Below are 69,964 nucleotides of genomic sequence, written 5' to 3' on the forward strand. Positions count from 1 at the left end.
GAGGGAAGTGTCCTCTGAAAAACTAAAGATCCTCCCTGAGAACTCCCCAGGAGGGTTGCTCCCCCAGGGTTCCCTGGGGGAATGACCTGCCCCCTGGCCGGGGTAGAATCTAGAGGCCTGAGACATGGGTCTAGGGGTGCACATCTGGGGGTCCACATGGAGATCATTCCGGCCATTCTCCTGTGTCCCTGTAGGGTACCCACTTTTTCTCTGGCCAACCCAAGGAAGAGGGAAGGGGGTCAATGATTAGAAGGAGTATCCCCTCTCTGGTTCTTCAAGGGGAGTAGTTCTAGCCCTGCCATGCTTCATTATGCTGTTGAAAAGGGAGGAAAAAGTGACTTTGAACAATAAAAAGTTCTATCTAACCATGAACCCTCCTGCCTCACTTTTCTTTGCTAGAGTCTTTTGGCCCCTGGGCTCAGTGGCAGCCTCGGGACAGTGGCCTCTGGGACCTGGCAGGTAAGGGTCTTCTTCACTTCCTGCTCTTTCCCCAGCCCTGGGTCTGTGGGTGAGAGAGGAGGCCAAGTAACTCAGGGCCCAGTCCCCTCTCCCTAGTTCTGGAGCAATGGCCTGCCCTCCTGACAAGACGCCCATGTATCTAAAAAAGTGTCTTGTATATCTCAATGATTTCTCAACAGCCCCTGATTGAAGTATGCCCAATTTAGCAGTGCCGTAAGTAACTTTTTATATTTCCTTGGGGAATCATTTCACTTACGAATCTTTTCTGAATCTGCAATCTCGATTAAAAGTTGATGTTTTTTTCTCAGTCTCTTCACCTTCTGAGCTGCCTCCCTAGCGAAAAGGGCGGTAGCACCATCAATCCTCCCTCATCAGCCTGTCTGGGGCAGGAGAATTCTTCGGGGCGGGGGGGGAGTTGCTGGGGGGAGTGGGGACAGCAATCAAGGGGAGGCATTGCCCATTTCCTGCCCATATACACTCACCTAGCTGCCCCCATATCAGAGGCCCCCCCCCCAATAGTCTTATACTGGGGAGGAGGGGTATCTAGCCCAAATACCTGTAGCTTAGGAATTTGAAGCTGCCTGTCCCTGTGTGGCAGAGTTAAGTGCTCCACTACTAGTTTGGCAATTCGAACCCACCCAGAGGTGCCTCAGAGGACAGACCTGGTGATCTGCTTCCAAAAGGTCACAGCTTGAAAACCCTGTGGAGCAGTTCTGTGCACACATGGGATCACCATGAGTCGGAACTGACTCGACTGCAACTAATAACAGGCTGAACAGAATAAGCCTCAAGGATTCATCTCGAGAGCAAAAACTGGTTCAAATCCTGACACTGTTCCTATACAGCTGCCACAGCCTGAGTAAATCACTACCCCTCTCAGAGCCTTGGTTTCCTTGTTTGCAAAATTGGAATGCAATTGCTAAACAGATTACCAAGCAGGTAAAGGGTTTACTTAGAACAATGCTTCCACAAAGGCATACTCTATTTACTCCTTGGGGGACCCCAGCACCAGGAAGCAAGGCTGAAGCCAAGCAGAGGGTCCTGTCTGAGTTCTGAACAGTATCTAGTTCTTTTCTTCACCCCACACATTATCTAGTCCTGGTGACACCCCTTAAGGTGGGTGGGCCTGGCAGAATTATCCCCATAAGATGAATAGAAAGCCCTGAGGGATCAGGACTGGCCCAGGAGGCCCACCCAGAGCTCCTGACTCTCTGAGATGAAAAGGTCAGGGCTGCAGCTGGAAGGCCGAAGGGCAGAGGTGGTGAGAAGCTCTCTGAACCTGGAGGGAAGAGCAGTCCCCAGAAACACTCCCCTTGCACCCGCCCTCCTGATAGTTGAGGGAGGGACTTGCTCAGGTGCTGGGATCTCTGGCTGTAACCTCTGACTTCTGGCCTGGGGGGTGGGCACTTTGAGGGCCAGAGTCTCGACTGGGGGTGGGGCTGAGGGGATCTGGCGGCTCCTGGAGTTAACGATTTACGAGGGCCCCCTTCCCTAGGCCTCCCTCCTCCCAGGCCCGGCGGGCAACCCGTGACTGCCCAGGCAGCGAGACACAGAACCAGTCCCGCCAGTTCAAAGAGCAGTTCTTCCAGGGCCCACCCGCAGGACTGCCAAGCACCCTCTGCAGTCTGACGGGGAAGGCAGAGTAGGGATTGGAGGGTGCGGTCTCCTCCCTAATCTGAGAAGAGAGACCTGGGCCCTGTTTCCAGAAGTCCCAGTGTGAGGGGCATTTGTGACCCTGTTCTGCCCTCTGTGCCCCACCCCTCCACCAGTAGTGGGCCTCCTCATGCCACCCCACCCTCACCTGCAGGTCTTGGGTTGGGCACCTTCAGGCCTGGCTGGCTGCTTGTTTCCCAGGACACCCCTCCCTTTGGGCATGGTCTGGAGCCTCCATGTTTGGGCTGCTGGCCTCTCCCCCAGCTACTTCCCTTCCCCTCAGCAACTGTTCCTTTCCTGTCCCCTCTTTCTGATCCTGGGGACCCTGAGCAACAGTTTTGGCCTTAGGGAGCAGTCAATCCCACCAGACTGAACAGAGGAGACAGCTGAACCACCATTGGGCCTAGAGAAGCTAAGGCTTACTCTTGGGCATGACACCCCCAAATTCTCCCCCCCCCCCCAGCCAATATGGGCTGAGTTCCCTGTGCCTGGCAGAGAATGAAGCTGTGTCCATGGTTATGTGTGGCATGTGCCTGGGCAAGGGGAAATTCAGAATGAGTGGCTTCAGGTGCGTGTGTGCGTGTGTGTTCAGAATGAGTGGCTTGAGGGTGTGCGTGCGTGTGTGTGTGTGTGTGTGTGTGTGTGTTGGCCTGGTCTCTGTTCCCTCCTGCCCTCTGACCCCAGAGTCATTTTGTTCTGGGTCTGGAGGGCTGAAGTCCCCCCTCTGTCCTCCTCCTCCTACCCCCCCCCCCCCCGCCACTGTTTACACAGCTCAGGGCCAGGCTTGGGCCACCAAACTGAATTCTCTGGAAGTGGGCGGATCTTGGCCACTTAAGAAACAGACCTGGCTTTTCTGAAATTTTTCTCTAGTTTCACAGCTCTTCCCCTTTCAAAGGTAGTTGGGGGCAGGCGGGGCGATGAGGGAAGACCTAAGGTCCAATGGTCAGTATGTGGGACTGAGACCCCAAAGGCTGGGCTCCCTGCTGGGGCACTTAACCCCCTCCCTTCCTGTCCCCACATTTGCACCTTGGCTGTCCTGGAATTTTGGCTGAGGTCACAGTCCGGCCTGACTCCAGCCTCTAGGAGAGACTGACACACTGATATGCTGACCACCGCCTGGTCACCACCTAAGGAAGTAACCCTCCCTCAGCAGGCAGGGCTCCAAACACCCTTACTCCCATCCTTTATGAGACAGGTGAATGAGTGAGGCCCAGAGAGGGGTAGACATTAGGCCAGGCCCCAGATTGGCCATCTTTACTGGAAACCTGGACTCCTACAATCGTGTCCGTGCAGACACTTGCCAGTCACTGCATGTTTAATCCATGAACAACATTAGCTGATAAATGACAGTCACGGAAAAGGCAGGTTTTTAAGTCCTGGCTTTGCTACTTTGTGACCTTGGGCAGGTGTCTGATCCTCATCTTTCTCATAAATATAGTGGAGATAATTGTTTTGAGGATTAAATGAACAAATGCAAAGAAAGCAATTCTTATGGTGCCTGACACATAGTAAATGCTCAGAAAGATGTTGGCTACAGTTATTATTGGTACCTACTTAGCGCCAAGCCTTAGGCTCAGGACTGGAAATAAAAAGTATAGGAGACTCTCTACAAGAACTTTCAAGGTGGTGGTAGTGGGAGGGCAAGGGACAGATGAACAAATAAAAGCTATTTCTATGCAATGTGGTCACTGTAGCCATAGGAGGGGACAGATAGGGCCAAAGCTGGGACACAGTACAGTTGCGCAGTGCACCTGGCAAAGGGGGCTTGAAAGGCTGAAAGGGAATCTGCCACCTGCTGTGTGAGTTATCTGGCTAAGTAAAGGGAATAACTTTTTCTACCTAGCACAAGGCTACTAGTGGCCCTGTGGGTATGGGCCACACTCAGGCTGGGAGTGGCAGTCAGAGAAGTTTCCTAGTGGAGGTGAAACAAGCTCTTGGTCTTCAATGAGGAGTTCACTAGGTGAGCTTGATTAAGGGCTTTCTGGGCAGAGGGAAGAGTACACTCCAAGGCATAAAACCCAAAGGGGAATCTTGGGGTGCCTGAGGGAACCATCAGTGTTGGGGGTGTCCTGGCCCAGGAGTTGCAGTACAGTAGAACTAATTAGGGAAGCCAGGCTGGGTAGGATAGGGGGCTTGAGCTCTGAGGAGCCACTGCAGGGTGTAAAACAGGTGACCCCCAGGTCAGATCTGTATGGAAGAGGGTTCACTAGGGTGGCAAATCTCCTTACAGGTTAGGAGAACAACTTTGGTGCCAGTCTTGCCTCAGTTTCCTTATCTGAAAAATGGGGATGATGTTACTACTGGGGCTGATAGGAGGATTAGATAAGACAATGCACCCTAACTTTAGCACAATGTCCAGTTCAGGTTAAGGGCTTCATAATGCCGGCCATGGATATTATCACCAAGATCCAGGAGAGAGACGTGAGTGTAACCCTTCCCAGAACATAGGGCCCTCTGGGAAGGTGGATGCTGGATCCCCCTTCCCCACCAAAGGTGCTGGAGACTTAAGGAACTTGCTTCCCGTCTCAGTAGCTGATTGGTTGGTTGAGAGAACTGGGCAAGAGAGTTAAATAACAACATGAGACTTAAGTATGTCTTTTTGGAGGCAGGGAGGTGGAGGGAATAGTGAACTATGGTAGCCTTCCTTCTTCCTGGGGAAGGGAGCTGGAGTGGGGATAGTCTCCCCCCAAGGGCAGGGACCCCCACCCCAGCCTTCTTGGGTATCCCCCATTTGTCTCACTTGTCATCTGTGTAGTTGGTTTGCACGTGACATGTCCTATTCATTTTCCATTTTCCACATGGACCATTAGATCGCTTCACCCTCTGGTTCCTACCTGGGTTGGATAGGTGAGGATTGGGAGTCTTCCCCCAGTTCTTAATTTCCAGAGGACAGAGAAGACTCAAGACTCCAACATCTACCCACCCCACCCTCTAAAATGGACCAGGCATATGCCAGCACCCCCGCCCCGGGGAAGCTGGTCCCCATTGGGATCACCTGGCACCTAGATTGCAGCCTGCTGGCCCTTGACCTTTACCCTCCTGAGCTGGGGAGGGGGGCCAGAGGCCACCAAAAAAAGTGGATAATTAAATAGCAATTCCCTGAGGTTGAGCTACTACCCAAAGAACCCTGGTGGCACAATGGTTAAAGTGCTCAGCTGCTAACTGAAAGGTCCGCAGTTCCAACCATGTGGCAGTCTACTTCTGCAAAGATTTATAGCCTTGGAAACCCTATGAGGCAGCTCTACTCTGTCCTGTGGGGTCGCTATGAATTGGAATTGACTCCACAGCCCTGGGATTTTTTTGAAGCTACTATCCACCTTTCCCCATGGATCCCAGCATGAAGCATTTTTCAGGTGTACCCTGGGCTTTGAGAGTCCTGCAGGGCTAAATTTTTACTTCTTGGGTGCTGACTTCCAGGGAATAGGACCCCTTCACAGTCTGTGCCTCAGCTTCCCAGCAAAGGTAGATGGAGGTGAGTTAAGTGCTTGGAGACCCTGAAGCATACAGACCCCAGACTTGGCCTCAATTTTCCTTGTGTGGGTCAGTGCCTGGCACTCAACGTGGGGCCCAGAATATCTATCTTTAAATCGTTTAAGGGTGATAATCTGGGAGGTGTTCACTTGTCTCTCCAAACTGTTTCCATAGCAAGCACACTGCTTTTATACACATAGTATGTATGTTTGGGGTGGCTTTGAGGAGGGCTGCTAAAGAGGAGGAGAGAGGCTAAACAACCCCCCTCAGGAGCCATTCCTTGGCATCTCTCAGCATTGGTAGAAGGAAGGAATTGGCTGGGAGGGGTGTCCACTATGTCTGGTGAAGAGTCACTCCCTGTGGCCTGGGCAGTCAGGAGGGAGAAAGAAACACACGAGGGGAGAGAAACTCTGCCCTGTGACACCCATCACACACACACCTCCTCGCCCTCCCACCCCCCACCAAGGCTTGTAGAATGGGCCCCAGAGGCTGGCTCCCTGGAGACCCAGCCTCCTGCCCTCCCCCAAGCCTGCCTCAGAGACAGGCCTCGAAGGGAGAGGAAGCGGTGAGGTGGGAGACGGTTTCGCTTCTCCTACTGAGGCCAAGCTTGTGGCTGGAGGCGCCCGGGTCGCCGCGGTTAACTCCCCGTTATCTGGGCCCCAATCAATCGCGGACTGTAACGTTTAACCTTAGGCGGACTTCCCCAACGGCCCTGCCCCTCCCCAGCTTGGGTCTGGGGGCTGCGTTTTTTCTGCTTTGAGGAAGAAAGTCTGCCTCACTGCATAAACCCGCCTCCATGAATTCCAGAGAACTGGAAAAAGCTTCCACTTTGGAATTATCTACAATTTGGAATTATGGAAGCCCAAAGCTCATCCTATACCCTTCCCCCGCCCCAGGTGGGTAAAAGAAAACATCCGCAGCCTTAGGATTAATCCGAGCTGGACAGATGAGAGGGCACTGAGTGAGGGTGAAGATGCGCGGGCCCAAATTTGTCCCCACTGGGTGCCTACTTGGCAGGGCTTGGGTCTCCTCTCTTTCAACCAGTTATCTATTGAGTGCTGCTCTGTGCTAGGCACTGTTTCAGGCTCAGCTCGTAGACCACGGTCTCAGGGCACCACAATCTAGTCGCAGTAGCCGTAGGACTCAAAGCTTGGGCTGACGCCTGCATAGGAGGCAAAACGTTCTTTCTCAGATCAGTTTCCCCATCTGTGAAATGGGGACAAGAATCTCCGCCCCTCTTCTCCCGGGGACCTAGCGCCCACTGAACCCAGAAAGCGCTCTGGGAAGGGCGGGGTCTTTGAATTAGCGTCTAGCTCCTCGATCTGTCGGCTGAGAGTCTCCCGCTACACGCGCACCTGGCTGAGGGGCGCGGCTAAACCTTCCCTCCGGGTCCCGGTAGTTTTGCGTCCCACCAGAACGGGGCCAGGGAGATGGCGGATTTCCCCGGAAGGTGCGTTTCCAAGCCCAGGCACCCCTCACAAAAGTCGGGAGGTCCTCATTTTTTTGTAAAGTTGCAGAAAAAGAGGTGAAGACCGGGCACGCGGGGGATCCGAGCCTGGGCCGATCTCATTAGCACGCGGGAAAATCGAGACGCCACGGCTGCGGCTCCGGTCTCAGAGCCTGCGGCGTCCAAGTGGCCAGAGCTGCGCTGGGAGAGAGGCGGAGGGAGGAGGGAGGGGAGCCAAGGTGGGAGGGGGGAAGAGGACGGAGCGGAGAGTCCGGTCCGGGTTTTGCCGGCAGCCTCCGGGCAGCGTTCAGAGCTCCTGCCCGGGCGGGCGCGCGGCGGCGGCAGAGGCGGCGGAGCCTGAGCGGGGATGTAGAGGCGGCGGCACTGGCGGCAGCATAGGCGGCTGCGAGAGCAGACACCCGAGCCGAGCCAGAAAAGCGGCCGAGCCTCGCGCCCCGACGCCGGCCCCGCGTCCCAGCCCTGCCCAGCCCGCGCCTGGCCATGCGCGCCGCCTGCTGAGTCCGGACGCCGCACGCTGAGCCCTCCGCCCGCCGCGCCGCGCTCGGCTCGGGGGTGATTAGTTGCTTTTTGTTGTTTTTTAATTTGGGCCGCGGGGAGGGGGAGGAGGGGCAGGTGCTGCAGGCTCCCCCCCCTCCCCGCCTTGGGCCGGCGGCGGCGGCGCGACTCGAGCCCCGGACCCGGGCACCGCGGGAGCGGAGCGCACGGCGGCGGCGGTGCCCGGAGCGGAGCGCAGCTCCTTGCCCCGCCCCTCCCCCTCGGCCTCGCGGCGGCGGCGGCGCTGGCGGCTTGGACGACTCCGAGAGACGGTAGGTGTCGGGCCACGGCCCTCCCCCGACCCCCCCGGAGGCTGGCCCCCTCCCCTTCCCCGCCTCCCTCCTTCTCCTCCCCCGGGGCCCGGTGCGCGGCCGGGGCCGGAGTTCGCTGCAAGTCGGCGGAAAGTTTGGCGGCGCGGGCTCCCCCGAAGTTCAGGTGCGGAGAGCCAGGGATAGGGAAGGAGGGGCCCGTGTTTGGGAGGAGTGGGGGGCTCTAGTAGCCTGATCTCCGGAGCCCCGGGACTGGAGCCCTAGCGCCGGTGATCGCTCGGCGGTCGCTGCTATCCCCAAGCCGCAGTCTGCTCGGTCGCAGATCACTGAGTTCAGACAAAAAGAGGGGTTTTAGGGTCGGGGACGGCGGGTTGGGCGCCGTGGAGTGGGGCCGTGGCTCTCCCTGCGGGTTGCCGCCCCCTCCCCAATTACCTCAGCTCGCTGGTGCTGAGGCGGCAGGAGCCCCAGGTCCTCACCTTCTTGTGTTGAGCGGGCGCTCAGCCTGCGGGGGCGACTGCTTGGATATCTCCGGCGCGCACTCTTCTCATCAGAACCCCACTCGCAGCCTTGTGTTTTGGGGGCGACAGTAACTGCTTCGAGCGCCCTCGACCACGCGTGGCTGAGCCTCTGGAGGAGGCGGCGGCCACTTCTGCATTTTTCCTCCAGCTCCTCGCCCCCGCTGCCCGCGGGGTGCCTGGCGGGCTATTCAAGTTTGACCTTTTTTTTCCCCGTTTAAGTATCACCCCACCACCACCGCGCCCCGCGGCCTCCCTTTCCCTTCCTCCGCTGCCTTGTAGAGTCTTTCGAACTGTTTCCCGAGCCCCGCATGGGCCAAGCAGTGTGCAAGGCCAGGGTGAGAGAATGGGGGTGTTCCCCTAGCTGCGGAGCTGGAAGGAGGTGGGTCCCAGACTTCTACCACGCTGCCCTGGCCCCGAATTTACCTCTGAAGTTCGGACCCCCCAGCGCCCCTCCCCTGCGCATCCCCGAAGCGAAGGGCTGAACCACCCCGAGAGGAATGTGTTAATTTTCTCACTGGGGGAAGTTGTCTTCGCCCGGAATGGGCTGCTTTCCGGCGGGGAGCGCGGGGTGCGCCTGGCTTTGTTTATTTGTAGGATCTACAGAAATTGAGTGACCCCGGTTTTTAAATGGGGGGCCACCTACGGAACCTGTCAGAAGAGCTGAAGCGCCCAATGGGGGAGCAAGATCGCTTTTTTTCCTGACGGGAATGGGAAGGGGTGCGCAGAGTTGGGCTGGTGCCCCAGGGTTGCGAAGACGCACCGACAGATTTGGGGGGTTCTGTAGTGACTCATCTGGAAAGACCCGCTCCCTCTCCACGCCCCCTGCGACGGGGGTCTAGAAGATTGGCAGCCGCGCCCTACTTTGCCCCCTGGACCCTGGGCGGTCTGAGAGCCGCATTTTCGGATTACGGGGGGAGGGGGTTGAAGGGAGGTCCAGGGTCCCAACATCTTGAACCTCCTCGCCTACCTCCCCCGCCCCCTGCCCTCCCGCCCGCCCATCCCTTCGTTTTGGGTTCTCTTTAGAGTCCTTGGTTTTGTGGTGGGCCCAGTTCGCCCCCACCCCCGCATTGGCCCAGGAAACGCTGGAGAAGGGGGCGTGTGTGATCGCTCAGCCCTCGCCCCCGCCGGAGCCGCCCCAGGGCCGCCGGCAAACAGAGTCCCTTTCAAGTTTTCCGCTGGGGCCGCCTGGCGGGGGCTGCGAGCGGACTTGTTTGGAGCGCGATTTGAACGCCCGGCGCCACCTCAGCTGCCCCGGCCCGCGGGGGCGGGGGGCGTCCGTCCTTACAATTGGGAGGATTTAGTTAGACGTTTTTAGGGGATGTATTGGCTTAAGCTTGAGCTGATCCTCCTCCCGAAAAATCCCGCTACCCTGGGTTCCAGCCGCCACTGGAAACCCCGGGAACTGGGACCCGAAGCCCCTTCCCAGATCTCTTTTTGAGAGCTGTATGGGGAGACTGAGGCTAGTGCTGCCGATAACTGCGTAGTGTTGATTTAGCAGTTTCCCTGGATGAGACTCAAGCAGGAGGTGAAGGGGGGGGGGAGTGGCCCGCTCTGCAGCTGTCACCCCCCTCCCAGAACGGAAATTGTCCTCTCTCCTTGGAAAGGAGGGGGGGGGTGTCGTGTGATTTAAGCCCTAGGAAGGGGTGGGAATAGCTGAGGGAGGTTGGCCTATGAATCTTCAATCACCAGGGGTTTGGTAGAAACGCACCCCCCACCCCTGTCCTGGCAGGAGCTGGGGCTCTCCCAGAGACGCCCCTAGTGGGGCTTGTGCCTTCCTCTCCCATGCCACCCCCTCTTCCAAGGTGGGGACCGAGGTTCCTCTGCAGAAGACAGACCCTAGGCTGGCTGGCTGTCGGCTGGGGTCTTATTTATGTGTGTATTTGGTCCAGGCTATTTTCCCGGCTCAGCAGGTGACCCAGGCCTAGGCCTCCTATCTCTCCCCCGACAGAGCCTGTTGACTTACCCGTGGGCCAGCGGCCTCGTCTTTATCATGTGAGGCCTGGAATGTCCACAGGCTGGGCTTGGCTAGGGTGGGTGTGGGTGGGGGAAGGGGAGGGGAGGATTCTGCATCCAAGGCCCAGGCCGGCACTGTTCTGTGTTTTGTGGGCTCCCACTGGGATCCCGAACTCCTTGCTGCCTCTGTAGAGCTTTTTGTCTGCCTTATACCCATTTGGCCACTGTGAAACTAATGCCCATAGGAGTGTGGAAGGGCTGCATCTGGGTAAGGAAGGAAGTCTCTGGGAACTAACTACTCCACCTTCTTAAAGACCCCACCTAGTTATTTATAGGAGGATGGACTATACCTATAAAGCTTACTGGGGTGTTCCTGGGAAGGTGGAAACGGTGTGGAATGGGCTGAGGTCAACTGGCTTTCCGGCGTGTGGGATGAGGTGAAGGGACTGAGGGAGATACAGGTGACCGGATACAGGCCTGATAAATGGGATGACAATTAAGTCAGAACTAACTCCCTAAGCATGCTGCCCCAGAGTGGCTGTCCCTTTGGCCTTTGCCCTCTAACCCCTTCTCTGGAACATGCTTTAGTTGGCCAAGGATGGGGGCGCTTATTGTTATTACTGTTATTATTGTTCACTCTTTACATGTAATTCATGCATTCATTGGCCCAATATGTACTTGTGAGAACCTACTGTGTGGTCAGTCCCTACCCTTTCTGGGGTGTAGAAACGAATCCCTTAGTTCCTGCTCTGGAGGTAGGCCCAGGGTGGAAGCTCCGCCTACTGTCCCACCCCCTTGGGCGCTGATTGGAGCTTTTTCTGGGGTTCTCCCTCTCTTATACCCACCAGCCCGTGGCATCCTAGCCGTGTGTGTGCGTGCGTGCGTGTGTGTGTGTGTGTGTGCGCGTGTGTGTGCGTGCGCGTACGTACTGCCCTTGATAAGAGTATTAATAGTTAACTCTCACTCATAGCTGGAGCTCACCAGACCACAAAAAGCCTCCCTGGTTACTCACGCGCTACTGCCCAACAAGAATATCCCACTAAAGTTTTTTTCTGCATTCTCTCTTACTTCCTCCTCAATTCTCCCTCAACTGTGAGTTCACCCTCCTAGGATGCAGGCAATAGGAAAGGACTGCCCCTACAAAGACCCAAGAATCTCCAACCGCTCCACCTGCCCTAAAGTCAAATGCAGTGTCAGCAGACAGGTGGGGCTGTGTGTGGGTACTAGTCTGTTGGTCAGGGATGTGGGAGTCTGGGTGGTGTGTGTGCTTATGACTCTGGACATGTGTATCTATAAGTTGTGCATCTGTATCTGTGGATCTCTGTGTTGTGTGTGTGTGTCTTGGAGTGTGGGAGTCAAGTATGCATTTGTGAACCAAGGCATGTGTACCCGTGTATCTAGCAGTGTGTGTATCTGTGCGTGATGTGTGCGTACATGTGTGTTTGTGAACCTGGGAGTGTATATCTGAAAGTCGGATATGTCTCTGTGAATCTGGGGGAATGCATGTATTTTGTGAGTCATACGTACTTGAGTTTTGGGGTGTGTGTGTTTTGTGTATGCTTGTAAATCTGGGAGTGTCTTGACTCCCTGAGTGGTGTGTATCTGAATTCTGAATGTGTGTGTGAATCTGGGAGTGGGCATATCTGGGCGGTGTGGGCAGTGTTCTCTGTCAGTCTATCTTCCGTGGCTTGTGTCTGTGGATTTCTCTGTCTGTATCTCTGTCTGCCAGTCTGTCTTTCTGAGTCTCTCCCTCATTGGTTGAGGTGTTGAGTGTGTGTGTAAAGCATCAAACCTTTCCCACCTGGTCCTTCCCCTCCCCACCCTTCCCTGGCAGTAGCTGGGCAGCCTCCCTGTCTGCCTGATCTGCCTGCCTGCCTGCCTGCTGGGAGTTTTGGAAGCCTTGGAGGGAGACAGGCTGGGGCCAGGGTGACAGCGAGTATCCACAGTGATGGCAGCCTGTGATTACGGGAATAAAAGGATTTTAAGGTCATGGGGTTTTTTTCTCCTGTTGTTTGGTGTTTTTTTTTTTCCCCTTGACGGAGCCCGCAGCAGCAAAGGGCTAGGGCCGTGTCTACAGGTTGGGAAGTCTGTCCCCATGGAGTGTGCATATGTGGGGTTTACCTAGGAACATGAGCACATAAGCAGAGCCTGTGAGAGGGTTGCACCTGTTTGCGTGCTCTCCATATGTGTGTCCACAGGGCCGTTCTCTGGGGATAATTCCCAGGAAGATTTCTTGCTTCTGGGTATCATGTGGAGCTGGAACCCTGCAGCCCTGTGTGTGCTAAGGAGCAGTCTGGCCCCAACCCTTGCCTGCCCTCTAGGCTGAGTGTCTCTGGCCAGAGATTGTCTGGGCCTAGTCACCTAGGCCAGGCCACATCTCAGGGTGTCAGTGCCCCTGGCCTTGCTCCAGCCCCTGTAATTGCATTCTGCTGCCTAATCCTCCGCCAGCTCAATTAGATCGCAAATTCTTCTTCATTTCCTGCCTCTGATGCTGGCCTCCCTCTGGGCTCACAGGGCCTGGGAGGGTGGGGATCCAGCCACCCCCTCTGCCAGCACTGGGGGGCTCTGGAGGGGTGATTCGTTCCTGGCACACTGGCCTGGGAGCTCAGGATGGAACCCTGGGGACCAAGGGGACAGGACCCCACTGGCCTTTTTTGGGCCAGCGTCACTATTTCCATCCTGAGGGGATGGGGTAGGGGGCTTGTATTACCTGGTACTGGTGCTCTGGGTAGGCCAGGCCCCTGTACACCACCTTCCCCCTTTCCCCACAGACTGCCCTCTTCCTGTGCACTTAGCACTTGCTGGCCATCACCCAGCACAGCAACTGTGACCTTGTATCAGACTTTTTCATGTCGTTTGTTCTGGGGCTCAGTCGGACCACTGAGCTGCCCTCCTACAGGGTTCTCCTAACTCCGTTACCCCCCACCCACACAAGTATATATAAGCACTGGCTCTAGAGTCCATCAGACTGCCTCCAAATCTTGGCTGTGTCACTGTCTACTGGATGTGTGACCTTTGGACAGATTGCACTATCTCTGTGAACCTCAGTTTCCGTGTCGTTAAAATGGAACAGTAAGAGTGCCTGGCTCACGAGACCATTTTCAGATGGACACAGGGCTCATCCATAGTCAGCATTCAATAAAAGTTGGCAAGGACTTCATATTCCCCAGTGAATAGGAAGAAAAGAACACTTCACACTTGGCATCTGTCTCTGCTCTGCTGATTACCAGATGTGTGACCTTTACTTTGCCCCTCTGAGTTTCCCTTTTCCCGTCTGTGAAATGGGCACAATGGTAGGGCTGACCTCACAGTGGGCATGGGAGGATTATCTGGGATAATGCATGCAGGTGCTTGTCCCCAACTGCCCATAGCAGATTTTCAGTATATTATTTGCCCACTTCTTGCTTTCCTCACACCAAGCCTGGGGTGGGGCAAGGCTGGTGAAGACACAGGCTCAGGGCCAAGGGGACTGGCCAAGGTCATGTGGCTGGTGATGGGGCCAGGGTGGGGTGAGGGGGTGGGGGATGACCTGCTGGTTCGCTTGCTCCTTGACTCTCTGGTTCAGCTGAGCCAGGAGGCACAGCCTTCCCTCCCCCAGGCCTCTGCCGAAAGTGGTGGCTTGGCTGATTTTTTTTTCTGGGAAAGGGAAGCTCAGTGTCTACGCTCTCCTTCCCCAGGAGGCGCCGTTGGCAGTTGCTATGCTGACAGGCCTCCTGGCCTTGCTAGGGTGGCTGGCAGCTCTGGAAGGCCGACTGAGCACAGATCAGCCAGAGAGAAGAGGGACCCGCAAAGGTCTCCCTCCCATCACTAATCCCCATGGCCCCTCCTTACCCCTCAGCCTGTCCTTTCTATCTACAACAGGAAGACAGAAAGGAGCCACAGCAGGAGGGGATCTGGGCAGACTGGCTCTGATGGAGGTGGGGAGAGCAGGCCCGGCCAGAAGTGGGGAAGCAGCTCTCTGTCTCAGGTCCCCCACCGCTCCCTGGCTAGTCTCCTGCTTGCTGTGACCTCTGTCACTCACTGGCCTAGGGTCTTTAATATTTCATGGCCCTTCAAGCCAACCCCCTGCCCCAGCGCACACGACCCCCTTTGTCTGCCGGCCCCCCCTCCAGGGCATGCCTATCGATGAATTACTGACACACAAGCTGCCTCTGCCTTCCCCCCAACTGGCCCCCACTGTGCCTGCCCATGACACCCTCCCTGTCGCTCGTGACCTGCCTCCCCCACACCTCTACTTCTCATACCCTCTGTCTCTCCTAGAGATTCTCCCCCCTTCTTTGACATCTCTGACCATCTCCCTGCCCTTTTCCTCCATTTTCCTCTTTTGTTGGCCTCCTCGTTCCCAACGGAACAGAAACGCGGCAACTGGTCCGCCTGCCTGTCCGCCCCCAGGGTCCACCCCTTCCTGCCCTCCCCCCAGCTGTGTCGGCTGAGAGAGCTGGTTTTATTTATTTTTCTGTTTGTTTGGGAAGAGGGCAGTGGCGGCTCTGGGCCCTGGCTGCTGCACTCTGCCTAGAGTGGCAGGCAGGCGGGCCGTGCTGGCCTCCCAGGAATGTGGCTGGGACGCCCCGCTCTATATTTACTCCCCTCCAGCTGCTGGCCCCAGCAGGGCAGAGCCAGGCCTGCCCGGTGGCCCCGGGGGAGCCCTGTACCCGCCCTCCTCTGTCGGGCAGACCCCACATGGCCCTTGGGCCCACCATTCCCTCCCATGCCCGTGACCTCCCCTGACCTCGTGGACTTGCCCAGCCTGCCAACAGGAACACTTGTGTGCCATGCAAGTTCAAACATAAAGTACAGGCACTGGGGTTCTGATTCTTGTGGGGTAGCACCTGGTGCCCCCTAGCTCCCACCCCCCACCCCCACCCAGGGGCCTGGTCTAAGCCTGTAATCTGGTGGCCAGAACTATGCAAAGCATCTTCCTGGGCCTCTCCCCACTGGGCCTGGCCCCTGCTCCTGCCAAAGTCCCCTCAGCGCCAGTGGCGGAAGGGTGGGTAGGGGTGGGGAGTGGGGGGCCTGAGCGGGCTTGAAGAACTGTGTTCCCTGCATTGCTGCCTCTACCCCAATAACTCACCCTTTGGTAGACCCCTCAGGTCCCTCATACCAGCGCACAAACATGTATACACCTAAGTGCTTGCACATACACGTGTTCAGAAAGATCCCCTTACTCATGAACACACGCAGGGTTGTACCCTCCTTGGAGGCGGGGCCGTGCCTCGTGTCATTGGTTGCCTCATTCATCATAGGAATTTTTGAGCCAGGCTTGCTGCAGGATGTTTCAGTGCCTCTTGCCCGTACCCTCAGTGCCTGGCACCAACTAAATCTTAGAAGAGCTTTAGCTGCTGCTGTAGTTAATTGCTGTCTCCCAATTGTTACTACTACTATACTAATACATCGTAACAATGGTTATAATACTAGCTAACTCATTCTAAACCCTTACTGGGGGCAGGTGCTTTGTTCACCTTATTCACTTCCTTTAATCCCGACTGTAGCTCACTGGGTTGGATGCTGTTAGCATCCACACATATAGGTGAGGAAACTGAGGCTTGGAGAGTTTATGACTTGCCATTGACAAGTGGGATTTCCGGACCCCTTGTTGGGCTGTGAACGCTGTGAGGGGAGCCAGGCTTGGGTCTGCATGTGGTGTTCCCGGTACCTTCCATACTGCCTGGCAAACAGAAAGGACTCCGTGAGGCTCCTCTAGCCCCTGGCAAGGGACCTAGCATGTGGGAAGATGGATAATTTGGCTAGTTGGGTGAATGGATGAGTGGCTGTGGGAGGGGAGCTCTCTCAGGGGACACTGGAATGGGGGATGTGCTGGTGGACAGACAGGTATGTGGAGACCCACTGGCCCTGTGGAGGATTTTTGCAAGTGAGATGGGGAGGGGGCAAGGCTGAGAGATGTGGCCAGAGACCAACAGGTTCCTGGAGCAAACACTTGGAGCAAGTCATATTTTCTGTCTGGATCTCAGTTTTTTCATCAGTCAAATGGGCTTAGGAGCCTTTGCCCTGGATAGCTTCCAGCTGGCCTGGGCTGCGGCTGGCCTGGGAGTCTGGGAGGTAGAGTGGCTGTGGCGGGAAAGAGGAAGCAGTGGGTGGTGAAGACAGGAAGATGAAGCGTGGAGCTTGGCTTGGAACCTGAGAAGTGGGAAGACCAGCCCTGACCTGACACCTGCGCTCCCTCTGAGCTGCAGGGTGGGGGCTCAGGCTTTCAAACCCCCACTCACGCACTCTTGCTCCCCTAGGGAAGTGCGTGAACTGGGCTTCTTTGATGTCTACAGTGTCAGTGTCTGATGTGCGAGGAGATAGCCTGTCACCCAGGGCTAGACCAGCTCCATCTCTAGGCCCGTAGCCCCCTATCCCACTCCCACAACCCCGTGACCAGTTCCTGTTAATCCTGATGAGAGACCCAACCCTTCCCCCTCCTGACTCACCTCCTCCTAAGCTAGGTGGGAAATTGGTTAACTAGGCCAGTGGGCTGTGAATCATGACTCCCAATAGCTCCCTTGCCTTCCTAGAGGTGTCAGATCTTGGTGGCCTAGAAATTTTAGAGTCACAGGATTCTAGAAGCATAGAATGCTTGAGTGGAGGAATTCTTGAGTCAGGATTCTTGGCCTGGTGGGAGTCTAGAAGCACAGAACCGTGGGGTTTTATTGCTGGAAGGAAGTGTAAATTGTCTTGACTCGGTCTCCTTGTTTGATGTTAGGGGGCACTGAGGCTCTGAGGGAAGGACTTCCCTAAGGTCACAGAGCCAGCCTGGTACCCTCAAGTGATATGAGCACAGGCAGAAATGCCAGTTCTGCCTATAGCCTGCCCCCTCTCTGGAGATTCAGCCCAGGTAGGGAGTATGCTGTGGGTCCAGTCAGGTGGCAAGAGGATGCCGCTGGCCTGCAGACACAGGAGCCAGGAGCGGTCCTCATGGCAGTGCCCCCCCCCCCCGCCCCAGCCTGCTGCCCACGCTTCCCTAGGCACCAGCGTGAGGAGGAAATGCAGGCTGTTGCTTCCAGCAACAGCCGGCAGGCCGGGCGGCTTCCCAGCTCCCCCTCTGACTCATGGCCACGGGCAGCTTCCCCCTCCCCTGGGGGCCTCAGCAGCCCCATCTGTGCAATGGGGAGAAGGAGGCTCTTCCCCACAGTCTGCCTTCGCAGAGGCTAGAATTGGGGGACTCTTCGAGACCACCGTTAGGCTGTGGGAGAGTTGAGAGAGTGGGCTGGGATAGCCAGCTGGGCATTTGGAGCCAGAGCACCAGGAGGTTCTGCTTGGAGTCAGCCTAATACCTCTAGTAGTCAGGAGGAGTGAAACTGATTCCTAGGACAGAAAATATGGTGGGAGGTGAAAGGGTTCAGAAGGGACCTGCAGTCAGAGTCTTCTTCAGGAAAAACACTAAATGGGAGGCCTAGCTCTCTGTGACCTCAGCAGACCCATCTGCAGAATAAAAAGAAAAAATACAGGGGGTTATTTCACAAGGACATGCATTCAGTGTCTAGTGTGCCTGGATATGTGGTGGATGCTGGGGATGCTGATTGAGGCAAATGACATGGCGGTGGTGGAGGGGGGCTCCTTGACTGCACATGGGGTGGGGGTGTGATTTGGCCTAAGGGCTGGCTCTGGGAGAAGAAATGAGGTGGGGGGAGGTAAGCGAGGCAGTGTCCAGCGGAAAATCCCAGCCGTTGTCAGGAAGTGTTTCCTCCATGGTCTCCTGGGATGGTGGCAAGGCCAGCAGGAAGGAGAGCAGTTGGGGGCAGACAAGGCCCCCAGCTATGCCTGGCAACTGGATGGGTGTGCCCCTTACACTGCGGGAAAGCAGGAACACACCTCCTATGCTTTTAAGCTGGGCCTGTAGTGGGGGGCCAGGACTGCCAGGAGGGGCTGGGCTGCAGTCCAGATTTCAGAGCCATCCCCAGGGGTCTCATGATGCCCTCTGCCCTGTCCTGAGCCACACCAGCAGATGCTGTTTCATCGGTTGAGGCAAGTGGGAGGCCTCCGGAAGGTCTCCTGGGAGGTTCCGGGGGGCAGCGGGGCCTTCGGCAGCTGCCACCCAGCCAGAGCTGGGTCACGGTGGCCTCCCAGGTCCCTCGGCCCCCTAGGCCTGGGGGTGGGGGGTGGTGCTTCTGAATTGGGATGGTCCCTCCCACCCTTACTCTCTCTCCCACTGCTGCCCACTAAGCTTTCCCTCCCATCCCTGGCTGCGTCTGCAGAGCCCCCCGGGGAAGGCAGAGGAGGAGGCGCAGCAGGCTCAGAACAGCGGGTGCCTGTGCAGCCAAGTATTTGTGCGAGCTGTCAGAGACATACAGGCATGTGGGGAATTTGGTGTGTGTGGGGCTGAAGCAGTGGGGCTGGGGGAAGCAGCCGGGTGGGCAGGCGGGAAGAGGGAAGCTGGGGCTGCCTCCTCTGCCTGTGGAGCCCTGTAGAGACCACCACTTTCTCCAGTCCAAGGAGGGCTATAACAGGGCATCTTCCTGCCTGTACCAGTGCAGAAAAGGGACTGGCTGTGATCCTGGCCAGAGTCTGATGATGATGCTGACACTAGGGAAAGGACGCCCTGTCGAGGGTCCCAGAACCTGGCCTGGAACAGACTCTTGGGTGGACTGTTGGCGTATGGAGCCAGGCAGGAATCCGGGCTGTGCCCAACTGTGGCCTCCAGGAAATAGCAGCTGTCATGCTCCCTGCCCCACCCCTGCTCCCCCACCTGCCCCCCCTCAGCTTGGCACAACTTGTTTCCTGGCCAGGGTCCTGCCGGGGCAGATTGGAGGAGCCTGGTGTTGCCCAGCCTGGGCAAGGAACAGGCAGGTTGGAGGGGGCCATGTTTATATGCCTAAAGGCACTTGAAGTGCTGGGGAGGGGCTCCCCCAGCCATTCTTTTGCAGAAGCAGGTTGGAGTCACTTAAGGGGAGGGCTCTGAATTTCAGCCCTGATCTCCCTAGACAAAGACCCCAACCTAGCCACCTTTGTAGTCTGTTCTCTGATAGGATGTTTTAGGCAGCGCAGGGCTCAGAGTTAGTACTAAATTTTTCATAGATGAGAGCCCAGAGAGGAGGGTACAGTGGCCCAAGGTCACACAGTAGGCTCCACAGCCTTCTCCAACCCTCATGTGGGTGGGACCAATGGGAAGAGGTGAACATTGGGGTTTTGCTAGGATGGGGGGCTATATTTAGTCCTACAGTGCCCAGGGGCCCCTGGAGCAGCTGTTTGCGGGTGCAGACGGAGGCCTTGAGCTGCATTTAGTCTGCACAGAAATATCCACCCCCACCCCCCCACCCCTCAACTGGCTGGGCAGCCAGGCTGCGGGCTTGTCCCCTGAGGGGCAGCTTGCCTGGGCCTGGCGGCCGTCGGGACAGGCAAGATGACCCGATAGGCTTTTCCCAGCTCAGGTTTCGATGAAACAGGAACCGGAGCTGCAGCCTGGGCCGTGGGGGCCAGGGCAGCCGGAGCCTGGGGGCCCAGAGCTGCCTTCCACACCTCCCTTCTCTTCCTCCTCCTCATGTAGCCTTCCCTTCTCAGAGTCCTGGGGAAGCAGCAGGTTATTTATCAAGCCAGCCTCCCTGCTGCGTCTGCCTGCGCCTTCCCTCCCCGCCCCCCCCCCACTGCCTTGCGCTGGCGGCGGCTGCCGAGCAGGGTGAGCTGGGCGAGTGGCGGGCGGCGGGATTAGCTCAGGAGACGTGAGTCACCCCATCCCCAGCAGCCCCCACGAGGCCCTGCAGCCTGGCAGGCAGAGCTTGCACTCACGCACTCCATGCACGGCACACCCGGGGCACACACTCAGGACAGACATAGTCACTCATAGTATGCATAGTTGCACACGACTGAGCATATACACTGACAGGCATGGTTCAGACTTGGTCACATACACTTTGTGCACAGCTTCAACATGGTCAGTCAGGAAACTCACTCACTGTTGTACAGCTCCAGCCACTGGTACACACAAACTGGCACACACATTGGCCAATGGATATATGCTGTAACACATGAGTGTAGACCCTTGGAGGAGGCTACTCTCACACCTACTGACCCCACATACTACTCCATCCTGTCACAGGCTCAGACAGTCATCCTCAGGCCACAGCTCACACCTAGATGATGCCATAGAGTGAGCGAGGAGCACCAACACAACAGAGCCTGGTGTGTGCACGTATGTGTGCACATGCACACACACAAATACCTCCTGTAGGCTTACACCAAGGAGGCCCAACCCTTGGCTATGTGGAGATGAGTTCTGTAAAATAGGGCTGGATGGTAGAGTCTAGTCTCCAGACTGACTTGGCCTTACCTGAGGGAAGAGACCTAAGGATCAGGCTTGAAAGTGTTAAACCCACCTGCCCTCCAGTAGCTAGAACTATGGCCCAGGCAATGGTGGGTTGGGAGTAGATGCAGAGGGATGCAGAGAAGTTGAGAAGAGGAAAGACCCAAGAAAGAATGCCATAGAAAATCAATTTCCCCTGGAGTGCCAAATGGCCAGATGTGTTCCCCACTCACGGGGTGGGGTCCTTGGGAGATTAGAGGTGCAAGAGATTGGAGAACAAATGAGACCCCTTCGATTGAGTGGGTTGTGCCCCAGGATAATGTCTGCCTGCCTTCCCTGCTCACCCTGGGACCTGCTTTTCTCTGTCCCTTTGGCTCCTAAGGCCCTTATTGCCCCTTTTCTACCCCCATCTCCCAGTAGCCACCAACCTGAGACTCAGAATTTGGCCCTTGCCTCTGGTGCTTAGTCTACTGGCCTGCAGAATGGGTACAGAGCCAGCCTGAGTACAAGGGGATGCTGCTCTGCTTGGCCTGCTAGCTTGAAGCGGGGGAGGGGGGTGCTTTCAGGGGACCGCTAAGCCTATACTGCCCCCTGGGGCCTGCTCTCTATGAACTGAATAGAGTTGGGGGCATACCCATTTTTCAGATGAGCGAATTGAGTCTAATGGGGATGACTTGCCTGTGATCATGAAGGGCTTTCACAGTCCACTTAATACCCAGACTACAAATAATTCTAGGCCTACAGGATTGAGACAGCCTAGCAGGGGTCAAGGGGCGGGTAGCTGTAAGGACTGGGGCCCAGGTGGGCTCCCATCTCCTGGCCATACAAGGTTCCTCCATAAAAGGCCTGGACAGTAGTTGAGGAGAGTGGTTGAGAAGCTTCTCGAGGAAAAGAAACCAACAGTGGCCAGTCAGGAACCATGGACTTGAACTGGACAGGTCTGGGTTCCAAACCTCGCTTGGGTGCTTCCATGGGCCCGTCTGTCAACCTCTCTGATCTTTTGCCATCTATAAAATGGGTATGAGGCTCAAAGTTGCAGGACCTGAAATAGATGTTGGGGTGTGGTTCTCACCAGTCTTACTCTGCCACACTTGGATCACCAGGTGAGTTCACCCGCGCCCCTACCTGTCTGCTCCACCAAAGCTGGAATTTTTCTGAAAGGGGGACTCCCCCAACGGCTCCTAAATTAGAATATTTTGAATTTAAACTTCTCTGGGGTTGTTCTCAGATGGGAATTCTGAGGAGTGAGAGTGAAGTAGAGCTGGCGAGGAGCGGATGGGAGTGGCTTGGACCCAGGGCAGAGGAACTCAGGGTCCTTGGGTGGACATTCCTGGGGGCTTCACAGTCAGGGAGGAAGTGAAGAGAGCCAACCATAGTTGCTAGGCTTTCTTTGTCTCGCAGTCATCAACAGTTACATGTCAAGGCCACAACAATTAGACTTGAGAAGGGACTTCCAGGTGGCAAATGGGGCCTTCATGGGGTGGTGAGGGGTATGGCACCTGCCTGTGCAGTAGAGCTATCAGGGGGCTGCAGGAGATATAAGGAGTGGTGACAAAGAGAGGGCAGAGCTGGGGGGCCAGGGAAATGGGAGGAAAGGCTAGCAGGAAGTGCAGGTGGGGTCTTCCTGTGGTCAGAGAAGGGGGTGAATGCCTGGCCATCTGGGTGCTGCCCTCTTTGTAGCCTTCAGACTCCTACCCCTTGCTCATCTCCCCGTGATCCTAAAGGTTAGAATGCAGGAAGGATGCTCTCTGTTTGGGGCTGGGGAAACTGAGGCACAAAGGGGTACCTCAGAGCCATAGGAAAACAACAGAATTAGGGCCACAACCTAGGTCTTCCAACATGCTTGGGCAGAACTGCCCTTGACATTTGCTCTTGACGACAGTAAAAATAACAACACAGCTATCATTTATTGAGTGCCTACTGGGTGCTGATCCTGCACTGGGAGCTTCACATATGTCTTCTGCAGGGCCGTGGCGAATGGGGCTGTCATCATTTGTATTTCACAGATGAGGGCATGGGTCAGCAAGGTTGAGCAACTTGCCAGAGTTCACTCAAGCTGGCGACTGCAGAGCTGAGATGGGAACCCTGACTCTAAAGCCCGGTTGGACCCTTTCATGGCCTGGGCCTGTGCTTCTGAAGGGAGGGGCCCTCACTTCTCCCTTACCGCTATATATGAGTAATGTTCTCAGTTGAACGAGCCCCCTCCCCACAACTGACCCAGGGCCCTCTGCAATTTCAGAGCACCCTAGGTTTAGACCCAAGGGCCAAAGGACTGCTGACTCCTTAGGCCTGGGAAGGGTAAACCCCCTTGGCCTTGGCTTCTAGAGTGGAAGTGATTCACTGGGGGGTGGTGTGGGGGTGCCAGGGGATGCCCTAGGGAGCACATAGATGTCCCTTGGGGCTGTGGGGATCTTCCTGCAGACAAGTTCTGGGAAACTCAACTACCAGGTTTGTGAGAGCCACCTAGGAACCTGGTCCAGGGTCACATACCTTCTCCACCCTTTACCCCCTACCCCATCTTTCTAGGGGCTCCTTTCTTCTCTCCAGGGAGGCCTGCAAGGATGTGTTGAGAAAGTACACTTGAGCTGGAGGTATTTCTGTTTCCATCCATGGGGCAGCCACTGTGACATACCCCGCCCCCATCAGTTAGCCATCAGGCATGGCACGGCCTTGGATCAGGGCTCATTAAGCATCACTGAGTCAGGGTTATTTTGCTGAGGGATGGCCCTGGGTTTGTGCTGTATGGCAAGTTACTTTCCCTCTCTGGTCTCCGTTTCTTTGTCTGTGAAATGGCTAGGAATCTGCTCTGCAAATTCTCTGAGGCAGGGGTAGGTTCATTCCCCACAGACAGACACCCACATATCCGGTGACTGGTACTCCCAAGTCCCCAGGCCCGGGACTCCTGAAACCCTTGCGTTGGCACAGGTGGTGCAAGGGGGAGCTGGGTGGCCTCTAGAGTTGGGCCAACCTGGATTTCAGTCTCACCTCCACATTCACAACTTGGGTGACCTTGATCAGTCACTGCCCCATGCTGCTCTGAGCCTCAGGGTCTTCATCATGAAATGGGAGAACCATGGTGCCTACTTCTTTGGGCTATTGTGAGGATGAAACAAGATGGAATGAGCAGAGCACCTGGCACAAGATGGATGGTGGTGACAGTGGAGCCCCCTCCCCCAGGCTGTCCTCCTGGTTGCTGTCCCCTCAGCCATGGCCTCAAGGCTTGTGGGAAGGAGACGGTGCCAGTCTGCTGGCTCAGCTTGGCCACTGACCTTCAGAGCACCCAGGCTGTCAAGGCTGCATGCCTGCCTGCCTGCCAAGCGGGCAGGGGGGAGCGCCAGCTAGTTCCTCGCCTGACGCTGCCCACCCCTGCTCCCACTCTCCTCTCCCTCTCTGTGCCTGTGTGTGAGCTAATTAATCTCAGCCCCTTTGGGAAATTAGAACACCGCAGTGGCGGCCTCGTCAGCCTCACAGTGTCTGCATTGCTCCTGGGCCATGCCAACACCCGCTGTGGTTTGGGGGCACTGGGCTGGGGGGTGAAGGGGCCACAGGATGTGTTGGGCAGTCTCCCTGGATGTCCCTGCATGGTTTGGGGGGCCTCTGGCCTCTCAGCCCCCTCCCCTACCAGACAGCATCCATAAGGACGCTGGGCAAGCACCCTGCTGTGGTGAAATTGAACCTCTAGTGGCCTCGCCGACCTCATCCCAGGACTGGTCAGATCAACTCTTGGGGCCCCTTACCCCACATTCCATCTCACTGCGGGCTCCTCTTGCTTGCCCAGCTCAGGCTGATGGAGACAGATGTAATTATGGAATTTTGCTTGGGAAATTAATTTGAAAAAGTTAATTAATTGGCGGTTCCGGAGGTGGCAGGCTCCATGCCTGGCCAGTCCTGCTGACGTCAGTGTTGACCCACCTGAGACGTGCAGTTTCCTGGGCAGACTGGCAAGAGGGATCCCGGTGACCTGGCCAGGCTGCCCGGGGACAGGCAGATGGACCATGAGGAGCAAAGGGCAGAGCAGTGTTCCAGCCCATTGTGGGCACCTGGGCAGGGTTTGTTGACAGGACCTGCCGAGGGTCAACTCAGGATCCTGAGAACTCAGCCACTTGTTTGATTGTTCAGCAAGCCATTGTCAGGCTTCTATTGTGCATTGACCCCACTGTCCCAAGTTTCCCCAGCCAACATAGGCCACGGAGCGTTTTGTCCAGTTCTTCACAAGGCCTTTTCCAAAGGGTTCAGGGGACATTTTTTAGCCTATCGTACAGCTGAAGCAACTGAGGCTCAGAGAGGGTGTGATCTGTCCGGGTCGTTCAGCTATGTCCTCTAGCAGGGTGGAGTAGGGATGCATAGAGCCTAGGCTTCTTCCCAAGGGATGAATGCCCCAGCTGTTAGAATCCCATGGGTGGCTGGCCCCCCTCCCAGGTGTGGGTGGTAGGCACCTTAATGCTGACCCTCTTTTTCCCAAGCAGGGGGCCAGAAAACATGGAAACCCTCTCCCCCTGTCATACCCAGAACCATTGTGCCTCCTTCCAGACATTTGTGGTGCCCTGTGTGTTCATGTGGGGGCTTCTACCACCACCTCATCCAACCCTTAAGGAAGGCCCAGCTGGGCTGAGGTAGGAGCCCTCATACCCCAGGGCTCCCTGGAGTATGTTGGGACCCCCGTTATCTCTTGGGCCCCCTGCAGGGCCCCTGATCACAAGTCTTAAAGCACCAAGTCCAAGTGTCTGGAGGAGAGCTGGCTCTGTGTGCTCTTTGTCTAGACAGGGAAAGGGTCAGGTCTGAGATACTGATGGCAGGAGGCCAGCGAGGTAGGAAACAAACATGGGCTCTCAAGAGGGTCAGCCCTGGGTTCCCCCTAGCTGTGTGGCCCTGGGCAAGTCCCTTAGCTTCTCTGAACCTCATTTTCCTCATCCGGGAAACAGGAATAATCACGTATGTCACTGAGAGGGCTGTGATGTGGTATCTCCACTCCAAGCGCCTGATTCTAGCATAAGCCTGTCTCACTGCCTGTTGGAGGCCGACAGGTGAGAGAACAGGAAGGTAACAACTGGGACTGTGCTGGTACTGGGGCCTGAGAGGGCCAGCAAGTTAGGGGAAGGGAACCTGATGCATGTTTGGGACAGAAGAGCTGGAGGATGCCAAGAGGTAATGTTTGTGAGGCACCCAAGGGCAAACAGCTAGTGGCCCAGAACCCTGGGGCTCTCTCATCCAGCACCACCCCCAGACATGCCTGGTGCATTTCCTCACCTCCAGGATTTTCATAGGGTCCAAGTGGACCCTTAATTTTGTAGGCCTCACCACCGTGGTTGTTCAGAATAAAAGTGACCTATATGGGCGGGCAGAGCTTTACATCCCATATCACTCTTGTTTGGGCCTGTAGTTCTGGGTTTCTTCAGGGTTGGGGGGGGTCCAATCTTGGGTTTAAGTGTACCACACCTACTACATGAGCATCCTCTGTCTGGGCTGGGTTTGGGGTCAGAGGAATGGGAGGCTCTATCAGAGGGGAGGAACATCTTCTGCCCACTTCACCTCTTCCAAGAAGCCCCCCAGCACGTCAGCCCATTGACCGAGTGCTCAGGGTTCTCTGCACGAACTCTGTTTAGCCCTTCTTGTGTATGTGCCTGTCGGTTTCTCCTCTAGACTGGGAGCTCCCAGAGGGTGGGGTGCATGGCATCTCCTCTCTGTATCCCAGTGTTCAGAACAGAGTTAGTGCGAGAGGGGGGTGTCCATAGGGCTCCTTTTGTCCTGTTTTACAGATCGGCCAATTAGGCCCTGTGAGGACATTGCCCAGCCAAGGTCACAGCCTATTGAGGGCTAGCACCAGCCTGGCCCCATCATTTTGGATGCGGGTCTGGGAGCCTGCTGTGCCTCAGGCCCCAGAGATAGGAGAGAGGTGGGGCAAAAAAAAAGGGTTCAGGTGAATTGGGTGGGCCCCTTCTAACTGGCCCCACCTACCAGGTTGGTGTGGCTACTTCTTGATGTCTGCTGGGGTCTTCCTCCAGGCCTTAGGACCTAACAGAGGCCTGCAGCTCCTGACCCACCTGGCGGGGAGTGTTCCTGGTGTCCAGCCTTGAGCCCTGTGCTCCTGAGAGCTTGGAGAGGAGAGGATCTGGCATCAGACAGAGGGTCAGAGCACAGGCCTTTATCTCTCTGAACCTCAGTTTGTTTGTCTGTAAAACGGAACCTAGCACCTACCCCTGTAGTGGCTGGAGGCTGAAATGAAGTGATGCGTATGTTCTTAGTTCCTGGCCTGAAACTTACTGAGAGCTCCATAAGTGTTCGCCATGTTATTATTACTACTGACACTGTTATTTTGTTATCATTACCTTATTATTCACACTCCCAGGGCCTCAGCAGCTGTGGTGGACACCAAGCTCCAGCCAGCTGAGAAGGAGTTGCAGTTCCTAATTAGTTAGCACTACAAGGAGAGGCCTGAATTTTATTTTTGCTGGAGGGTCCCACTTGCCCAAGGCTTCCCAGCCCCTCACACCCACTGGGCTGGTGATGGGACCCCCTTCCAGGCCTCAGGTATGGGGCCTGGCTCCAGGCGAAAGGCTCCCCAAATTTCCCCCGCCACTCCTGCCACCTCTCAGACCTCCGGGGCCATGAATCATTTATGAGGCAAAAATGAAACCAATTAAGGACAAACTTTGAAAGCCTTTAATTGCTGCGCCTGGTGGCACTGAGGAATGAGGGGAGGCAGGCCTGCTCAGTGCGGAATCTCCTTGGCCCAGGCCTTCCCAGGCCGCCTGTCCCACGGCGCTCAGGGCGCCTTGGCCTCCCGGCTCCCCGCCGCCTCCCAGTCCGGCCGCGGACGTGCCCGCGCGACTCCAGCGGCTGCGTCTGCCGCTCCGGCGCCGCCCGCACGGGTCCCAGGCCGACTAATTAGGAGCGGCTCCCCTCCCCTTGCCTCCCACTGCCTGCTCCAGGCCCGAAGTGATGGCGGCTGTTCCTGCCGTTCTGGGGCCTGTGCCCCAGAGCTGGCTGCGTTTCTCGGGGCAGGAGCCAGTTCTGTTTGCCTGGCTTAACCCAGCCGTGTCCAGGATGCCCTGTCCCTGAACTGAGAGGCTGGGGCTCCACCCCTCCCCCCCTACAGTGGGGTTCAGGTTTGAATGTGCTCTGTGGGGCATGGGGTACATGGCCTGGACAGTCTAATTCAGTGTCAAGGAGAGAGATCCTTATCCAAGAGAAAGTGGAAGGGGCTGAAGGGTATCAGATGAGAGAGGGAAGCTGGGCGGGTGGGGGTGGGCCGCGGAGGGATCCAGTTCCTGAGGTTTTGCGTTGGTTCAGTGGGATCTGACTCTTTGTCTCAGATTGCCACGAATACAGTGACCTTATGCAGATTCCTTAGCCTCAGTTTCCCCATTTGTAAAATACCAGGACTAGCTTGTTTTCTTCTGAATTTGGAAAGCTGGGCTTTATATGCCCACTCCCCCCTGTTGGAGGCCGCTGAGGGGGTGAGGGCCAGGGTCTGGAATGTGGACCCAGCAGGGCCTGCCTCATTGCCAGGAGCCATGGGTGCCAGTGACCAGCCTGCTCTCTGTGCTGAGGTCCAGGCAGGCCCTGGGCACTCAGGCACGTTGTTGCTGAAACCGAATTTCCGTGCTTGTGTTTTTCCATAATTATATTAGCAGGTGGGATTTTTCCTCGGGGAAGCGATGGGAGGGGGGAGAGCCATGGCAGTGTCCCCGCCCGCTCTGAGCGTGAGCTCACACTCTGCTGTGCCTGCTGTAATGATTTTTTAATTATGCAGCCAGTGCTCGGAATTGCTAATCCGCCTCCAGCCCAGCATCCCCTCCTGCAGCTCACACCTCATCCCCTCACTGATGTCCCCAGAGTGGTGGTGCCCAGCCCTGTGCCCATTGCTGGGTGCCTGGGACAACTGCCACAGTGAGAGGGTGAGCTAGGAAAGGCTGCAGGGATCGGCTCTCCTCCATCTGCAAGTGGCAAGGCTTGGTGGGGGGAGGGGGGCTGTGGCTCTCTTGTGCCCCTGCCCCTCAACCCCCAGCATGGCAGGCACCCTCCAGGACAGCTGTGGCTCTTGAAGGGAGAATGGGAGGAGACTTTATCTGGGCCCTTGAGGGTGGGGAAGTAATCAGTGCCCACCCCTGAGTGATGAGGCCACACCTATTCCAGGGACATAAGCCCATCTCTTCAGCTTTGTGTGACCCCAAGGACGCAAGTACACAAGTACAATCTTTGTCACACCCACACTCAACTTTGTTTCCCTTCCCCACACATACTCGGCCTCGCAGCTATATAAGCACAATGGCACACTGTGTTTCTCACACACACACTCCCACACCTGAGTGCTGGGGCACACTCGGGAGACCCCATTGCGGCCACCCATGCCCTGCAATGGCCCTGCCCCCACTCCTGCGCCTCCAGATCCCCCTACCCATTCCCCCTACTGGGAGGTGCTCTGAGGTCTCCCTGCTCTGGCCTGGTGGGGGGTGCTCCCCTGCAGTCTCCATCGACCCTGGCCTGGGGGATGTAGGGAGGCCTCTGCAGCACGGAGGCGGCAGCTCCTCTCCAGGCGCCCAGCTGTGGCATCTGTCAAGGTCAGATAGCGACTCCGGAACCAGCCGGCTCGGCCCCATGGCCCCTCTCGCCTCATTATTTTTGTGTTCCGGGGCTGCAGCGACACCTCCCTCCCTCCTCCTCAGCCTCCCGCCTCTTGCCTGCCTCCCCCATGCCTCTGCAGGGAGGGCCTGCGGTCTGGGGGCTTTTGTTTTTTCGGTTTTTTCCACTCTCAGGCCAGGCAGGCAGGCAGACGCTGGCCAGAGCTATTGGGCCTGCCTCCCCCATGGCCGGGCCTGGGATGGGTTCTTGGTTAGTGGAAATGTAGTTTGGTTTCTCAGGGGGACAAACTGAACCTGGGTGGAGCCCAGCCCCCCCCACAACCCAACGGCACCTGTCGGCAGCTTCCTGTTTCCATGGGGGCTAAGCACCTGACACCAGTTCCTGTCTGTAACCTCCTCATCCCAGTCAGGCCCCAGATTTCATATCCCAGAACCCCTCAGAGGCCCTGACGCAACTCTCAGTACGCACACACGCAGACACACATGACAAAGATACGTCAACTCAGAGGCAAGATGAGCCCATTTGTATGCAGCCACTGTGTAAACCACTGTACTTGTACACACACATACACACTTGGGTATGCACATACGTTCACAGATACAGATGACACACACGTCCAGTTGTACACAGGAGAAGTCTCACAGTCACAGACCTTTGCTTACACTTGTATATAAGCTCTGTTTTACATCAGTGTTCAGATCTACAGAGAGTGACATCTGAGAATGTATACACTTGCCTGGGCACACCCACAGCCCACAGCAGGTAGATACACACAGATACACTCGTACATAGTGCCCTTTACAAAGCACACTCCAGCCCCCAAGCCCACTCTCTGGTGCCCAGTGTTCCTCTAGCACAGTTACACCACCTAGGGGGCTTTTGTCCCTTGAAATGCTGCAAAGTGGGCTTGAGGCCTCCCCTGAATGAGGTAAGCTATGTGCGCCCAGGGAGCCCCTGGAGAGTGGGAAATGGTGGTTTGACAAAAGGACCCCCCTGCTCACCTGGCCAGCCTCCATAGGTGCACCACCCTGGGCCCACGAGCATGGGGATGGGTTGGGGGATGGGATTCTAGGTGGGTCACAATGGACTTGGTGGCCGGCAGAGAGATAGCCTCAGGGGAGTGGGCTTTCAGGCACTGTCTGTGGATCCCTTTTCCCATCTTGAGTAGGGTGTGTAAGTGTTGGGGGATGGGATGTAGGCAGCCTTCAGGCCCCCCAGGGTCTCTGGGGTAGCCCTGGCCGTCCACTTAGTTCCTCCTCCAGCTGTGGACTGCTGTGACCACCCCCAAGAGGGGGAGGTAGCTGAAGGCTGGGCCCCCACCCCCGAGGAAACTCAAAACCCTGGGCCAGCCGCGGGTGGCGGGTTGGGGCAGGCACAAAGAGGGCCTCTGTGCGGCCCGGCTGGGCTGCCCACAGGATTCTGGGGGAGGAGGCAGGAGCCGGTTTCCATCCCGTTCTGCTTCCTGCGGAGGCCGCCGGAATGCCCGGAGCTCTGGCCCAGCCTGGCCCGTCCGGTCCACCCGCAGCCCCTTCCCCTGTCTTTTCCTGGGCCTTGGAGTATAGCTGCAGACTTCTCTGCAACAGTGCCCTAATGTCTTTTGCCTGAGGCCTGAGAGCCATCCCCTAAAATCCAAGGGAAACTTGGAGGGTTCCCCTAGGCTGAGAGGTGAACTAGACCTCATCCTCCAGCCCAAGTCCCTCCCTCCATGTGCCTTGGAGCCCATGGAGCTAGATTTTCAGGAGTCACACAGGCCTAGGTTCAAATCCTGCCACTTCCTTTTATTGGCTTTGGGACCTTAGGCAGAGAACCTCACCTCCCTGAGCCTCAGTTGCTTCCTCTGTAAAGTAGGGATAATAAAGGATTGTGGTGAGGATCCAGTGAGAAAATGCATGTGGAGTGTTTAGCACAGGTCCTGGGAGGGAGCGAGTGCTCATTACTAGGACCTGCTATTCTTTCCTCTGCGGGGATAGGAGTGGGAGGGGCCACCTGGGGCTCTGTCCAACCCTGTGACTGGCTCAAAACTCTTCTCTCCAGACCTCAGTTTCTTTACCTGCAAATGAGCTAGGAAGGGTCGCCATCTGGAATCTTTCTTCTGTATCTCTCCACTTCCTTCCCCATGGAGCCCTCTGGTGTCGTGATTCCTTTTTGGGGTGAGGAGGGAGAACCATTCTTTTCTCGTTTACAGATGGGAAACTGAGCCTCAGTGGGGGGAAAGCTCTTGGTCAAAGTTAATAGTGAGGGATAAGGTGAAGCCACAAACCTAGACCTTTGGACCCTAACCCCTAGCAAGTCCTGTTGACGCCCCCCCATATACACACATATGCATGCACACGCGCGCACACACACACGCACACGCTGGAGCCCCAGAGATTTTCCCCTAGAAGGATAGACCCCACCACCACCACTAATTCTTTGGTGCCTGTATCTCCGAGCTAGCCTTCCTTTCTCTGAACAAGGCCCACCAGGAGGAAGGTCCCAAGTAGGTATGTGGGCTCTGATCGCAGGATACTATTAGTTCAGACATCACGTTTAGTCCAAGATCCAGGGGGTCCTGAGTGGGGAGGAGGGCATCATTTTCTCTGTACATCACAGCTGTTTTCTAAGTGGGGCGATCCTGGTACTTCCTTCAGAGGGCAGGTGTGAAATTCGTGAGATGAAGCAGGTTTTTTTTAAGTCTGGCATGGAAACCCTGGTGGTGTAGTGATTAAGTGCTATGGCTGCTAACCAAAGGGTCAGCAGTTTGAATCTGCCAGGCACTCCTTGCAAACTCTATGGGGCAGTTCTGCTCTGTCCTATAGGGTTGCTATGAGTTGGAATCGACTTGACGGCAGTGGGTTTGGTTTTGGTGGTTTATGCCTGGCACATAGGAAGGGCTCCCCATACGTGTTGGCTATTATCATGGTCCCATGTTACAAACTGGATCAGAGGCCATATGCTAAGGTCACACAGGTAGGAGGACCTCCTGATCCTCCTTATTAAGAAAGACCATGTCCCTATCAGAAATTTCCTGGGCTCCTCATCACACTCCTATAGCCCAAGGTCAGGATGTACTGCCTGGGGCCTTGATATTCCTATCCATGAAATGGGCTGACCTTCTCCTCCAGCTGTTTTTGATTGCTCTCTAAGGGAGGACAGATCTCCACTTACCCCTGGGGTTTGCTCACACCCTTGCATTTCAGTAGTATGTTTCGATCCCCAGTCAAGGGGTTTGTGTCTGTCCTTGGTAGGAGGGACATAAGGAGATCAGGTCATGGAGTCAGGGAAATAGGATTGCAGTTCTTCCATTCTGTCCTTAGTAGTCAGTCTTGCGGAGACCCTAAGAATGTTGAGGGTATGTCCTACCCTAGACCCACTTTTTGGGTGCTAGCAGTGGTCAGGTGTGCCCATGTATGTGTGTCCGTCTGGAGCTGGGTGTGTCCCTCTGTGCATCTCCCCGGGGCCTGAGCACGGCTTTTTTTCCCCTCTGGAAACTCCCTGGGCTGAATCATGGAAATCACAGATGGAAACCCCCACCCCCCGCACCTTATTACTCAGCCCAGTTCAGCCACCACAACCTGTGGTCTGCCCCCACCCCGCCATGGCTGGCCTGCCTGCCATCAGTCTGACTGCCCAAGGAGATCACCCACTAAGGTGGGAGAAGGGCTGGAGGGTGTAGCAGGGACATCAAGTGTACATGGAAGTGTGAGGAAGGGGACATTGAGTCAGGATGTGTAAGTCTACAAAGTGGGCGTTCCCTGACATGTGATTTGCTCTGCAGGGCCAGTGTCTTGGGGTCCTGAAGGCCCTGCTTAAACAGTCACTTCTAGGAGGTCTTCCCTCAGTAGGCAGGGATGGCTGAGAGGCTGTTCTAGCCGGCAAAGGAGTAGAGGAGGGATGGTACCATGATCAAATCCTGCCATTGGTTGTGGTGATGGTTGTACAACCCTGTAAGATTACTGAAAATTATTGAATTGTACGTTTAAAAATGGATGACTTTTATAGTATGTAAATTACCTCAGTAAAGCTGTTAAAAAAAAATCTGGCCCTTAGCCTTAAAGCCCTGCGCACTTGGGACCCTGCCAATCTCATAGCCACACCTCACACTTGCTTTTCTTATGAACTCTTTCAAGCTTGTGCTTCCTATCCCCTCTGGTAACCGCTCCTTATCTTAACTCTCAGCTCAGCAGTCCCTTCCTCCAAGAAGGCTCCTGATGCCTCACTGGGTCCCATTGCAGCTCTAGTGTCTCATTCTTTCTGACCATCAAAGCAGCTTGCATGCACTCTGGGGCAGTGATGGGGTCTGTATCCTTCACTGTATGCCCAGTACCACACAGGGCCCGGAACTGCTATTGTGCCAGGCAGTGGGGAATGTTTGCAGTTGAACAGCTAGTTGGGGGCCACCCGTGTCCATGTCTTTGTGCAGCAGCACCATGCCTTCCCCTGATCCCAGCCCCAGTGCTATCTGCCTGAGGGCTTCAGGACAGAGTCCTGCTTCCAGGTGGCTCTCCTGGGGGTAAAAGTGGGGTGAGGGCACTGCACTCACCTGTGGTGACCTCATTGCCAGCTGGCATTGTGACATCACTGGCCCAGCATTCTGGGCTCCTGCTTGGGTATCTCCAAGTCCCCCGGCTGGGGTCACTCCCCTGGGGTCTGTGACAGCTGGCCCCCTCACCATGGAGAGGTGACAGACACGGGGAACGACCCCCGGGGTGTGAAGGCAGCCTCCAGAGTAGCTGAGTCACCTTGCCCTGGATTACTCTGCAAATTGCCCAAGTGGAACAAAGAAGGTCATAGAGCAAGGTGACTAACACTTCTGCTCTGGGTTCAAAAGCTGTCCCTTCTAGGCACCAGCTGGTTAACCTTGGGCTCATGGCTTGAACCTCTCAGAGACTCAGTTTCCTCATCTCTAAAATTGGTTAATACCTCCTATCTCACTGGCCTCTGAGGAGGAGTCATTGAGATAAGTGCTCAGGGCCCGTACACAGTAGGTGCTCAATAAATGCTAGCTGATAGGATAGTCAGTTAAGGGAGCTTGAGTATTTTAGTGATGGGGGCTGACTAAAGAGGGTAGCCAGCCTTCTGGGGCTGGCCATGGTCTGAGAGTAGAGGCAGGGAATGGCCCCAGCTTTGAGTGGCCCACTCCCCAGCTCAGCCAGTAAGCTCAAGCCCTGAGGCCAAGAACCTATTGCCCCCAGCCCTCCTCCAATCCCCTCCCTTCAGGGCTTGGGAAGCCCTGGGTGGAGGCCTTAGATAAGGTGTGTCTCATCTGATCTCCTTTCCCTTCACCCTGCCCCCACTCCCCCTTCCTGCCCTATACCCTCTCCCTCTGCCTCCCTTTCCTGTGGGCATGTCCAACTGCCTTCTCTTGGTCCCCATGTCCCAGAATCTGGGACTCTCTCTTCAGGGCTGTTACCATATCTGTCAGACCATTGAGTCTGAGTCTGAGCTAGGTCCCTTGGGTCTCTGGGTCTCTCTGAGCCCCATTGCCCCGGTCTCTGGCCCTCATGAGACTGTCCTCTAGCCTTGACACTTTTTCCCTTCCTTTTCAGGTCCCCTTTACTCTGACTGACCCCTCAAGTTCTATGTCTCATGGTTCTCTACCCCCACCACCTGTCACTATTCTTCTGCCTCCGTGTTCCCCTCTGCCCCCCAGCTCTTCACAACTGGGTCCCCTCCTTCCCCCCTCCGCCCCCCTGGGCTCTGTCCCCGCCCGCCAGCCCCTGGTCCCAGCTCTCGGCTGGCCGGCTCCTGCATGGACAAAGGGGTCCTTTGTGGGCTGACCGCGGCTGGCGGGGCGGCGGGGCGCTGGCTCCGCATTGCTGATGAAACGGAGCCCTTTGTTGTCCCTCCTCAGGCGCAGTATTTCTTTTTGGGGGCTGGATGCGTTCCTGGCAGGGCCGATGATGGATGCACCCGCTGCCGCCCGCCTGCCCGCCAGCTTTCCCTCCCGCTCATTCCCGCTCCGCTTCAACGCAGCCCCAGCTCCTCCCCTGCTGCCTGGGCACTGCCAGGCCCTGCCTGGCCTGGGAGGGGGTTGCTGTGTGCCTTGAAGTAGGGGGCTGGGGCCTGGAAGGACATCCTTTATGTACCCTCTCCTTCTGTTAATAGGGCAAACAAGCCCTGTGGTCAAGGGTCCACTGGGACCAGGCCATCATCAGTTTTTCCCAGGGTCTGAAGGAGAAGCTGAGCCAGGTACAGATTTTGGACAACTTTGGGAACCAGGCCTTGGGGACTGGATGTTGGTGTCTGCCCACTCCAGGGTTTTAGAACAGTTTCTTCTGAGCACCAGTCCCCCTTGCACACTTTCCCACCTTCAGTTTCTGTGGCTGACAGACCACAGTGTTCTGCCTGCAGCACCTGTTCAGTGACATATCACGTCCTCTGGTCCCAGCTTAACGTGTCCCAGGACCTGGGGAGCTGGGGGAGGGTAGTCCCTGAGGAAGGACAGAAAAGTAGACGATCAGAGAGCTTCAAAGAGAGGGCCAGAGATGAACAGAACATGAGGCTCAGTCTGCACTAAGAGAAACTCAGGATGGAGACAAAAGCCGAGAAACAACCAGAGCACCAGCCCTGAAAGCAGGCCCTGGCCATGTTGGAGGGAGCTGACTTCTAATTGACCTGTCCGCCCCGCATGCAGAGCCAGATCCTGGAGCTGGGTGGAGGGAGGGAGTGAGCAGAGCAAGAGCAGCGTTAATGCAGCTATCGATTTCTGCCACCAGCCAGCAGGCCACAGAGACGGAGGACATACACAGGGGCTGGGGTGAAGACTGCTCTCCTCCCCACCTCTGCCTTCTCCTGTCTTCTCCTCTCACCCTGTATCTGAAGCTGTAGGGGTTATGGTCCAGGGAAGGGTGGTTGAGCTCTGATGGGCAGGGGCTGGATGAGTTGATTTGGAGTGAGGAATGGTTTCTGACCATGATTTCACTGGTCCCTGATTCCCGGAGGGGTCACCAGCCTTTGAGGGAAGAAGCCCAAGAGCTATCCTGCGCCTGGCCCATGGGAGGTGGGACAGACACTGCTGTCCTGGGCACACGTGACCACCCCCCACCCCCCTTTTAGCACAACTCTGACCTTTGTGCCACCACCAGCCTTGCCTGGATACCCTACAAGGCCCTTCTGGGTCTGTCCTGGTAGAATCTGCCAGCTTGCCCAGCTCTTCCTCACTGCCTGTGGACCATAGCTGAGAAGGAGCATAGGTGGGGCATGCTGCCCACTGGGGAGGACTGGTGTCTGGCTGTCTGCTGACACCTGCCATTCTCCTTACCCTGGAGACAGGAGCTTTTCCATTTCCCACACCTCCTTTTTGTGGCTACTCCTTAGCAGTACTAGGGCAGGGGGTCCTGCCTGTTCAGTGCCTCAGTTGCCTCCTGTATAAATTGAGGGTCATACTAGATGTCTCCTGGGGCAGGCTACATCCTGTCCTGTGACTAGGGGATGATGGGGTTGTCTGGGGACAAAGCTGCAGTGTGTGCAGCCTTCGAGTCCAGGGTGGGGCAGGCCCAGCCAGATGTGTACCTCCCCCTTGGGCCCCAGCTGTTCAGGGGCTGGGCCTTGTCCTCCCTCCCCTCTCCTTGGGGATGCTGGGCTGCAGCATGCAGACAGAGAAGGGATGCTAGAGAGCCAGGACTGATGAGCAAGCTACCACCTCACTCCATCTGGACCAGTTTCTTCCAGAGCTCCTGGCCAAGGATGCTGGCTGTTCAAGTGCCTTAGACTGGGGACCTGGACTGAGCAGGCCCTGTCCTGGGAAGGGATGCCTCAGAAACATGGGGGTGGCTAAGGGCGAGCTCCTGCCTGGCTTCATTCCTTGGAGGATCACACTCACTCTTCAGTCCCAGCCTATCCCAGCCAGAGGCCCCTCCTGTCCACAGCCCACCCAACTCTCTGGGTTCTCACTGAGACCTCTACCCAGACCCTATTTTGTAGTTCTTGTGAGGCCCCTGCCATTGCCCAGTCTGAGAGCCAGGCCTGAGCACAACAGTGAAGCCTGAGTAAACAAGAGCGAGGTCTGAGATGATACTGACTATGGTTTGGGAGCTGAGGAAGAAGTGTGTACCGGCGTGTGCACAAGCATGTCCTCCCACTGCTGTAGGAGAGGACACATCCTCTGGCCCAGGGCTGTCTGCCCTGTGGTGGGAGGATAGATGCTCCTTGAAATAAGAGTTCTGTGCTCTACTTAGTAATCTGTATTAAATGAAATCGAACAGATTCCTTTTCCTGCAGGACTTATCAGAGCCTTGAAATAACAAATGCATACTAGGAACCTCCAAATGAGGATCCAGGGACAGCTTCCCAGACTTTTTAATCTATACCCTAAAGCCCTTTGGAAACACTGGTGGCTTAGTAGTTAAGAGCTATGGCTGCTAACCAAAAAGATTGGAGTTCGAATCCACCAGCTGCTCCTTGGAAACCCTATGGGGCAGTTCTACTCAGTCTTACAGGGGTTGGTATGAGTCGGAATTGACTCGACAGCAATGTTTTTTTTTAATGGGTAAAGAAAGGCCTTCAGAAGGCTGTTCTAATCCCTTCTCTCTTGGATCAGGGGGAAGTTAACAAACATCTTCACCTCTCTCCTACCCTCAACACGGTAAGGACTGCCTGCCTCCCTCAGGTCTTCCCACACCCTAAAAAAGGCAACCTGTTGCTGTCAATTCTGACACATAGCAACTCTATAGGACAGAGTAGAACTTCCCCATAGGGTTTCCAGGGCTGTAATCCTTATGGAAGCAGACTGCCACATCTGTCTCCAACAGAGCAGCTGGTGAGTTCTAACTGCTGACCTTCCAGTTAACAATCGAGCACTTAACCATTGTGCCACAAGGGCTCCTTCCCCATACCCCAGTAGGGCAGCTTTGGGCTGGGGGTACCTGGGCTGGGCCATGCTATTTGGTGTCCATATGTCTGTGAACTTGACAATTCTCCTAAACGTTTTTTTTCCTCATCTGTAAAATAGGGTATTACTCTTATTTGCTGTTGAGTCAATTCCAACTCATAGCAACCCTAAATGACAGAGTAGAACTGCCCCACGGGGTTTCCTAGGCTGTAGTCTTTATGGGGGGAGATTGTTAGGTCTTTTCTCCTTTCAGTTAGCAGCCGAGTGCTTAACCATTGCGTCACCAGGTTCTTGTGAGTATTAAATGAGATAGTACAAATATAAAATCGCTAACCAGGGTGGGTCTGCCACTTAGTAAATGCCTAGTCAGGCTATTGGTTGTTAACAATGGTAGTACCGTTGAGGAGGATGATGGTAGTGGTTGCAGTGATGATGGAGGAGGTGGTGTTTACTGCTGCGCTGACCCTGCATCCTCTTATCCCAACAGAGTGAAGACACTTCCACATGGGCATCTGACCATGTGCCTGCCCTGAGCAGCAAGGCCCACCAAGCATCTCTGTTGAGGGCAGCAGGGCCAGACACTCGTCTGTGGACCCCCAGCAGTTGGCAGGCTCCCCTGGCGGCGGGGTCTGGGCCTTGGCCCCACCATGTCAGGCCTCGGCAGTGGCCCCCAGGATGCCGGCGGCAGCAGCTCCACCACCACTAATGGCAGCAGCGGCAGTGGCTCAAAGGCGGGAGTGGCAGACAAGAGTGCAGCCGTGGCTGCTGCAGCACCAGCCTCAGTGGCAGAAGATGCCCCACCCCCTGAGCGTCGGAACAAGAGTGGCATCATCAGCGAACCCCTTAACAAGAGCCTGCGCCGCTCCCGCCCACTCTCCCACTACTCTTCCTTCAGTGGCAGTGGTAGCAGTGGAGGTGGCAGTATGATGGGTGGAGAGTCCGCCGACAAGGCTGCTGCAACCGCAGCTGCTGCCTCCCTGTTGGCCAATGGGCATGACCTGGCAGCAGCCATGGCGGTGGACAAAAGCAACCCTACCTCAAAGCACAAAAGTGGTGCTGTGGCCAGCCTGCTGAGCAAAGCGGAGCGGGCCACGGAGCTGGCAGCCGAGGGACAGCTGACGCTGCAGCAGTTTGCGCAGTCCACAGAGATGCTGAAGCGTGTGGTGCAGGAGCACCTCCCACTGATGAGCGAGGCTGGTGCTGGCCTGCCTGACATGGAGGCCGTGGCGGGCGCCGAAGCTCTCAATGGCCAGTCCGACTTCCCCTACTTGGGCGCCTTCCCCATCAACCCAGGCCTCTTCATCATGACCCCAGCGGGTGTGTTCCTGGCGGAGAGCGCACTGCACATGGCTGGCCTGGCTGAGTACCCCATGCAGGGAGAGCTGGCCTCCGCCATTAGCTCGGGCAAAAAGAAGCGGAAACGCTGTGGCATGTGCGCGCCCTGCCGGCGGCGCATCAACTGCGAGCAGTGCAGCAGTTGTAGGAACCGAAAGACTGGCCATCAGATTTGCAAATTCAGAAAATGTGAGGAACTCAAAAAGAAGCCTTCCGCTGCTCTGGAGGTAACAGCGCCTTAGAGGGAGGTGTGTGGGCTCTTGCGTCTATGTGGTCGTCCAAACCCACTCCTACCCCCACCCCTACCTTTCCTACCTGGGCAAGTATCAGAGGGATGCCCAGCCAGTCCCTGGAGTCTAGGGGTCTGGGCCAGGCTCCAAGACACCATTTCACTGCCCTAAAAGTCAGAGCCACATCCTGAGATCCTGTCAGGCTGTAGTTTGTAGTATAAGCATAAACTTCCAGGCAAGGGAGCTAGCATTCCCTGCTAGGCCCCAGGATTCTGATCCCCTTCATGGGATTCTGGGTCAGGTATTGAGATTCCCATACAGATCCTAAGAGTCTGGTTCTGTCCTAAAGCTTCCAGTCCATGACCCAAGTTTCTGGGACTTTACCATGTCCCATAGGAGGGGTTCTGCCCTTTGGACCCTGTGGCTTAGAAGATAACCTTCACTTGACCATCCAGAGCCAGTCATTACCTCTAAGGCCCCTAGGATAGATCAGCTCTAGTGCTGGCTGCATGCTCTGAGACCCAGAAGAACCCTGGATCTGGGCGCTGAGTTAACAGATTTGGGGTACCTTGAGGGGGGCCCCAGGGACCAGCCTGACTGTGTGGCTAGTAGCCAGGGGTCCTGTGGTCCTAGGGCTGAGGGGTGGCCATGTGCCTGGGGTGTGGGCAAGGCCTGTCCACTGTGGGATTGGTTTAGAGAACCCAGAGGGGTTACTATGCTGCTTTCTCTCCACCCTTGTGGCAGGGCCTATCCCTGTGCCCCTAGCCATGGCACCCTAGCTGGGGTGCCAGGCCCGAGTACAAAAGCATCTTTTCAGCCTGCTGCCTCAGCCTGACTCCGCCCCTCTACGAGTGGGCTTGACGCAAATGTCTAGAATGGCTGGAAAACAACAATGGTATCCTAGCCTTGGCCTCTTGGCTGCCCTCCCCTGAACTTCCTCATATGTCTGCTCTCCCACCCAGAGAATACACCTGTATGCACACAAAGGCACCTGCCTGCTCTCTTCCAATGTAGAGACACACACATACCCCTATCCAATACACATAAGTCTAATCATATAATAGTGTTTTGATAAACACACTCATACACACAGCTCAGTATACACACAACACACAACCATAGCGCTAGGCAGACACCTGTATACATACCCAGTACGCACATATACACTCTTGGACAGAAGCGTCCACACAGCCCCCACACTCCCCCCACAGCCACCTGGTGCTTCCTGTCTGGATGGAGGGTTCCTGGGCACAGTGACTCCGCAGGCCTCAGGGTGCCCCTGGCCCTCCAGCGGCCCATCAGGTCAAGACTCCTCTGGCCTGGCTGGGATGGGCAGGAACTCCGCAGGGCGGCTGCTCTCTGTGTCCGTCCCTCCGCCACGAGGCCATCCACGGGGGAACGTCTTTGCGCGAGGCCCACCTGGACCCTGACTGAACTCTCTCCTTGTTTTTGTCTCCCGCCCTCGCCAGAAGGTGATGCTTCCGACGGGAGCCGCCTTCCGGTGGTTTCAGTGACGGCGGCAGGACCCCAAAGCTGCCCTCTCCGTGCAATGTCACTGCTCGCGTGGTCTTCGGCAAGGGATTCGGGCGAAGACAAACGGATGCACCCGTCTTTAGAACCAAAAATATTCTCTCACAGATTTCATTCCTGTTTTTATATATATATTTTTTGTTGTCGTTTTAACATCTCCACATCCCTAGTATAAAAAAAGAAAAGGAAAAAAAAAATTTAACTTTTTTGGGAAGAACAGCAGCAACAACAACAACAAAAAACAGAGGTAAAGAGGAATCTATAAAGTACCGAGACTTCCTGGGCAAAGAATGGACAATCAGTTTCCTTCCTGTGTCGATGTCAATGTTGTCTGTGCAGGAGATGCAGTTTTTGTGTAGAGAATGTAAATTTTCTGTAACCTTTTGAAATCTAGTTACTAATAAGCACTACTGTAATTTAGCACAGTTTAACTCCACCCTCATTTAAACTTCTTTGATTCTTTCCAACCATGAAATAGTGCATAGTTTGCCTGGAGAATCCACTCATGTTTATAAAAAGAATGTTGATGGCGTCGTGGAGAAGCCCCTCTGTCCCCATCTACACTGGCAGAGCTGCCGGCAGGAGCTCGTGGAGCGGGAGGGAGTACCCACCCCCCGGGCCCGGGCCTGCTATGCTGAATCCACAGTCCCCAGAATTGGATCTCCCACCCCAACAGTAAGGATTTTGGAAAAATGAAATTTCTGTTCGTTTATCCATTGAGATCTCTGGGGAGCCCATGTCTCGATATTTCCAATCCTGGCTACTTAGAGAAAATAAGCCCTTTTTTCTGGCCTTGCTGATGGTGACAGAAGAAAGCAATTCTTTGTGGGGCCCTCCCACCGGTGGGGGTGGGTACCCAGGGGGGCCCCTGCGGCCCGGGCCCCCTGCCCATGGCCAGCTTCCTGCTGATGAACATGCTGTTTGTATTGTTTTAGAAAACCAGGCTGTTTTGTGAATAAAACGAATGCATGTTTGTGTCATGAAGCACCACTTGGCTTCTTGCTGTCCGCTTTCGCTTTCGGCAGACTGTTGCTGGGCAGGGGTTGTTTGGGACCACCTTGGGGAGGAAGGAGGATGGCCCAGGGACAGTTAGAGTGGGCATCTCTTGGAAAGAGAAGCCACCTTGACAGGATGGAATTGCTCTTAATGTGGAAGTGGCCAGTGCTGGAGACCTCACCTGCTTGACGGTATACCATACCTCAAAACCTGGCTCTGGGGATCTTCACTCACCTGGAACCCCCATCTTTATTCACCTAAACCCACCATGGCCTGATCAGAGCAGAGCAGCTCATAGTTTTGGGGATGAGGCCTGAGCCTGTTAGGCTCTTATTTCTCTCCTTACAAGGAAGGAATCTAGTGCCCTCCAGGGAGCAGTTTCAGCCCAGGCTTGTGGGGACCTGGCTATGCCCATCACACATAGACTGCCCCCCACCCCGACATATCCCTCTTCAGGCTTGAGGGCTGCTGGGCTGAGACCTGGGGGTGCTCCTGACTTTGGTTCTCCTGTGATTGTCCCCACCCCCTGAAAGTTTGTTGGCACAAGGTTGCCCAGGACCTCAGAGGCCAGATATCAGGGGAAATCACAATGCAATCACATGGTCTAGGCCAGGGCAGCTTGAACAGGAAAGGATGGCCATTGCACCCTCCTCCCTAAACATACACGAAGGCCATCCTGAAGGGCAAGGCCTAACCATCCACTGGACCCGGGGAGCCTTCTTGCCACCCAGCTGCTTTTAGCCTGGCTGAGATGGAGGTTAGACTCGAAGAAGGACTTCCTGATTGTGTGGGGGTCTGGCCTCAGGTAGGTGAGGGCTTCTAGGACAGGAGAAGGAGCAACTTCTGAAATGGAGTTGGGGGTTAGTTGGGAGAGATGGAGTGTTTCTGCTACTGTTTGTGGGAGGAGAAAGTAGCCACATGGGTGAGGGCTCTGACCCCCAAACCCCTTCCCAGGTGTCACAAGCCCCCTTCAAGCACCAGGGGCTCAGCAGCCAGGCCTGGCACAGCGGGGGCAGGCCGGGGTGTGGGAGGCAGCTTTCAACTCCATCTCTGCCTGGGAAAAATTCCCTTTCATGTGGCTGCCTGTGATCTCTCCAGGCGGCTCTGCCAAGGCGGGTGTCCAGCGGGGGGTAGGGGGGGAGGTGTTCTAGACAGGGGCACCCTCATCCCCAGCACAAGTCAAACTGCAGCACTTCCGAAACCTCATGGGGGTGGGGGAGGGTTCTTACCCGGGGTGGAAGGGGGAGCCTGACCGGTAGGGGGCGCCCAGGCAGAAGGTCCCTCCCTGCCCACCCAACTGCTGGCAGAGCTTGGGCGCAGATGGCCTAGGCCGGCCCTCATTGGCATGCCTACAGGTGTGGGGTGGACAGCTCCGGTGCCAGCTCGGTGGGGGGAGGGGAGGTGCTGTGACTCAGCCAGCCTGTACCTGTTAGTGTGCCAACCCGAAGCCCAGCCGGGGTTCCTGGTTTCACCCCCCGCCCAACACAGAGATGTCCAAAGCTCATTGCTGTTTAAGTCCAGCTGCAGCAGCTGCAGCCTGCCCTTCTCCCTGACTCCGGAGCAGGGTGGCAGCTCAGCCCGTCTGGTCTGGGGGAGGCCCAGGCAGGAGTGGGGATAGCTGTGAACCTGGACACGTGACAAGGCCTCAGTTGCCTTATCTGGAAACAGGAACAATAATAGTCTTCCACATAAAGTTGCCTGAGGATGAAATGAGATCACACTAGGGAAGGGCCTGGCTTGTAGTAAGTGCTCAGTCAATGGCAGCTGGTGTTGCTATTTTAAACTATTATTCACCTAAGTCTCACCAAGATGTCCCCCACCTTCTACCCAGGGTGTGCAGCCTCCCCATCTGTAGCTGTCCCAGTTGCCCCCACTTCCCATCTCTGCATAGAGCTGCCTACACGCTGCCCCTTCTCTTCCCACCTACCCCAGGCACCAGCCCTGGCCCCAGCTTGTCTGATTCTCTGATTTGGTGTCTGCTGCTTTCTCTGCATCTCTGACTTGATGGTGTCTGTTGGCCTCTCTCCTCTGTGTTTTTCATCTTTCTGCATCTGAGTCTCTTGTCCCTCTGGGTCTCTGTCTCTCATGTCTACATCTCTCTATATCTCTATCTGTATCTTGCATCTCTGTGTCTTTCTCCCTGTCGTTGGCTCACCCCTGCTGCTCTCCAGTCTGACAGAAAAGTACTTAGAGGTAGGCTCCCTAGTGGAATTGTATGTCCAATTCCCCTCCTCCCTGTGGCACCCTCAGCTCCCCTCTGCTGCAGTTGGGAGCCTGACCTTCTCGTGACCTGGGAGCCTTCACCCCAGACAGCCTGACCCCTCACATGGATGATCTGGCATTGGGGGCTGGTTCTCAGGGAGGCAGGTGGAGTGGGGGTAGTTCAAGAGGCTGGAGACACACCAGGCTCCAGGCAGCCCCTGCCCACACACATGGAACAGGACACGCACATGTGACACAGTGCACACATGTGGGGGCAGGGGGGTGCTGATGACACCTGAGGCCCTGTGTAGCAGCAGTGTGGCCATGTGTGATACAGGGTGTGACATGAAAATGGGTCTGTGACAGTATGTGGGAGACTGATATGAGAACTTGTATGGCCATGGGTTAGTGTGTGACATCAGCGGCCATACTTTTGTATGTCTGTGACATTGCCTGTGTGATCCTGTAACAATGTACAGTCTTGTAATAGGCCCAGTGTGATACTAGGTTGTACAACTGAATGTGTGACCTTGTATGGTATCGCATGATCCCGTAACAGACACTGGGCGATTCTATGTGAGTGCGGGATGTTGTGTGACCATCGTGGCTATGACCCTGGGATGACATCAGGTGATTGTATGTGAGTGTGTGATGTATCTGTGTGACACTGGTGGTTGACCACGGTGTGACCGTGTGACGCTGCCTGTTCTACCCCGGTGTGTGTTCATAACATTGTGTGGCAATGTGCGCTTGAAACCCTCAGTGATGCTGACACCATGTGCCATGTGTCTTTTCCTACAGCACTTTCTGAGTCTCTGTCCTGACAGCAATGCAATTCTGGGGGGGCCTGGCAGCCCCTCTTAACCCCCAGCCTGGCCCTGAGGCCCAGTCTGGATGGGGGAGCTGGCGTGGGGGCAGCAGGCGCAGTTCCCACGGCTGCTGCAGCCCCTCTCTCCCAGCCCCACTGCCGCCGGCTTGAGCTCCACAGAATATCCTGGCAACCCCAGTGTCTTTGTTCTCTGTGGCCGCCAAAGGCCTCCCCCACCCCAGCCTGCCTAGAGCCTGCCAGGCGTACTGCACCCCCCACCCCCCACAGCAGTCTTGGTCTGACCTAGTCCCCTTTGCTGTTGTTACCCCCCCACCCAGACCAGGCCCTCTGTCCCACGCCCTAGGCCTGACTCAAGACTTCAAACTGGGCCTTTGGCCCTCTGCTATGAGACTGCTGTGGTCATATTGTGCAGGAAGGAGGAAGCAGGACAGCTCCAGTGGCTGTACTGGGTGATTGTGGGCCAGGAGTTGGACTCTGTATGGGTGTTTCCTCTCGACTAAAACCTAGCTGGAGGCTCAGTCTTCAGTATGGGACCATCTCAGTTTATTAAGTTTGCTCCTTTGGCTCCAGAAAGTTATCAGGAGAGGGATTATTACCCATTTTACAGATGAAAAACGGAGGCCTACAGATAGTACATAACTGGGCAGGATCCCAGTTAGAACTCAGGACTTCTGGCTGCCAGTCCCCTGCACTAGACTGCCTTGGGCGAAGGACCAGCTACCTTCAAAAGAATCGAAAAGGGGAGTTTGGACATGTGGGTCCCTCCTCATCACTTGATCACCGTTTGACAAGGCTATGGGGTGTGTGTGTGTGTATACGTGTGTGCGTATGTACACATGAGTGTGTGTGTGTGTGTGTGTGTGTGTGTATGCATGCCCTTGCTAGATGACCTTGGCCAAGCATCCTTGCCTCTCTATTCCTAGGAAAGAAGGTCAACATAGTCAGAGGCTGTGGAGGTGAGGACACCTGGCAGTATGCTTTGTAGAACAAGGTCACCTCCCAGTTAGTGCCAAGACCCACAGCATCTCAGCAGGGACATGGGGCTGGGGGACCAAGGGGCAGATTCCAGCTCAGCCCAGCTCCAGGCTGCCATAAAGGAGGTGGTGATGGCCAAATGGCTCAGCTGCAGTCAAGGCCACTTGGACCTGACCTGATTACAGCATCAACTCTTGCCCCTCCCAGGTCCCAGAGATGGATGGATGGAGGTCATAGCTTGGCCCGCCCCGGCCCCCCACTACCCACCCGAGGCCCTGGGCCGTCAGGCACTGCTGGTGACAGCAACGGTGGGGGCAGAGGGCAGCCACCAGCATGTTAATAATACAGACCTTGGCCCAGACACCCAGCAGGCACAGAGAGGCCCAGCTGCCCTCCAAGGTCACACAGCCCTGCAGGGAGTCCAATCCCCAGAGGCCCACATCTCCCCTAAGGGGCTCTTGAGGGCTCTTCCTGACACACTAAGTGGGGAAGGGCTAGGGAGGATGGTGGGGGTGTGGGAGGGTCCCCCGAGGCCACAGGCCCGGCTGCCAGAGCAGACACTTTCATCTCTCTGCCTGTCGACCTGCCATCTCTCAGCAGCATTAAATTCCCCTCCAGCCAGAGAACAAGGGCTGCCTCAGATTCCAGGCAGCAGGGCGTGAAGATAGGACGGGCCTGGGGAGGTGAATGGGTCCTCTGGGGCTCCAGGCCTGGGTGCAAATCAGTTGGGCTGGGGGGTCTTGGTTAGGGGGCTCAGGTATCTGGCTACCCTAGCCTCCCAGTGCTCCATCAAATGCAGGCTCCTTCCCTGCTTCCATCCTCTTCTTTACAGATGTCTTCCTCCCCCTTCAGGGCCCTGCTCAGGTGGTACCTCCTCAGGAGCCTTCCTGATCCCTGCAGGCCAGGCCAAGTGTCCCTGTGCCTCCCCCGTCACGGCTCTAATCACCCTGGGTGATGCTTCCTGGCTGTGGTGCTGCCCATCAATGAAGGCAGAAAGGGATAGAAAACATTTGTGGGCTGAATAAACATCGTCTCTTTCTGGGCATTTTTTCCTCCCTTGCCTTTCTAACCCTAATTCCTCCATTCCCCTGGAGCCCCCATACCCTGCGTTTCTACCCCTTGGTCAGAGATGTTAAGGATACCACCGTGTCTCACAAGGCATCAAGTTTGTAGTCCGTGTACCAGGCACTGAGCCAATCCATTGCACTTACTAGCTCACTTAATGCTCCCAGCAACACTATAGGGAGGGCATGGATCCATTTGTCACATTTTATAGATGAGAAAGTTGAGGCTCAAAGAGGTAGAGAGACATGTACAAGGTCACACAGCTGGGTTCCTCTGGTTTCAGAAGTTGGCCTTTAAATACCTGGTTATGCTTCAGGCTTTAGCTGAGAGAAACCACCCCCCTCCCCAGCTCCCCATACACATACATGCTGCTTGTGGTCATGCCCAGATGTGGTATTAGAGGCAAGTGTTCCTTACTTCCTTAAACTTTTTTGCTATTTTCTGACTTTTTGTTTTTACTTTTTTGCAGTGAACATATATTGCCTTTCAAATCAGAAAACCCAATAAAGTTCTTTAACCAAATGTTCTCAAGCTCAAAAAGGTTTGGAAACAAAGAGTATTGTGTAGATTGAGAGGGGGTGAGGGGCAGCCCAGGATCACTGTCCCTCCCCTGGTATGACAGAGTTGGGGTATTTTGGGAGCCTAAAGTGGGTGCAGGTTGAATTTACAAGAGGCCCCTGCCGCTCCACCTCCCTGTCATCTCCCCACCACGCTCCTAGCCCCTGACCCAGCTCTGAGGCCTGCCCAGGAGGGGCACAGCCTGTGGCTGAGTTTTGGCTCTGCTGCAGTGGGATCGACAAGTCGCTGCTGGGGGTCTGGGGGGAGTGGCAGCAAGGGTGAGGGCAAGCGCAGTACCGCCTTACCGTTGATAAGGCGACAGAGCCCTCAGGAGCCAGGACGGACCCAGTGAAGCCATGGAAACGCGGCTGAGGTGTGAGGCTGGCTTAGCCACTTCCCCCAGGTGGCTGCCTCCCAGGCCTGGTGGGGGCCCAGCAGGACAGGTCCAGCCACTGGCCGTCCCACTCCCTGCCCTCCTGGGGGCAGGGCCTGGCCGGGCAGCTGGACAGGCTTGGTGTGACTCCAGCCTGCCTTCCCTGAGGCCTGGCTGGGGTCAAGCCCTGGGTCTGAGTGGGGAGGACTGAGGACAGAGGCGGGGGTGCTCTGAGTCCTGGGGCCCCAAAGCCTCCTGACCCCATTCAGTCCCTCCCACCTTCTCCCACCCCTTTCCTTCCTATAAATATGTGCGCATTATTTACCTTAAGCATTTTGATAAATCATAATAGCAGAGACATCTGCTGTCAAAACTGCAAACTGCATTTGGGGCTCAGCTGGCAGAAGAGGGCTAGAGGCCAGGGGTGCGAGAGCTCTGATAGTCTGAGGAGCATAACGGGGGGGGGATGCCCCCCACCCCTCATCCAGGGCTGGGCCTTAAAACGGACCCAGGCCCCCTCCTTTGGGACCCCTTCTCACCAACTGCTGACCACAAAAACCTTCCCAAGGAGGCTATCTGCCACCCCCCAACTGTGTTCTCCTTCCTGCCTCCCTCTGCCTCAGAATTAATGCAGCCGTGACAGCAGCTGAGAAGTCCCCCAAGCAGAGATTAACTCCCGGGGCAGCGCGGGTGGCGTTGGCCATGGGAGGCTGGGGAGTGGGGCAGGGTAGGGGGGGTGGGCTGACACACAGGCCTCACAAGATTAATCGCCCTGCAACCAGCCTCATCACGAGGGTGCCCAGCGCGCCGACCCCCCACTCTCATGAGGGGCTCTGGGTCCCTTGTCGGAGGCCTCCCCTGCGTCCCACAGCCCCCACGGCCCCCAGGGTAACTGGTGGAAGGATTTTGGGAGCTGAAACTGACTTTTTCGTTTTCTCTTCCCTTCCTGGTGGCCCTCGGGGATCCTGAGGACCAAGCAGCAACCCTGGGGCCTCTTTCCCTCCTCCCGCCCCCCTCTCCTGTTCCTGGCCTGGCCCAGCAGCCCTGGGAGGGGAGGCTCTGACCCTTGCCTCCCTTCCTACCTCCCACTGGCTCCAAGGGCCCCACAGGTCTGCCAGTTCCCCAAAGCAGAGCAGGGGGTGGGGTGCTGCAGGAAGTCCCTGGACTGCAGTGTTTGTATGGGGGGCTCGAAGAAGAACATGGGGCATCTGTTGGCTCTGGATCTGATGGGCTTGCTGTCCAGCCAGCCCCCTCTAACCATCTTGGGGAGCCTGTGGGGATGGTGGAGAGAGGGGGTCCTGAGCAGATTTAGAGTGAGGTTGCTGGTTGATAAAGCACAGGGACCAGGGGCCTTGTTACTGGCCCTTTCTCAACCAGTCTCCCACTTAAAAAGTCTTTTAGAGATTACAGTGAGTGGGGTTAGGGTTAGGCATGGGAGTAAATTTCCCTAGGCATGAGGAACCTAAGGGAGACTAAGCTGAACTCCAAAACTTGGGTCTGGACCACCCTCTTCTGTGCATCCATTGTCCGAGGTGCCCCTCATCACAGCCCTGCTGGGGTCACATTGGTGAACTGGCCTGTCCACTTGCTGGTCTCCCTAGCTAAAAGGAAAGCTCCATGGGGTAGGGGCTTGTCTGCCTGGCAATTATTAAGTGCTCAGTAGATGTTGAATAAATGGGTAAATTAGCAGTAGAGGACATGGGTCAGCCTGCTGTGTGTCAGGGGTTGGGCAAAGAGTGATTGGGCCGGAGTTTAAGGATTCTAAGTGGCATACCACAGGCTGGTAACTGCCAAGAAGGGGCCAAGGGGGAGCCCCAAGAAGGGGCCAAGAGAAAAGGGGGCCTGGAACCAGGCATCAATTGACTTTCACAGACTGCATTCACAGACTTCTACAAATGACTTTCCTCTCTGGACCTCAGTTTACCTATTAGTAAGTAACATTACTTCTCAGGGATACTATAAGGGTGGAATGAGAAGCCCTGTGTGAAAGATCCTTGTGAACTGTTAAGCCTTGTACTGTACCCCTTGGTGAGCAAGAGATTGGAGTGGACAGGAACATCCACGAAGGCTTCTTGGAAGAGCTGTGAGTGGAGCTGAGCCTGGATGAACCATACTACTTATCTCAGAGGCTTGGAGACTGGTACTTCCAGGACAATGAGGAGACCACTCCAGAGGAAGCCTAGGGTGCTATGCGGTCAACCTTAAGCTCCATGATAAGTGGGTATATTTTGTCCTAGAAAAAGTGGGAGTCAATAATGGTTCTGGACATAGGTAGTCGTTGTCCAGAGGAGGGGTTAAAGTCTCAGATGAAGACTTTAGTCAACTTGGGCATGCGGGAGCAATTTCCCAACTTCATTCTGGGCCCCTGGGGATGGTGGGGTCGAGGGGGCGGTCAGCAGGAGACAATGATCCTTACCACGTCCTCCTCCAGGGAAACCAAAACATATCCTGTGTTAGAAAGTAGGGGGGCCAGACTCAATGGGAAGTGACCTGTCAGCTTGTAGGACTTGACTACGCATTACAGGTTGGGAAATCCAAGTTACAGAATGGCCAAATTACAGAATGGTGGAGGGCTTCACTTCCTAGAGGTGGAGGTCAGGGGGCTCTGGGTCCCTACTCCTTACCCCTCAAGAACCTAGCCAAGAGGCAGCAGAGCCCTGGGCTGCAAGGCAGAGGGCTAATATTGCCATCAAGCTATACCCCTAGCTGGCTTACAGATCACATGACAAAATGCATAGTCAAGATCCTCCGGTGCTTAGTTTTTTCAACCAGTTCAATGGGGTCCCAGGAGTCTCCAGGAGGCTCAAAGCTCAGGAGGAAGCTGTGATTTCAGGGGTCTCGTTCTAGTCCCCTCCCCCATCCCCATGCTTGGTCCCCCTCCACTCTCCTGCTCCTCTGCTCACACCCCCCTCACCCTTGACCCTGTGGCCAGCAGCCTCTGCTGCTGTCATCCGTTGTCATGGGAACCTCACAGCTCTGACCTGGCTCAGGCTAGAGCTGGCCGGGAGCTCCTAGCAGGAGAAGCAGAGGGTACCAAGGGCAAGATGGGGGCTCCTCTTCCTGCCAGCTTACTGGGTGTTGACACACCCCTGGGGAAAGGGCACACAGGAAGGATGACCCTGATGGGGGTGGGCTAGGGTGCAGGCGTGCAGGGGCTAAGGGCCTGATTGCCCCCAGCACCTAGGGTACCTGCCCCCTTCCAGACACGGGCCTGCTGCCCCCTCATCCTCCACCTCTGCTGCAGATTTGTAATGGTAGGGAGGGGCAGCGGGGACCTTCCCATTCCCCCACTGCCTATGGGAGCTCAGAGCCCTGAGCTCAGCTCATTCTCGAGGCTAAAAATACCAAGGAGGTGGCGGCAGCAGCTCCCCCAACACCCTGTTCACCCCCCGCCAAAACACACATACGCCGAGCCTGGACCAGGCTCCAAGGTGCTGCTTAACCCACATGGAGCTGTGGTCCACGGAGGTTCCCAACGTCTCACCCTCTGTGAGACCCAGATCTGAGTTCCTCTTTCACCTCTGACTCCAAATTGCTGTGTGATCTTGGGGTAGTCCTTTGGCCTCCCTGGGCCTTGGTTTCCCTTTTTGTGTAATGAGGAAGCTACATGAAGGAGGAGGAGGCTTAGGAATGGAGTAGATGATCAGGCTCTGGCTGCCCCATCTTATTTAATTATCATAGCAGCCCTGACAGCTTCCTGAGTATGCACTGGTCATATCCCTTTTCTAGATGAGCACACTAAGTCTAGAGAATGGCGGCTTAATTTATGTTCATCTAGGCCTTTGGATTCCAGGATGGCTCTCTCTTGTCCTGTAGCAGCAAATTGAGCTTCTGGGACTCCCAGGCATTGTTGAAGAATAGATCTGTGCACCCACAGTGGGGCAGTGGCTGATTGCATCGAATCTCAGAGGAGCCCCCAGTTCTGTGAGAGCACTGAACTGGGTGGGATCCACACTGCCCTCTACCTAGGACCTGGCCGAGGCTTGAGGTAAATGTCCATCCTGCTGCCTGCCTGTCTGGGGCCTAGCCAAGGCCAGGGTGAGAGTCCATACTACCCACCTAGGGTATGGCTGAGGCTTAGGTGAATGCCCACACTATTTGCCCAAGGCCTGGCTGAAACATGAATCAACTCTCTAGGCTGCTCATCCATCTGGGCCTGACCAAGGCCAAGATGAGTGTTCACGCTGCCTGTCTGCCCAGACCTAGCTGAGGCTGAGGTGAGGGTCCACACTGTCCACCCAGAGCTAAGGCCAAGGTGAATTACCACATTACCTATTTGTCCCAGGCCCTGGGCTCAGGACTTCATTTTGGATTTCATATTCTCTCTTCCCTCTTGGAAACCAGAATCTTTGCTCATCTTCTCTACTTAAGAGGAGGCTCAGTTTCCACTGGGGCCAGTGGGGGAAAGAAAGATGGGTGGTGGCCGGTACTTCCAGGACCTGGAGGTTATCAGGGAATATCCACCATGCAAGCCACAAGGCACCAGGATCCCTGCTGTGGGACCACAGGGGATTCAAAGCAGGAAGGAGGAAGGGGTCTCATCTTCTTCCCTTTGGTTCTAGGCACAGGCCTCAACACCCAGGCAGAGAGGGAAGAACAGACGCTCTGGCTCCAGGGATCTCGATGAGGTGAGAGGTAACTCAGGCCTCTGGCCTTGAAGGGTCCTGAGTTATCAGGTTCCCACACTCCTCCCCACTTGCTCTGTCACCTGATTTGGCTGACATTCTGAGAATCCCAGGGCACACTTCCCTATGGACCCAAAGTCCCAAAGTTTGGGTCTGATATCTGCAGGACCAGGCCGTGGATTTTCTGAGGGGGTCACCGAATGCTGCAGTGCAGAGAGTAGGCTTTGAGTCCGCACCTTAAGTTTACAGTGCCAGCTTTTCCTTTCAGTTGCTGTGACCCCGGGCAAGACCTTTTTATCTTTCTAGGTCTCAGTTTTTCCATCTGTAAAACAGGTGTTTAATAGTACCTGTATGTTAAAAAAAAAAAAAAATTTTTTTTTTTTTTTTTACATACAGGTACTATTAAACACCTATAAGGGTTGGTGGAAACCCTGGTGGTGTAGTGGTCAAGAGCTACGTCTGCTAACCAAAAGGTAGGCAGTCTGAATCCACCTTGTAAACGTTGGTACAAGGATTAAATGAGATATTCCCATAAAGTGTCTGGCAGAGTAAACACTTGATCATTAAATTATTTCTGGTGGCTAGCAGAGAAGGGGCATGTTCTGAAAGGAACATTTGTTCATTAGTTATTCCAGACATGTGTTTGGAGCACTGATCTGTGCTAGGAACTGTGTTAGTTGTTGGGTTTTGGAGCCTGAGACCCCAGATGGGGTCTTACACTATGAACTGGGGTGGGGGCCTCCAATAGGGAAGCAACGCCCATTAGTTTTAGTTTTGTGAACATGTTTTCAGCCCATAAATGGATGGTCTTAGGTAAAACATTAATAAACTGCATCACATTGTTGGGGAAAATTAAATGTAAGTTAGATAATTAAGCTGATGCCCACTTCTTGGTGCTATTACCTCTTATTAAAAGTTATGACAGGTGGGCCTGGGTGGGAGGCTAGTTGCAGGGTTCCGAACGGGGAGGGGACCTCGAGGGGCTGTCCACTGGTGCTCAGTTTGGTCTCTGGAAGAGGCAGACCTAGGGAATGCTCTCGTATGGGCCCCAGACAGCTCTGAAGAGGGCTGGGACCAAAGCCCTTGGTGTGGGCCTAGACTCTGCCACTCAAAGTGGGGCGCTGTGTAGTACCTTTCCTGCATCAGTCTTAAAGTTTCCTCGTCAATAAAAGGTGGATAATAACAAAATCTACCTCATTGAACTGAGGCAGGAATTAGATGAGATTATGTGTAGTAAGTACCCAGCCTCAGGGCCTAGCACATAGTAGGTGTTCATTAAACAGTCATGATTACTAGTAATATTATCACCCTCGTCATTGAGTTCCTCTCAGTAGCAGGCCCTGAGCTGAGGGCTTTACAGACATAAGCATCTGTGTAGGCTCCCCCTGTTAGCACATGGGGTGGGTGCTCTTATTCCCATTCTACAAGGCGAGGAAAGCAAGGCTCAGACTTGGGAAACAAGGTTCCAAGGTCACACACCCTATGAGGGAGGTGGTGTTATTTTATTCCAAGTTCTCAAAGGAGGAAGCTATGGATACAGCACTCTTCACACAGTGTTCTGCCTCTCAAACTGAAGAACTAGCTACACTGACTCCTTCCTTTATTCTACACCTGCCCTGTGCTCAAGGTCTACAGTGGGTGTGGGGGCCCAGAGGACAATCATCCTGGAATGAGGGAGACAGCCCTAGGTGTTAAGTCCCAAAGGAGTGTTCTAACCAGGGCAAGAGTCCAGAGAATAGACAAGCCTCATTAGAGGTGGGGGGAGAAGTCTGAGAGCTCCCCAGGAGGTTCCAGACCTGGTTCCTATTATAAGAGATTGAGGGAGATGGGAGATGGGGGATGGGCAAGGCAGGTAGCAGGAGTAAAGGCAGGAGGCTGGAAACGCAGGGGCCAGGCCTGTGGTGGACTGTGGAGGGTGCACGATGAGGGGGTGGGAACACGGAGCTGGTGAGTCACCATTTCTGGGCCAGGCAGGCGGCGGCTGCAGAGCGGGGGGCGCATTCCTGGCTGGCAGGGCGGCCGGCACTAATGTCTTTCCCACATGGCCCCGAATTCCCGGCTCCGCACGATCACACGGGCAAGACGCTCCCGCGGCCACCCCCGCCCCAGCTGCCTCCTTCCCACAGAGAGGGGAAAGGGGGAAGGGAGTATGGTGGAGGCAGGAGGAACGGCCCCTCCTGGGGCAGGGTGGGGTCTCCCGCATGGCCTCCCTGGAGCCTGTGCCCAACATGCTCCCCCACCCACCCACCCACCCCTCCCCGCCCCGCACACCACGATGACCGAATTAACAGGGCATTCGCGGTCAATTAAGAGCAGGGCCGGGCCTGTGAAATGGGGACGGAAGAAACCCCCAGTTGCCATGTCTCTGCTTCTCTGCCCCCACATTCATCCACCCCTGCTCTGGGTAAGGGCCCTAACGGAGAGGAAGTATTGTTGGACGGTGCCGAGGCCCCACTGGCTGCGGCATCACCCGCAACTTCGGCAGCCACAGGTCCAGCGCCATCTGTCTGCCCCCCCTCCTAACCGACCTCTGGGCCCTTGGTGGGTGGGGTGGGGCGGCGGCTATTTGAGGCTATGGCTCATCCGGTGGATGACCCGGTGGGGGAGATTCCTGAAAGAGGCTACACCCAGCCCCTCATTCCATGGGGTGGTGGACACCCTAACTCTGGCAGAGGGGACTATGGGCTGTTCTCCCACGCAGCCCCTGTCGCTGGGCCAGGCCCCTGGGGGGAAACTGAGGATGCGAGGATGGCCCACCCAGATCTCCTGGTCTGCTAGGGGAAGCTGGCGGTTGTCCCTCCCAGCTGGGCTCAGAGGCGCTAATGAGAGTTAAATGTGGGGCATGAGTCAGCTAGGAGGGGAGGCTGGGACCACCCCCAAATGTGAATCCTGGGGTAGAATGGAGGTTTGCCCTGGCTGCTCAGCCTTTCCCCCACTCCCCTGCACTTCACCCCCCACCCCTTGGCAGGGTGGGGCATGGATTCCTGACCTAGCCAGCCAGGACCTGTCACCCTGGAGCAGCCTCCCCCAAACAGTTGGCTGCCTCAGGAGTGGGGGCTGTGGGGCCAAGGGAGACCCCAAATCCCATGATGGGGTCCACAGTACCCGGAGGACTTGAGGTATGAACCAACACCTGGGATTGTCTAGTGGCTGTGAGTCCTGGGGTATGAGCAATGTGTCCTAAGATGGGGGGTGGGCAAAGGGCCCAGGCCACCCTGAAGCTTCTCTCTCACCCTCACCCCCTACGGGCTGTCTGGCCTCACTCAGGCCACCAGGCTCTGACCACACAGGGTGCCTGTCCCCCCCTCCCCCCTTGCTGTCTGACCTCTGGCCAGCGCAGGGACTTCAGTTTGCAGTCCTTACGGCAGGGCAGGCGGTGCGTGTGCGTGTGTGTCCCTGACTGGGTCTATTTGTGCTGCTGTGTGTATTAGTGACTGAATGTGTGTCTGTGTATATTTGTGTGTGGCTGTGACTCTCTGTGTGGGTCTCAGTGTTGCAGGGGGCTTGAGAGGGAATGTGTCTCTGCATGTTCTTCTGTGTCCTTGTGTGGGTCTTTCTGTGTGACTGTGAATGTCTGCGTCAGCTCTGCCCCAACCAGGTCCCTGGCTCCTCCTTGAGCACCTCCACCACCACCTCCACCAGGATCCACAGGGTAGGGAAGTGGGTCTGGAAGGGAGCTGGGAGTGGGATAAAGTGCCCAGTGTTCCTAGAATGGAATGGCTGGCCGGGTGGGCAGCACCAGGGGGTGGGCGTGGGCAGACACAGGAGAGTGAAAAATGAAGGCAGGGGAGGGCCCCCACTCAGCAGTCCCCTCCCTGCCCCCTCTCCTCCCGGCCCCAGTGCTTCCTGGCAAGAGCTTATTTGCATGGTATTTACATTTCATTTGCATTGCGTTCAATTAAAAACCTGACCAGCTCCCGCCTGCCCGGCGCTGCCTGCCCAGCCTGGTGAAAATGTTGGTTGGGCACTGCCGCCTTCCACACCCGCACCCCCCCAACAGAATTGACCAATATGGGAGGGGTCTTCACTTCAGTGAGATCATCCAAGTCACTCACCCATCCTAGGAGCAAGAGGGCTAGAAGTACGAATGGGGACGGAGGTCTAGAGAGCGCTCCCTTGGAGAGCTAGAAGAGTATTAATAACAGCTGCCCCATTATGGGGAGACCCTGGTGGCGTAGTGGTTAAGTGCTATGGCTGCTAACCAAAAGATAGGCAGTTTGAATCTGCCAGGTGCTCCTTGGAAACTCTATGGGGCAGTTCTACTCTGTCCTATAGGGTCACTATGAGCAGGAATCGACTCAAGGGCAGTGGGTTTGGGTTTTGTTTTTTTTTTTTTTGGCCCTTTATGGAACAGTCGCTGTGTGCTAGGAGTAGTGCTAGCACCTGGTGTGCAGTATCTCATTTGAGTTTCATGGCCCCTTGAGGTCAGGCTTGGATTATCCCCATTTTACAGATGAGGAACTCAAGGCTGGGGCAGGGGGGCGAGTAGAAGCCCAAAGCCACTCAACTGACCACGATTCAAATCACTTTCAAGCCCATGCTTCAAACCATTGAACTTGACTGCTGCAAGTCCAGGGCCTCTTTCCAGGCTACAGCTGTGATTTTGCCTTTTCCCTCCTCCTGGTGAAAGGAGCTCATTGCCCTCAAGGTCATTAGCTCTAGGATGGACAAACCCCCCTCCCATTCTAGCCTGGGGACTGGCCCCACTGTGGCTCATCTTCTCACTTCCTAAAGTAGTCACGACCAACCCTGGCTACAGGATGGAGTGTGGAAGTCCTTCGTGGCACCTTTCCTGTTGCAAAACTACTGTTCTTGAGCTCCAGAGTTGGTGACTTTGTAAAAGGCAAGTAGACACTGATAATGAAGCAAACTCTTTGGGAAACTTCTAGCTGGTCTAACAGAAGATCAGGCTCAGGCAGAGGAGGCCCTCAAGGATCAGGGCTTCCTGGAGCTCCCTCTCACCTGGCCAGAGCTGGGCTGTTAGATGTTATCTACACAGGTGGGAACTCTTGGAATTGGGAAGAGAGTGGAGGGTTCTCAGGCTGCCCGTGGTATGGTCATCAAGGGCCCAGAATCCAGCCCTGGGATTGAGGAGCCCTAGTGTTGGAAACCCTGGTAGCGTAGTGGTTAAGTGCTACGGCTGCGAACCAAAGGGTTGGCAGTTTGAATCTGCCAGGTGCTCCTTGGAAACTCTATGGGGCAGTTCTACTCTGTCCTATAGGGTCGCTATGAGTCGCAATCGACTCGACAGCACTGGGTTTTTGTAGTGTTGACAGGCCCCCAGCATCCACCTCCCATCTGGAGGAACTACCTTCTCCTCCCCCACCAGACTTAGGGCTCTAGAAGGACTCACCCTACCCCTGGTGATGGGAGACCCGGCCAATGAGCAGACTCCTCCTCCCTTACCACAGTGATTGGTTCAGGGATAGGCATATGACCTGGACGTGGCCAATCAGATGGAATCCCAGGGCTTTGGTTGAAATTATTGGGAGGAGTGTGTGTGTCTTATTTGGTAGTGTGGGAATTTGAGGCTAGCACCAGTTGGGGAAAGCTGCTCATGAATGAAGCAAAATGAGAAGAAGCAGCTGCGAACATCTGTTAATAATCAGAATGTGGGATGTTTGAAGTATGAATCTAGGAAAATTGGAAGTTGTTGAAGATGAAATGGAACTCTTAAAGATAGATACTGTAGGCATTAGTAAGCTGAAATGGACTGGCATTGGCCATTTTGAATAAGACAATAATATAGTTTACCATGCCGGCAATGACAAACTGAAAAAGAACGGCATCGCATTCACTGTGAAAAAGAACATTTCAAGATTTATCCTGAAGTACAACACTGTCAGTGATAGGATAATATCCATGCATCAACAAGGAAGACCAGTTAATACAACTGTTACCCAAATTTACGCACAAACCACTATTGCCAAAGATGAGGAAATTGAAGGTTTTTACCAACTTTATAGTCTGAAATTGATCGAACATGCAATCAAGATGTATTGATAATTACTGGTGATTGTTGTAAACAAATAATAAGAATCAGTAGTTGGAAAATATGGCTTTCGTGATAGGTACAACGCTGGAGATTGCATGATAGAATTTTGCAAGGCCAGTGACCTATTCATTGGAAATACCTTTTTTCAAAATAGCGACTATACATGTGAATCTCACCAGATGGACTACACAGGAAACAAATCGACTACATCTGTGGAGAGAGATGGTGGGAAAGCTCAATATCATCATTCAGAACAAGGCCGGGACCGACTCTGGAACAGACTACCAACTGCTCATATGCAAATACAAGTTGAAGCTGAAGAAAATTAAAACAAGTCAACGTGAGCCAAAGTACAACTTGAATGTATCCTACCTGAATTTAGAGACAATCTCAAGAACAGATTTGACTCACTGAACACGAATGACTGAAGACCAGATGAGTTGTGGAATAACATCAAGGACATCATACTGAAGACAGCAAAATGTCATTGAAAAGATGGGAAAGAAAGAAAAGACCAAAATGGTTGTCAGAAGAGACTGAAACTTGCTTTTGAACGTAGAGTAACTAGAGCAAATAAAAGAAATGATGAAGTAAAAGAGCTGAACATAAGACTTCAAAGGGTGGCTCGAGAAGACAAAGTAAAATATTTTGATGAAATGTGCAAAGACCTGGAATTCGAAAACCAAAAGGGAAGAACACAACTTTTTTCAAGCTGAAAGAACTGAAGAAAAAATTCAAACCTGAGTTGCAATTTCGAAGGATTCTATGGGTAAAATATTGAACAACAAAAGAAGCATCAAAAGAAGATGGAAGGAATACATGGAGTCACTGTTCCAAAAAGAATTGGTCAACATTCAACCACCTCAGGAGGTAGCATCTGATCAAGAACCGATGGTACTGAAGGAAGTAGTCCAAGCTGCACTGAAGGCATTGAAGAAAAAAAAGGCTCCACGAATTAACAGAATACCAATTGAGATGTTTCAACAAAGGGATGCAACATGCAATGCTGAAAGCGTTCACTCATCTATGCCAAGAAATTTGGAAGACAGCTATCTGGCCAACTGACTATAAGATATCCATATCTGTGCCCATTCCAAAGAAAGGTGATAAAACAGTATGCAGAAATTATTGAACAATATCATTAATATCACATGCAAGTACTATTTTGCTCAAGATCATTCAAAAGTGGTTGCAGCAGTAAATTGACAAGGAACTGCCAGAAATTCAAGCCAGATTCAGGAGAGGATGTAGAACAAGGGATATCATTGCTGATGTCAAATGGATCTTGGCTGAAAGCAGAGAATACCAGAAATATGTTTATCTGTGTTTTATTGACTATGCAAAGGCATTTGACTATGTGGATCATAACAAATTATAGATAACATTGCAGAAGAATGGGAATTACAGAACACTTAATTGTGGTTATGCGGAACCTGTACATTGACCAAGAGGCAGTCGTTCTAACAGAACAAGGGGACACTGCATGGTTTAAAATCAGGAAAGATGTGTGTGTCAGGGTTGTATCCTTTCACCATACTTATTCAATTTGTATGCAAATAACCTGAGAAGCTGGACCATATGAAGAAGAACACAGCTCAGGATTGGAGGGTGGCATATTGACAACCTTCGATATGCAGATAACACAACTTTGCTTGCTGAAAGTGAGAGAACTTGAAGCACTTACTGATGAAGATCAAAGATCACAGCTTTCAGTATGGATTACACCTCAACCTAAAGAAAACAAAAATCCTCACAACTGGACCAATAAGCAACATCATGATAAATGAAGAAAATATTGACATTGTCAAGGATTTAATTTTACTTGGATCCACGGTCAATGCCCATGGAAAACAGCAGTCAAGAAATCAAACAATATATTGCATTGGGCAAGTCTGCTGCAAAAAGACCTCTTTAAAGTGTTAAAAAGCAAAGATGTCATTTTGAGAATTAAGGTGCACCTGACCCAAGCCATGGTATTTTCAATTGCCTCATACGCATGCAAAAGCTGGACAATGAATAAGGAAGAAGAATTGATGCCTTTAAATTATGGTGTTGGTGAAGAATATTGCACGGACTGCCAAAAGAATGAACAAAGCTGTCTTGGAAGAAGTACAGCCAGAATGCTCCTAAGAAAGGAGGATGGCAAGACTTCATCTTATGCACTTTGGATATGATATCAGGAGGAACTAGTCACTGGAGTAGAACTACCCCATAGGGTTTTCAAGGAGCGGCTGGTAGATTTGAACTGCTGACCTTTTGGTTAACAGCTGAGTTCTTAACCACTGTACCACCAGAGCTCCTGGTAAAGTAGAAGGTCACCAAAAGAGAGGAAGACCCTCAGTGAGATGGATTGACACAGTGGCCAACAATGGGCTCATACATAGCAACGAAAGATTGTGAGGATGGTGCAGGACTGGGCAGCATTTTATTCTGTTGTACATAGGATCGCTCGGAGTCGGAAGCAACTCAATGGCACCTAACAACACAGTACTGTAACACCATTACTGTGTTTGGAGGGCCAGTCCACCTCTCTTGCAGGAGGCTCACTTCCATTCTGTACCTATCTCTCCTGTCCCCATTCTCCTGGAGAATTACCTGGAACTTCTGACCCCCAGCCTTGTCTTCAGTGTCTGTGCTCAGAACTGACGTGTTAATTTCCTTTTCCGGGGTTTATCTCATTGTGCCAAAGTAGATTGTAAATTCCTAAATGGCATGACCTGCATCCTCTCCTAAAGAGAGGAGTGATGTGGTATAGTGATTAATAGCTTGGTTTTGGTGTCAGGCAGCCACAGTTTAAATCCTAGACCAACCATATGATTTTTTTTGAACCAATTCCTCTAACTCTGAGCCTTTGTTTCCTGTTCTTTAAAATGGGAATGTTGTGAGGAGTGAATGAGCCTGCATGAAGAATACTTAGCACAGTCTCAGTCCACAAATATTTACTGGGCACCCACCATGTGCCTGAAACTGAGGGTTCAGCGTTGTAGTACCCACAGGCACTGGTGCCTGCCCTCAGCAGCCGCCCCAGCTCAGAGCAGCCAATCAGGAGAGTGGGGTGATCCTCCCCAGACTCCCAGTGCTCCTTTCAGAGGGCAGGGTCCTACTCTAGCCCTCCTTCCTCCCCAGACATTGGGGACCCTTGGTCTTGGTTGGGGGAGGCCTGATCATCCCCTCCCCCGCTTGTTGTCCGCTTGAGCCGGCGCTGCTCTGAGTTAATCTCCTCGCCCGTCAGGGGGTGACAGGAGGTGTCTGTCATTCGGAGCTAAGGCCGTCAGCCTCGCCAGCTAATTGGGGTGCAGGCGCCTGGAGCACGGGAAATGGCCGGAGGGAAGGGAGCCTGAATGAGGGAAGGGAGCCCGCTCTCACTTCCTTCCCTCCAGGCTTGGGGGCTGATCCACAAAGCTCCTTTAGGGTGGGGGAAGGCCAACAGAGGAGGAAAGGGCTATGTTGTTGGGGACTTTGTGACCTTGGGTAAATTGCCTTTCCTCTCTGGGCCTCATTATTATTATTCATAATGACAATAGCAAGCCTTTATTGAGCAATTACTGTGTAGATCAGATCCCAGCACTCCTTAATGGAAACCTCCAGTGGTTTCCTATGGCTCTTGGAATTGAAGTCTTGCTCCTTCTCAGGTCCTTGATGATCCCCAATACCCCTGCCTCTGCCTTCCCTGCTCTCCTTTCTCCAGCCTCCCCACCAAGCAAGCTCTTCTAGCCTCAGGACCTTTGCACTTGCTGTTTCTTCTCTTTGGGACACCCTTTCTCTGCCTCTTAGCTTGGGTGACTTTTCCTCATCCTTCAGGTCTCAGTTCAGATGTCATCTCAGAGACGTGGTCCCTGACTACCTTATCCAAAATCACCCTCCCCTACCTCCAGTTACCCTGTTATGTCACATTATCTATTTATATTTTCACAGCATTTGTCACAATATGAGATTATCTCACACGTTTGTGATTTATATTCATTCTCCCTCTGCGAAGTGGTTAAGTGCTACAGCTGCTAACCAAAGGGTCGGCAGTTCAAATCCGCCAGGCACTCCTTGGTAACTCTATGGGGCAGTTCTACTCTGTCCTATAGGGTCGCTATGAGTCGCAATCGACTTGACGGCACTGGGTGGGCTCTCTAGAATGGAAGCCTCTGTGAACAGGGGATCTTGTCTGTGATTTACTGCTGAATCCCCAGTGTCTAAAACTGTGCCTGGCACATGGAAGGCACAATGAATCCAGAACGATTAAAGAAATGAAACTCAGGTACTCTGTTAAGTATTTTACCCAACTTAATCCTTACAAGAACCTTAGGAAATTGGTATCTTTATTTTGAGGTGAGGAAACTGAGGCTGAAGGATATTATGTGACTATAAATTGTGGGAACTAGAATTCAATCCCACGACTGTGTCATCCCAGAGGTGTAGGGGCTGTGGGAATGATTATGAAGGTCTCTGCCAAGTCGGGCCACTCAGCTGAACATAGGCAGGTGATGGAGACATGCGAAAGGAGAAGGATCCAGGAGGATCCACACCAGGGCGGAAGGTTTCTCTGGGAGCTCAGCTGAGGGTAGCCTAGGGAGCCTCTCCTGGGCTTAGGGGCAGAACCCAATGCATTGTGTGGAAAGGGGAGCAGGGGAGTGCGGGTGGGGGAGTGAATGGAGTTGCTGATGCACTGGGGACTTTTGCATAGGTCTGGCACTTTCTCTATCCCAGGGCAGGGGCAAGGGCGTGAGTGTAGGGGGCAAGCAGGGGAATCTCAAAACCTCTTCCTCTAGTCTGCATCTACCTTTCATGCCCCCTGTCAAAGTGCTAGCTCCTAGGCCTGGCATTCAAGGCCTGGTGCCATCCAGCTCCTGCCTAACTTTCCTTTTTCCTCTCCTCCTGCTGCTTCCTATGCCCCAGAGCAGTCCCTGGCCAATATGCCTTTAATCGCTGTTTCTTGTCCCTGTCTCTACCTATCCTTTGAGGCCCAGTCCCAGTGCTACCTTCTGTAGGAAGCACTCCCAGGGCACAGCATTTGGGCAGTGGTTGTCTGCAGGTCTGAGGGTCCCTGCCAGGCTGCCAGCAACATGTGTTACCCTCAGTACTCATTACGTGGCTGGCACATAGCTACTCGGTAAGTCTCCCTCTGCCTACCATCCTTCTAAGGCGCCAAGTGAGCTCCCAATTCCGAGTTCCTGGGTCTCTGATTCCTATTCAGCTTCTATTCTATTCCTATTTCAACCTGGAGTGGGAGAAGCGGATGTGTGGGCTGCGAGAAGCCTCTGCCAATCATGGTCCTTAACTGCTGACACCTCATGACCAATCAGACAGACCCCAAGACACTCATTACAATATGTCCAGATCCAATCAGGAGAGGTTATTGGCCTCTGTTAACTCACATGGCTCACACCTAATTAGCCAATCACAGGCGCTCCCTCCTCCTTTGTCCCCATGTCAGGGTCTCTTCAGAGGCCCTGGCTTGGTTAAAGGTCCAGGTTGGACCTGACTGCTGTGTACAGAGTTTTCCCCTCACCGCTCATGGATCTCAGAGTCACAGTTTCTTTCCAGTCCTTGCTCCCATCTCATTAACTGGCATCTCCGTTTCTTCCCATCCTCCTCTCCCTTCCCCTCTCTCCAGCCCAAGCGGCCATATCAGAAGGGTATGTGGGTGTGAGGTCAGCTCTCGTGGTGATGGTGGGGACAGACTGGCCCTGTGTGAGAAGAGATTGGAGTGTGAGGATTCTACTGGGACCACCTAGCCATCTCCTAGCAGTGGCAACACCTCCTTCTCTCCCTTCTCCTCAACTTCTGTTGGGGTGTGCCAGGCACCCAGGCCCCAAATTCCCAGGTGATTCCTGCAGCACTGCCATGTGTGCGTATGTGTGTGCGCGCACGTGTGCACCCGCAGGATATGCTGGCAGGAGGGCAGGCAGGAGTCTTTCCATCTCTTCTCTACAACATTTGAAGTAGACAAGCTTAGTTGGAGCCTAACTAGGTACCCCCCCCAAAAAAAAAACCCACCACTTGCTCTGGGTCAGTAGTGGAGAAAGGAATTAGAGTGGGAGGATACCAAGAAGGGGAATAGGGTGCCAGGTCATAGCCTTCTGTGCATTTTGATGTTATGTGAACAGCATGCAAAGCAGATGCAAATATTATGCAAACTAGAAATTTCCTTTTTCCAGTCAACCACTCAGAAATGGACTATAGGGAGGCCCAGAACCCAAAGGATGGGTGGGAGTAAAGGCTTTGTCAAGAGGATGCCACATTCAAGTGGTACATGAGCACCTGTTGTGCACCTGGCAAGGGGCTGGGTCTTGAAGATGAATGCACACACTTGCTGAGGGAAGTAAAAGGAAGATCCATCTCTGCAGGACTTTTGTTCAGGGTACACTGTTTTCAAGCACTTTCAAAGGCACCTTCCATTTAGCAGTATGTGAGACAGGGATTAAAAAAAAAAAAAATAGAATGGTTAAATTCTCTTATTCTGGCCCCAGCAGGACCTAGGTTTGATTCTCAGCTCCACCATCTACTTGCTGTGTGATCTTGGGCAAGGCATTTCACCTGTGGAAGCTTCAGTTTACTTGTTTGTACTGACCTCATTGGGTGGTTGTAAGGATTAGCTCCTGGAATTCAACCCCAAGAGTGTGTGACCCCAGAGCTGTAGGGGCTGTGGGGATGACTGTGTCATGTATGGATCATACCCAGATCCATACATAATACATGTATGGACTGGGGCATGGTGCTGCCTGTACTTGGTAAAAGTAAGCAAACAATTCTGTTGCCATCTGGGTAAGAGCCCCATAAATGTGAATTGTTAATTGTAGTAGTTGCCTCATTGAATGAATGATGCTTGCATACTCTCTACTCTTCTGGCAGGCAGGAAAGGCAGGGCCCACACTGAGATCATGAATGAAGACAAGAGCTCTTAGGGTTAACCCAGAATGGCGAGTCGCGGTCCTGGGATGAGGAGGGATCCCACCAGCCAGTTTAATGAAAAAAGACTGGGACGTCTTTTCCAGTGACTCCCTCCTCTCCTTGAATCTGGGCACACTAGTTCATGGCTGCCCTCCAAACAAAGGTGTAAACAAGGCCAGAGGTGGGGTGGGAGGGTCAGGCAGTGTGTAGGTGAGGGCTCTAGAACTGAGAGGCAGGTATGTGGGGATGGGTGGTGTAACAACACCCACAATAGTAGCCAAAATTTATGGAGCACCTATTCTTTCCCAGGCTCTGTTATATTCAGCTCTTACAATGACAATCTTGTTATCAACCCCCCCCTTTTTTTTTAACGCTTGAGGGAATTGATAGAGATGCTTGCCCAAGGTCATTCTGTTGGTGAATACCGGCATCAGGATTGGAACCCTGGCACTCTTGCTTCAGAGCTTTACCCTTGACCTCTAAGCAGCCGCTCTGTGTTCCCAAAGGCAGACCTAGGTTCAAATCCTGCTTCTCCCACTCACCAAGCTTCTGTTCCTCTACCTCACCCCCACATCCAGATCATCTGCCAAAATATATCAATAATACATCAACATCTCCCCCCCCCCACCCATCTTTTCTCTCTCCTCCTTGGTCTCCCTGCTTGCACTTTTGCCTCCTTCTGATCTATGTAGTAGCCAGAGGGATCTTTTAAAAATTTAACTCAGGCCATATCAACCCTTGCTTAAAACCCGCCAAGGGCTCCCACCACACTTTGCATAAATCCTGAGCTTTCACCTGCCAAGGCCTTGCCCAACCTGCTTCCCTTTTGGGCCTATGGTTCTGCCACAATGGCCTCCTTTTCCCGCCTTCAGCAAGGTTTTTTCCAGGCTCAGGGTCTTTGCTTTAGCTGTGCCCTCTGCCTGGCACTCTCTGCCCCATCTCCTTTGCTTGCCTGGCTCCTCTTGGTCTTTCAGGCTGAAGCTCAGATGTCACTTCCTAAGGGAGGCCTTCCCAGACCACCATAGCTTATATGGTCCCCTCCCTAAAGTGAGTCTCACATGACCTATTTTAATGTTTTCTTGGCTTTTTAGATTCTCTAAAATGATCTTGTTCAACTATTTGTTTACTCAGTTATGGTCTGTCTTTCTGAACTAGAAATGTAAGCTCTGTGAGGCTGGAGACAGGACTATTCGTTCCTTGGTGTCCCCAGATTCTAAACAGTGCCTGGCACTTAGTAGGCACTCAATAAATATGTGAAAGAATGTTGCATTGGTGTGACCTGCATTAAGAAATCCCAGCCCCTCTCTGCCTCAGTTTCCTTCTGTTGGGCCTAGCCTCCTTCCAGCCTCTGGGGTAAGGCTCTGGATGAGATCAGAGATAGCAAAACGCTCCCTCCGGGAGGGAAAGGAGGGCACGATGCCAGCCTGGGGATGAGGTCAGCGCGGCAGGCGCCTCTCTGCAGTGCAAGAGGCAAGCAGAGCCGTAAAGATCTTGGTTAGCCCCCTGCCCTGGCACGGGATCCCAGACAGGCAAGGGAAGGCGCTCAACCCCTTCCTCGGGTGGGAAGCTCCTCCCGGCGGGCCTCCACTTCCCCCCTCCCCGGGGAGGCAGGTGGAGCCGCGTCCTCATCTTTGTTCCCATCTGGAGCGCGTTTGGCGCGGCGTGGCGGGGGCGGAGCTGCGCCCCCGCGGTGCCCGGAGAGACGGGCCCGCCCGCTTATCTGATCTGCGGCTAATTGAAACTCCCTGCTCGCGAAGGTCAGCTCGGTCCCCTGACAGCTGCCGAGCCGAGCCGGGCCGGATGGAAAACCTGGGCTGTGCAGGGCCCGGCGGGGCGCGGTGTGTGTGGGGGGTGTGGGGGCTGTCTCTGCGGCAAAGTAGACAAAGGCTGCCCCTCCCTCCTTGTGCGCGCTGCTGGGGGTCGCCAGAGGTAGCGGCCTTCGCCCTCACCGCGTGAGGCGCTCCTCGGAGATCACATGGTCTAAATCTACGGGGGGTGTGTGGCCCTTAATCCCTACGCACCCGCCCACCTTGCTCCCACGCCGGGGCCCCGTCTGGGGTCTCTGGGAGAGTCACCCCCAACTTCCTGCCCCCACCCCGCCTCCACGCCCCGGCTCTGAGACTTCCTGCCTCTCCGGCTCCGGGCAGCTCAGGCTGTGGGAAGTTGGCGGGGCGGGGGCGGCCCGGTCCCCTCCCCCTGCGCGCTCGACTGGGCGCTGGGAGGCTGGGAGGAAATGTGCGCGGTGGGGGGCACGGCCCGGCCCCGGGGCCGCCATCCGGTGGGGCAGGTGCGGCCTCAGCCCAGGGAGGGAGGGCAGGCAGGCCAGTTGCTAATGGTGTTGGGGACTGGGAGGGAGGGACACGGCGGGGAGCCCCGTTTCCAGGGTTCCGGGTGCGGATGTGGTGAACTCAGGAGATCCCAACCCCGCCCGTTATGCCCCAGGCGAGCCCAGGCTCGGCCCAGTCCGCACGCATCCCCTCACCTCTCGCCTTTGTGCCTAACCTGGGGGTGGTGGGGAGCTTTCCGGGCGTAATTCCCGGTCTCCCGGCTAAGAGCACAACCTTGAGCAAGGCCAATAAGGCTTCGGCTTTCCCAGCCTGGGGTAAAAAATAACCACAACTGCGGCTACCATTTTTGAAAACCATGTGCCAAACACCGTGTTAAGCATTTAACATACTTTGTCTCAATTAAGCCTCACAACTCCATTTTGCTGAGGAGCTAGCTGAGGCGTAGAGAGACTGACTTGCCCGAAGTCACACAGCTGTAAGTTACCGAGGCGGGCCTCTGACTCCAGAGCACGCGTTAACCACGGGTGGTCTAGTCATGGCAGAAGCTCCGGAGTTGTGCGCCAGTATAGGTCGATCCCCTAGGGCTTCCACAAGTGCAGAGAGCCCCTGGGCGGTGTCTAGCCGCACACGTCCCCGTCTCGGGGCTGGACACGTGTTTTGTGGCGCAGTCCCGCGTGCCGGAGGCCTGGGACAGAGGCATAGCCTTGCGCACTGGTGCCCAGGTGTACCGTACCGGGTTAGGACATGGTAGTCATATGGCGGAGGCCTGAGCCGCGGGCGGAGCGGAGCGGGGGCGGTGGAGCTCAGAGCCGAGTCCACGCGGGCCGCGGCGCCTGGGAGGCCGCAATCGGGGCGCCTGTAGCCGGCGCGGCGCGGGGTGACGCGCGGGGGCCCAGCTACCGTGACCTCCTCCGCGGTTGCCATGGAGACGGTGCACTATAAATAAAAAAAAAAAAAAAGAGGAATTTCAAACCCGTTTTCTACCGCGCTTGGCGGGAGGAGGGAGGGAAGCTCTCTTTGAATCGAGTTTCCCATTTCACCTTTCCAGGCGGCGCGAGCGCTTCCCCCGCAGCCCGGCCGGGAAATTACCGCCCCTCACGCCGCTTGGCGCCCCCGGAGGAAGCTAATTAGCACAGCCCGGGGAGCTGAGGACTGGGGACCTGGCCCTGGGGCCGCCTCTTGTGGTGGGGGGAGCGCCTACAAATTGCTCCCCCCATCTCTCCAGGAGCGCGCGCGCACCCGGGCTCGGGGCCGGGGCACGGGGCGCAGGCGGGAGGTCGCATCTGCAGCTTTGGCGCAATGAATCAGGCGCGGCCGCCGTCGCCGCCGCCGCCGAGCGCGTCTGGCATCCGGAGTCTCCCGGGATCGAAAATAATTTGGGCAAAGCGGTGGGAGGTGTATGCGTGCGCGCTCCGAGGGGAGGGCGGGGGAGCAGGCCGAGCGGGGTGCGCGGGGCGGGGGGAGGTGCCATCCGACAGCCCCGCTGTGGTGAGAACAGAGTTGACACTTCTTTCCTTTCCACTTACTGCGGCAAGTACCGCGAGGAAGCTTAACCCTCTCGCTGCTTGGACGATTAGAGGCGCCGCGAGCGCCCTCATGAGGGGCCAGGTGTGCAGACTCCTTTGGGATGGGTTATTGCGGCCCGCTGGATTTCCCTCTCTGGCTCTTCAGACAGGCACTCTCACCTGAACATGCCTCAGGGTATCCTCCTCAGGGCTGTTTTTGACCCCTTCCTCAGCCTTCCCCGGATCTGGCTGGGGTCAGTGCTACGGCCTCAGTTTCCCCACCTTAACGATTAGGGAGGGGTGGTTTTCCTGCAACAGCTTCCTCATCTGTCTGGTGGACCCTGGCCCTGTGATGTGACCCTCTGGCTCCGGCCCAGGGCCGGGGCAGGGATGGGTGGTGAGGGCTGGGAGTGCAGGAGCCTGAACCTGACCCTCCATCTCACATCCGCGTTCTGGGCGCCCTTCATCAAAATGGCCGGGTTCCTGTTTTTGCCTCTGACGGCAGAAATGTCACCGCCGCTACATTAAGCACGCTCGGCGGGAACTGGGTTTGGAGCGAGGAGCTGGCGTTTAGCCCTGCAAAGCCGCCTGCCGCAGGGGGTGGGGGTGGAGGGCCTGG

At 55.0% G+C, this 69,964-nt stretch overlaps 1 protein-coding gene across 4 annotated transcripts; it reads left to right on the forward strand.

Annotated features, from left to right (window-relative positions):
* Window positions 1–6,962: 6,962 nt before the first annotated feature.
* On the forward strand, window positions 6,963–42,060 carry CXXC5 (CXXC finger protein 5). Of its 4 annotated transcripts, none has more exons than XM_049873790.1 (3): window positions 6,963–7,033; window positions 38,445–39,519; window positions 40,992–42,060. In XM_049873790.1, the coding sequence occupies exons 2-3, from the start codon at window positions 38,605–38,607 to the stop codon at window positions 41,034–41,036; spliced, it is 960 nt and encodes a 319-aa protein (XP_049729747.1). In that variant the 5' UTR covers window positions 6,963–7,033; window positions 38,445–38,604; the 3' UTR covers window positions 41,037–42,060. The 4 variants fall into 4 exon arrangements, with proteins under 4 accessions (XP_049729747.1, XP_049729745.1, XP_049729746.1 ...); XM_049873788.1 differs by lacking the exon at window positions 6,963–7,033 and adding an exon at window positions 7,395–7,857; XM_049873789.1 differs by lacking the exon at window positions 6,963–7,033 and adding an exon at window positions 7,927–8,020.
* The last annotated feature ends 27,904 nt before the right edge of the window (window positions 42,061–69,964 follow it).

This window comes from Elephas maximus, chromosome 2 (genome assembly GCF_024166365.1).
Source record: "Elephas maximus indicus isolate mEleMax1 chromosome 2, mEleMax1 primary haplotype, whole genome shotgun sequence".
NCBI classification, from domain to species: Eukaryota; Metazoa; Chordata; class Mammalia; order Proboscidea; family Elephantidae; genus Elephas; species Elephas maximus.

Excerpts from the sequence above, each read along its gene's own strand:
- CXXC5 (XM_049873790.1), top strand. The coding sequence starts at position 38,605 with ATGTCAGGCCTCGGCAGTGGCCCCCAGGATGCCGGCGGCAGCAGCTCC. Across the intron at positions 39,520-40,991 it reads AGCCTTCCGCTGCTCTGGAG|AAGGTGATGCTTCCGACGGG; the intron begins GTAACAGCGCCT and ends CGCCCTCGCCAG.